This window comes from Solanum verrucosum, unplaced genomic scaffold, assembly GCF_900185275.1.
Source record: "Solanum verrucosum unplaced genomic scaffold, falcon-dt-bn FXZP01000239.1, whole genome shotgun sequence".
In the NCBI taxonomy this organism is placed as follows: domain Eukaryota; kingdom Viridiplantae; phylum Streptophyta; class Magnoliopsida; order Solanales; family Solanaceae; genus Solanum; species Solanum verrucosum.
The window spans coordinates 1,481,236-1,553,324 of record NW_026020009.1 but is presented as its reverse complement, the minus strand read 5'-3'; the positions used below and the strand labels follow the sequence as shown (position 1 = coordinate 1,553,324).

Genomic DNA, 72,089 nt, shown 5'->3' with positions numbered 1-72,089 from the left:
ATAATAATAATAATAATAATAATAATAATAATAATAATAATAATAATAATATAATAATAATAATAATAATAATAATAATAATAATAATAATAATAATAATAATAATAATAATAATAATAATAATAATAATAATAATAATAATAATAATATAATAATAATAATAATAATAATAATAATAATAATAATAATAATAATAATAATAATAATAATAATAATAATAATAATAATAATAAAATAATAATAATAATAATAATAATAATAATAATAATAATATAATAATAATAATAATAATAATAATAATAATAATAATAATATAATAATAATAATAATAATAATAATAATAATAATAATAATAAATAATAATAATAATAATAATAATAATAATAATAATAATAATAATAATAATAATAATAAATAATAATAATAATATAATAATAATAATAATAATAATAATAATAATAATAATAATAATAATAATAATAATAATAATAATAATAATAATAATAATAATAATAATAATAAAATAATAATAATAATAATAATAACAATAATAATAATAATAATAAAATAATAATAATAATAATAATAATAATAATAATAATAATAATAAGAATAATAATAATAATAACAACAATAATAATAAGAATAATAAGAATAATAATAACAATAATAATAATAATAAGAATAATAATAATAATAATAATAATAATAATAACAATAATAATAATAATAAGAATAATAATAATAATAACAATAATAATAATAATAATAATAATAAAAATAATAATAATAATAATAATATTAATTAGTTCTCCTACTACTATTAGTGATCTTAAAGAAGAGATTAATAATCTTAAAGAAGACATTATTCGTCTCAAAGAAAAGAATGTGGTTATAGAAGTTAGAATGGATGCTTTACAAACCCGTCTAGATTTAGAAAATGCTTCTGAATCATCTTCTTCTTTGGAAGGAGAAAATGATAATCTTGATTTTTTAAAGAACCTCTGATACCAAAAACGAAAACGGATCGCACAACAGTTAGACTATTAGGAACCTTTATAGCCATAGCTAGTCCTGGCAACAGTATATGAAAATCCCTACTATCCGGGTCCGCCTGGGTCCGCCCTTCCTCATGGGTAATCCAACGGGTAATCCAACGGATTCCTTCGGCTATTTTTCATATACTGGCCTGGATTACCTATGTCTGACCTTAATCTAACATGTTCAATCTGTCAACATAATAGACACAACGCCACCTTATAATCACTTAGTATGCTATAGCTCAACACAAACAGTTTAGCCCATCATTGGGCTTATGAACATAAAATCAATAAGTTAAGATGAGAAATAGTACCTTCGAACAAGATCTTCAAAATCAAATTGCAAACTTTTATTAAAATACTCTAAAATATTACAAAGAGAATTTAAAGAGAGAGAGAGAGAGGGGTTTCTAAAACCTGCCTCTTACTGAATACACACTTCCTCTTATATAGAGGTTACAAAGCAAAACGAATAAAAAGGAGTGGCCCACATCTTTTTACACTGGCCAATAACCACACGATAAGACCGACAAGCCCTTATGGCTTTCACATGGCCCTATTTTTATTTAAGATGGCCGACAATGCTTTCGGCTATTCTTTATAAAAGTAGCTTTAATTTTTTGGCCTCTTATGACATGTGACCAACTTTATATCTTGCCTTTTCCTTTATCGCCAGCTGTGCTTGCACTAGAAGATTCTTCTAGTTGTTGTTGATATTTCTTGAGAATAGTCTCAAGATCTATTTCTTCATCATCAATGTCTTGTCCTTCTCCAGCAATACATGTATCGTCTTCTTCATTAGTATGACTAGCTGAAGCCATAGAAATATCATCTTTTATCTCAATATCAAGATTTTTCATTAAATCTTTCTTTACTTCTTCCATATATATGGCAATAGCTTCCGACTTAGAAATAAGTCCTTTTTTCATTTGAAGTTTTCTTGTGATTTTCTTGAATGGACTTAAATCTTCTATGATAGACGATTCCATAGTAATGGTCTCATATTGACTAATTTTAACATTTATTAAATCAATAATCTCTTGGCCATGTAACTTGTCTTCAGGATTTTTCTGAAGTAATTTACTCCAGAACTTGGTATAAAAAGTCCTCTGCAAACAAGGAAATCCTTCTGAAGTATTATTAACTTCTATTGACCATTTCATGATCCAAGGAATTGAAAATTCAATGAAGAAATACATCAAGGATATTCCTTCGAAGAATACATTTTCTTCCTGCAACCTTATTAATTTTGGGGATATGTCCACCCATTCCAAATATAATTTCTTGTATGATTCTGGTAGGATTTTTACTGAAGGACCATATAAAGTCCACCATTTACAAAACCAATTAGGAATATGCCTGTCAAATACATTAGAACATATTTTAATAAACCATGAATGCTTTCTATTAGCATTTTCATATAACAAGACCTTATTAAACCCATCGATATAATCCCAATAATTGTATTTTACAGCAACCTTTTGCTCTGGGTGGATATAATCCAATTCCTTCAAAGTACTCATGCCCACTCTTCAGGTGCTATGATCTTTTTTATAATTAATTTTGAAAAGTTATAAACTTTCTTGGTATTAGCAGGGTAAAAATGCTGAAATTCGCACCCTGTAGATGAGAGTATTATCTCATAATGCATTCTGTATTTGTACACAGTAGTAGTATAAGATACTGTATCCAAATACCTAGCCATTATCTGCCACGGCTCATTTCTCCATTTGAGATCATTTTCTTCTAAAAGAAGTATAACTTCTTTCTTATCATTCATATCAAAAACCTCTATGTTCTCATCATCTATTAAGATTGAAGAGTATGACGGTGGATTATTATTATTATTCGATTCTTTCTTGGATTTCATAAAATCCATAAACTCCTTATACATCGGATGATTCATGTCAATCCCACTGGCTCCACTGGAACTAGATGCAATATTAGCGGTTACTAGCTGTTTGTTTCCATGCTGAATGAGGATATTACCTCTTCCTCCTCTGGACTGGTTACGTCCTCCTCCCTTTTGTGAAGGGGGCCAAAATGGTCTCATCCTACAAAAAGACATAAACATTAATTATGATAAATATTCTCTAGTAAGAAAGTCTGGAAGACTATTCTCTTCACCCTTTTTATATTGTATATCAAAATCAAAAGGTGCTAATAAAGCTTGCCATCTTGCAAACATCTGTTTAGACACATCATGTTTGCAATCTTTATTAAACATAAATTTAGCTGCTTGGCAATCAGTTTTTATAAGAAACTTTTGGTTATAAAGATCGCCTTGAAATTTAAGAACACATTTTACTATAGCTAAAATTTCTTTAGCTATAGTGGCATAATTTTTCTGGGCTGGGTTCCATTTGCCAGAATAATATTGAACAATATAATGTCTTTTATTTTCTGGACAATACTGAGTGAGAATACCCCCATATCCTATATCAGAAGCATCAGTTTCTACAGTCTTTGCCCAATTTGGATTGGCCAAGGTTAAGCAAGGAAGGTTTTTAACCTTTTCTTTAATCCTTTTAACTGCTTTAGTATGATCATCTGACCAAGCCTTAGGATTCTTTTTTAACCGTTCATATAAAATGGCTGTATCTTTTGCTAAATCCTTTATAAATGGAGCAATATAATTAAGACTTCCCAGAAACCTCTGCAATTGGGTCTTGTTAGTTATAATATCTGGAAATTTAGAAGCAAATTCAATACTTCTGTTGATAGGACTAATATTTCCTTTTTCTATATTATGACCAAGAAACCTTATATTTGTTTTAAACAAAGCCATCTTTGGTTGAGATAAAACTAACCCATTTTGAATAATAATTCTTTTAAACAATTCTAAGTGTTTAAAATGAGTTTCTATATTTTTGGAAAATACTAGAATATCATCTATATAAACTATTATAAAATTACTATAAGGGATAAAAATATCATTCATTATTTTTTGAAATTCTGATGGAGCATTCTTTAAGCCAAATGGCATAACATTCCATTCAAATTGCCCCATCGGCACATTAAAAGCAGTTTTGAACCTATCTGATTCAGCTATCTGAATCTGCCAATAACCTGATTTTAGATCAAATTTAGAGAAAATAATAGCATCATAAACTCTGTCTAATAAATCCTTTTTGTTAGGAATAGGATACCTTATCCATCTTAAAGCTTTATTAAGAGGTTTATAATTTATTACCAATCGAGGTGCTCCCCTTTCCTGTTCGGCGTGTTTATTAACATAGAATGCCGTACAAGACCATGGTGATTTGGATTGCCTTATAAGGCCTTTTTGTAATAAAGAGCTAATTTCTTTTTTGCATAACTCTAAATATTCAGAGTTCATCTGACAAGGTCTTGCTTTTGTAGGAATATTATCCTCATCAAAATCATCTTCATATGGAAGACTTACAACATGCTTTTTCCTATTCCAAAAAGCATTGGGGTGATCTCCACATATTTCAAGAGAAAATTGATTGGCCAAGATATTAATTTTATCTTGTAATTTAGGATTTTGTAAAATATTTTCAATTTCAATACTATTGATTTCTTGTTTTATAAAATTGACTTGATTATTTTTTGAAATCAATAGTTTGGCAGTTAAATCATTTATCATTCTAGTAAATGGTTTAGTGACAAATTCTAATATAAATGGTTTGTTATTCCAAGTCCCAATAATTTTATCATTATCCCAATGAGTGAGTGGGAAAATATCATTTATAAAAGGTACCCCCAAAATAATTTGATTAGTGATATTTTTTACTAGAACAAAACTTTGAGGGACACAACTTTTCCCTTTACATATAAAAGCTAATAATAATAATAATAATAATAATAATAATAATAATAACAACAATAACAACAACAACAACAACAACAACAACAACAACAACAACAACAACAACAACAATACTAATAGTAATAATAATAGTAATAGTAATAATAATAGTAATAATAATAATAGTAATAGTAATAATAGTAATAGTAATAATAGTAATAGTAATAATAATAATAGTAATAATAATAATAGTAGTAATAATAATATTTCATCGTAAACATGTGCACAATAGTTATTACTCATTGTTGAAATTTTCTTATTAGTTTTTTTTTTATATATTTATTTATTAAGAAAAAAGAACTAAGTTAGCACTCAAAAGATAAAAGCAACACCCATATTATTGCACAAAAATAACTTTTCACTTATTTGAACACAACTCAACAGATAATTCATCAAAATTAATGAGGCACAAGTACTAGAACAAATAATCACAAGTTATACAATTTTATTTCTAAATTTAATGATATAAAAGGTTCAAATATATGTCAATATTATAATGCTAAAATTAAACACACATAAATTTGAGCAACTTCATGATATTAGAATCACATCTTGTATAATAATGAAATCAAATTATATAATGAAGATTAAATGGTACCTCTTGCGAAAATTCGATTTACGAAAAGGAAACAATCCTAATAAGGAGCCACGAACTTGAAACCACGAAAGCAAACCTCGAACTCAACCTCTAAGTGTGTGGTTGAAAGGAATTAAAAAGCGTTTTGATGTTTTGATTTTCTTTTTCTATACGTACGAGTGTCTTTTGGTATGAATGTATAGTGCATTCTTTTTTCTTTTCTTTTTTTTTCCAGTGCGTTTGTCACTATGTGCGTTTGAAGAAAAATAATTTGGTATTTTGGTTATGTTTGCTGATTGTATGTTGCTTTTTTTTTTTTTTTTTTCCTTCGTTTTTCTGTCTCTGTACGTCTTTCTTTTCCTTTTTTTTTTATGTTCTCTATTTGGGTGTGGTAATATAGGTGTATATAGTGGAGTGTGGGTGTGTGTAGTGGGGTAGTGGAGGAGTATGTGGGGTGAGGGTAGGTGTAGTGGGGGTAGTGAGGTAGTGTGGGTAGTTTAGGTTATTATATTTATTAAATTAAATATATATATATATATATAAACCATAATAATAAAAATATTAATTAATTATTTTAAATTAATAAAATATGAGAAAAGTCAAATAGCTAGTCTAAAAATATAATTAAGAAATACTAGCTTATTTATTAAAATTTAAATTAAAAGAAAACACATATTTTTTGTAGTTTTTCAATCTTTTAAAATAAACTTACTAAAATACGATGAAAAATAAAATATTTAATTTATATATAAAAGCAATATTTATGTACTAAAAATGGTGTAATACCTTAATTTCGGTCAAAAATTACGTGTCTACAAGGGATACTTCCAATGTATGGGTTTTAGATGGGTATGATTCTAATTAGTTGGATAATACTTATATATGATTAATTTAGTGTTGATTCATGATATTATGAAGAATTTATGTGAATTCCATGATTAACCCTAGAAATCAAAGTATGTGTGTTTATGTCTTTTGATGAGAAATTGATGATTCTTGATCGATTCTCTAGAATTGTTATTATGTATAAAACTTATTCAAGATTATGAATATGAAATCATGAATTGAACTAGACTTATTCATGTATGATAGACCATGAATGGTAATGATAGAATTTTGGACTTTGTGATGAATTCTGTATAGAATTTTCCTATTATTAAGGCTTGTGACTAACATGTCTTGTGATCTAGTCTAGTATAATAATTGCGGAGTAAAGGTTGAATGTAGGGCTTGAAGTCATAATGTTGATCACTAGGGCTTATAGAGTAAGTCTAAAATGATGAGTAGCTTGCATATGAATGAAACACTAGAGGTTACAGTTGTTCTGGAAGGCTGTTACCCACATGGCCTATCTTGTACTAAAAGAATGGATGTATGTAGAATGTGAAGGGTCTTCTCCCATAGAATGATTTGTGAATGAAAGGTAAATCACCTAAAATGAATCAAAGAATGCTAGAATAAATTTTCTTGAAGTTGTGATGTATGATCCCTTCACGTATGGCTCAGTTATGTAGCATGAGGTAGAAGTTTTCATCGTAGCTTGGGATTGAGGAATCACACTCTCATAAGGTTAGCTTGAGTTAGCATTGCAAGGATGCTTCTCATGGTAGCTTGAATTAGCATACGTGGGATGCTATTCATGGTAGGTTGCACTAGAGTAGGCATGGTAGCCTAGGATTGAGGACTTACACTATCCTATGGGTAGCTTGAACTAGCATTGCAGGAATGCTTTCATGGTAGCTTGATTTGGTTAATACAAAACCATTTCATGGTAGCTTAGAATTGAGGATTTATACTCTCCTAAGGATAGCTTAGGGTTGATGATTCATACTCCCCTAAGGATAGCTTGCATCATATTGAATAGTTGCATGGTAGCTAGGATGGAATACTTGTTACCTTCCTTGGTTAGCTTAGATTGCATGTTAGTGTATTTTCCATGGTAGTTAGGTATAGCCTAGTAGTGTGCTACTCTTGATAGTCTAGAATGATAAATAGTAAACATTGGGTAAGCTAACCTAAAGAAGTACTTAGTGTGAGTGGTAGTATGGATGCCACTCATACATGGCACAAGTATGACTTGAAGCTACTTATGAAGTGTCCTCTTATGTGATGTATGCTTAGCTTGAATTGTTGCTATAGTTGCCTTCCATGATATGATTGACTTGAGATAGTAATTCATTGTCTTTATGAAGTAGGTCAAGAATGACATCTATGATTAGTAAGCATGAATAGCGTGACTTCGAGATATGCTTAGTGTGAGTGGTATTACGTGATGCCCCTCATGCATTGAACAAGTGTGCCTTGAGGTTAGTTAGGAGTATATGTGCTCTTATGACATGAAAACCTAGGTCTTGACTATGAAGGTTAACTATGCCCAAGAGTGACTAAAAAGAGGTACTTAGCTTGGATGGTAGTATGGGATGCTATCCATGCCTTGCACAAATATGCGTTGAGGTGGCTTGTGAAGTAGTTCTCTTGTAATATGAAGGGCAAAGGTTGAAGTATGTAAATATGAAAGTCTAAATAGAGTCTATGCTATGAACATGATGTATCTTCTCTGCTCATTTATTATGTCTTATGTTGACTTATGATTTTATGATGCTTAGGTTGGAGATTATGCTATGACTATGTTATTATCTCTTATGCTATGTCTCATGTTGAGTAACCATTTTAAGATGCTCTTATGAAGTTGCGCTAGCTTTCATACTTGGTACATTTTGTACTAATGCATATTGCCTACATTCTAATCAAATATAGGGTCTTGGAGATTGGGTTGCTTTGGAGGCTAGGTTTCTAAGGTGCAAGAAGAGTTGAAGAATTGGTGATTCCTCATAGCTTCGAGGACAAACTCCTTATGTTTCCTTTATGCCATTTCTTTATGTTTTAGACATTATACGGGTTGCTTCCCAAGTATTTTATTCAAGAGTTTTAAATAGATGGTTTGAGACAAAGTTGTAGTAAAGACTTCCGCTTGCTTATAAAAATGTTTTCGATTATATGGTTTTAAAGAAGTTTTAAATTTTCCCATACTTTCTATGATCTTATGTTTTGAATTTGATAAGGGCTTGTATGCGACCCCTTCGGGGTCAAGTACACCATGTTACATCTAGGGGATACACCTGGGTCGGGACAAATTGATCTAAGGTCTGGTTACCATCAATTAAAGATTAGGCCTGAGGATGTGCTCAAGGCGGCGTTAAGAACCTGCTATGGGCACTACGAGTTTCTAGTTATGTCGTTTGGGTAGACTAATGCGCCTTCAACTTTTATGAGTTTGATGAATGGTGTGTTCAAACCATTTCTTGATTCGTTTGTTATAGTCTTTATTGATGACATTTTGGCTATTCAGAAAGTGAGGAAGAGCATGCCGACCATTTTCGTATTGTTCGGGGTGTTCTTGGGAAACAAAAATTATATGCGAAATTTTCTAAGTGTGAATTTTGGTTGACTTTGGTTGCCTTTTTGGGGCATGTAGTTTCAAAAGAAGGGATATTGGTAGATCACCAAAACATTAAAGAGGTTAAGAATCAGGTTCGGCCTAGCTCTGTGATTGAAGTTAGGAGTTTTGTGTGGCTCGCTAGCTACTATCGTTGATTTGTGAAAAACTTCGCTTCTATTGCCACTCACTTGACTAATTTAGCAAAAAAGGAGATACCATTTGAATGGACTGAAAAATGTGAGAAGAGCTTTCAAAATCTCAAGACTCTTTTGACCACAACACCTATTCTAGCACTACCGGTGGAAGGTAAATTTTTTTATTGTTTATTGTGATACTTCACATTCGGGTATGGGCGTTGTGTTAATGCAGGATAAGAATGTTATAGCTTATGCATCGCGACAGTTGAAGGTGCATGAGAAGAATTATCCAACACACAATTTAGAGTTAGCAGCGGTGGTGGTTGCTCTTAAGATCTGGCGGCATTATCTTTATGGTGCTAAGTGCGAGGTGTTTACTAATCATCGCAGTCTACATCATGTATTCACTCAAAAGTATCTGAATTTGAGACAACAAAGGTGGATGGAGTTACTCAAGGATTATGATGTGGCCATCCAATATCATCTGGGTAAGGCTAATGTAGTAGCGGACACACTTAGTCAAAAAATGGTGAATATAGGTAGTTCAGCTTGCTTGACTGTAACTAAGCGACCTTTGGCTAAGGATATTCAAACCTTGGAGTCTAAGTTCATGCAGTTGGGCATCTCAGAGAAAGGTGGGGTGTTAGCTAGCATTGAAGTTAGGGCCACATTTATTGAGGAGATCAAGGCCAAAAGATTCAGAATAAGCTTCATGTGTGGAAAGGAAAGGTGTTATCATTTGGGGGGAAATCAATGTTGATTAATCATGTGTTACAAAGTTTGCCTATCTATATGTTATCTGCTATTGTCCCTCCTAAGTGTGTATTATATGATATTCATAGGATTTTTGCTAAATTCCTATGGAATTTTAAAGAAGAAAGGAGGGCAAAATACTGGATAGCATGGCCTGATATATGTTTACCAAAAGAAGAAGGAGGGTTGGGTTTTAGGTCTTTGTTTGATGTGTCGAGAGTACTTTTTGCAAAATTATGGTGGAATTTCAGAACCACAAATTCTTTGTGGTCCAATTTCATGTGGAATAAATATTGTAAAAGGCATAGACCACAAGTGGTGGAATGGAGAGGTGGTTCGCAGGTGTGGAAGTACATGCTACAAGCAAGGGATGATATGGATCAGGAAATCTGGTGGGAAGTTAGAAATGGTCATTCTAGCATATGGTATGACAATTGGACACAATTAGGTTCTCTGAACTACTGGTTACCTATATCTCATAGCATCGATGAGAACTTTGAAGAGGTTAAATAGTTTAAAGAGGATGATGGTTGGAACTATACTTTGACAAAGCATATGTGCACTGAACAAGTTAGACAGCAAGTTCATAATGTTCTTAAAAAAGTTCAGTGGTCAGAAGAAAGGGACAAACCTTGGTGGATGCCTAATCAGAATGGTAAATTTTCTGTTAAGAGTGCATGGGAGATCTTCAGACAAAGAAAAGAGAAGAAAGAGAATATTATGCGCATTTGGGAAAAAGGAATTCCTTTTAGGATATCTTTTTTACTGTGGAGAATTTGGTTTCAAAGGATACCAATTGGAGAGGTGCTGGTAAAGATAAAAGTCACTGACTCTTTCATTTGTTGTAATTGTAATGATAATTGTCAGGAAACTTTTCAACATTTGTTTATGCAATGTCCTATTTCTAAGGATCTGTGGAATTTATTTGCTGGAGCTGCTGGCGTACAAGGTCCATTTGTTCAAATCAAACAAACATTGGATAAATGGTGGAAAAGTGATTGTGTTGCTAAGCTTAAACCTTTGTTTAGAGCTGTCCCAATCTTTATTATTTGGCAAATATGGAAAAGAAGAAATATCATTGATCATGGAGGAAAGATGTCCAAGAATGCTATGATAATGGAGATTAACAGAAATCTATATTTATTGGCTTCTTACAGATATCCTTGGTTTCAACAGCTGCCAGGTAATTGGCCAATGTTGGTAAAGGTTTTGGAGGACTATAAACCTCTAATTTCCAGTAAGGTAGTTACATGGGAGTGTCCTAGTAAAGGAAAGTTTAAATGTAACTCAGATGGGACATTCAAACATATGTTAGGTGTTAGCTCTATTGCTTTCTGTATCCGGAATCACTATGGGGACTTCATATTTGCAGAGACAAGGAAGGTACAGTTAAGGTCGGCACTAGAGGCAGAAGTGAGAGCCTTGGGAGTAGGTTTGATTTATTGCATCAATCACAATATTTTTCCGTTGATTTTGGAAACTGATTCCCTTGTCACTAAGAAAGTGTTAGATGGAGTGCGGGAAGTTCCTTGGTCGATTTCAGTAGAAGTCAGGGGTATTAAGAGCATGTTAGAGACTTACAATGTGGAGATTAAACACATATTCAGGGAAGGGAACACACTTGCGGATTTTTTAGCTAACAATGTTGTTAATTTTGCAGGTACAAATAAAATTTTTAATAGTTTGCAAGAATTACCACAACATGCAATGGCTATTATTCAGCTAGAGAAGAGCAAAGTTCCTAATCTCAGAATACAAAAATATCAAAATCACAGAGTTCACAACATGAATAGAGGCTAGCTATGAGGCATAAGTCAATATACAATTAACGGTGAAATATCAAATTCATCGAAGCTTGAAATATCAGATTCTAAATTCATGGAAGCTTGAAATATCAGATTCTAAATTCATCGAAGCTTGAAATATCAGATTCTAAATTCATGCTTAGATTCTTTAGCTTCGAATTCATATAGTTGATTAAGAGGGTCCTTAAAGGTCAAAGAGAATCATACCTGCTAGATCTTAGTGTTCATGTAGTGGTATTAGCTCTTAGGAGCTCAATTTGCAGAAGACGAAGTGACAGTTGGTTAATTCTCTAGCCTTTAGTTCTTTCCTATGCTTAGTATTAATCTGAGGCCTTACCTTGATGACAAAACCGAAGACGCGAGTTCTGAGCTGAAGAAGTCTTCAAAGAGATTGAATTCATGGCGTTTGTGAGACTTGTAAACACCTTTTGTGGATGTCACTCAAGCTCAGGAGCTCTGCTGTTGAAAAATTATTGTTATAGGGAGGCCACCGGAGTTTGAGGTTGCCGACGCTAATGGTGTTCCGACCATCGGTTCCTCTGTTACTGTCTATTTAGTGTTGATTTAGTTTTGTTTCTTATATAGTGTGTAGAATTGGATGTGGGTTTCTTTTGGGCCCATGTATTTTGCTTTTTGTCCAATTTTATATTCTTAATAAAAGGGCAATGCCCGATTTAACTTAAAAATAAAATAAAATAAAATTTATGGATGAAAATTTGAATGAGATTAAGAAGAAGACTGTGATTGGTAAGACACAAGAGACCACTTTTGATACCGAAGGTGTGCTCAGTTTTAAAGGAAGGATTTGTGTTCCTCGAGTTGATGACTTGATTCAGAAATTGTTGACAAAATCCCATGGTTCGTTATATTCTATTCATCAAGGTGTGAGCAAGATGTACCGAGATTTGAAGCAAATTTATTGGAGCCCGGACATGAAGAAAAATATAGCAGAGTTTGTGGCCAAGTGTCAAAATTGTCAACAAGTAAAGTTTGAGCACCAAAGGCCTACAGGTTTGCTCCACAGAATTCCAATTCCGGAATGAAAGTGGGAAAGGATAGCCATGTATTTTGTGGTTGGTCTTCCCAAAACTTTGGGGAAGTTTGATTCTATTTGGGTAGTTGTTGACAAATTGACTAAGTCAGCCCATTTTATCCTGGTAAGATAGATTATAATGTGGAACAATTGGCTAAGGTGTATGTGAAAGAGATAGTGAGGTTGTATGGGGTGCCCCTTTCTATCATCTCAGACCGTGGTACGCAGTTTACCTCTAAGTTTTGGAGGAAATTACATGATGAATTGGGCACACAACTCAATTTTAGTACCACTTTCCATCCACAGACAGACGGGCAGTCAGAGAGGACTATTCAAGTGTTAGAAGACATGTTGAGGGCATGTGTGATTGATTTTGGAGGGCATTGGGATAAGTTTCTACCATTGTGTGAGTTCTCTTATAATAATAGTCATCACTCCAACATAAATATGGCACCGTTCGAAGCACTATATGGGAGGGGATGCAGATCACCAATATGATGGTTCGAGGCTGGAGATGTGAAACCTTTGGGGCATGATTTAGTGAAGGATGCTCAAGATAATGTGATGAGTATTCAAGCTACGCTTCTAGTAGACGAGAGTAGACAGAAGAAGTATGTGGATCATAAGGTAAGAGACATGACATTTTATACTGGTGAGAATGTTCTTCTTAAGGTATCATCCATGAAAGGGGTGATGAGATTTGGCAAGAAGGGTAAACTAAGTCCGTTATACATTAGTCCATTTGAGGTTCTCGAATGTGTAGGGTCAGTGGCGTATAGATTGGCCTTACTACTAACCTATCGAGAGTTCATCCAATATTTCATGTGTCCATGTTGAAGAGATATCATAGTGACGATGATGACATCATAAAATGAGACTCAGTTGTGTTAGACAAGGACCTTCAGTATGAGGAGGAACCGATTGCAATTCTTGATCGTGATGTCCGGAAGCTGAGGACCAAAGATTTTAAGTTCGTCAAAGTTCAATGGAAGCATCATCCAGTTGAGGAAGGTACTTTCGAACCCGAGAAGGACATGCGAGACAAGTATCCCTAGTTGTTCATCGATTCAGGTACTACTCCATTCTTTCTTTAGCCTATTTTTCCTAAGTTTATCACTCGGGGACGAGTGATGGGTAAATTGGTATCTATTGTAACGACTGGTTCCCGTCATATTTGAAAAGCCAAGGGAAAATTTTTTGGGCCGAAAAACTTTTTTGTAGTAACCTGGAATTTCCCAACCTAGTCCAGATTTGGACAAAATCGGTTTCAGTATGGTCTAGGGAAATATGGTAACAATTGGGTGATATAATTATGAATTTGATCACATGAGTACATAGCTAAGACGTTAAGGAACCCGTGTGACTTTATGAAATTGAATTCGGGCGAGTAGAACACCAAAAATTGATCTTAGCGTGAACGGATAGTTTCTAGGTGTCATTGGCTGAAGGTGTGTTGTCAAATGGGGGGTTTTGGAATTTTTAAATTTGCTCTCTTTTTCTATGCAAGCCGCCAATGCGAGATTCTTCCTGCTAGGGCGGGGCCGTTGTGCTGGGATGGGTGCCGCCATAGCAGGACAGTCACGACTTAAGTTGGAAATAAACCCCAAAAATATTTTATTCTGCACTTTTCGAATTTGAGAGATAGGAGACAACCCCAGGTGCTTTCTTGATGATTTTCTACCATTCCTAAGGTTAAAGGTAAGGTTTTAAGTCCCCAAATTTATTTTTGATCCGTAGAACGTAATCTAGCGGGTAATTATCGACGGGGGAGTGTTTTGATCTGGAAATTATGGTGGGAAAAGCCCTAATTTGGTTATTGGGATCATGGGTTTGATCTAGGTTGATAGAATTGTTGGTAATTCGGGTAATTAATTCTTGTTTATTGATTCTTGTGCTATATTAATTGTTTGTAGACCAAGAACAACCGAAACGAATCTGGTAAGGAAAGAATCAAGTTTCTTAGGGGATTCAGGCTTGTTTCGAGGTAGGTGATGGTTGTTATTTCATGTTGTGTGATGTATGTTTGTTCTTACTTCATTATAATATGTGTATGTATGCGAATGTTGCATTATTGATCACACTAGTTGTAAATGAGGATAGATGAATTAAGAAAGCCATGAATCATGACTTGATTATATAATTATGAGAATATGCTTGTGATTGTGGTTGTGGCTTGTTAAATGGATCAGGTGTTGCCTTCCAACACACTAACTTGGATCGGTTGCCACGTTTCGACATAAATATTGGATCGGTTGCCACGTTCCAGCATAAACATTGGATCGGGTACTACGTACCGGTACGCTAACAGTTTGAGTTTGGGTTCCATGAGGGGACCATTGACTTGACATAACTGTATGTCTTGAAATTGTGAAATGCTCGTGTTGTTCATGAATAATGTTGATATTGTATATGTTCGGTGTATGAATGTTATTATTATGTGGTAATGTCTTATGTAAGTTGAACTTAGTGGGATAACCGTTTGGTCCTACCAGTACATTGTAGTTGTGTACTGATACTGCACTTGCTCTTTCTTTATTGAGTACAGGGCATCTTCAGGCGGCTATTGACAGACCTCGCTTAAAAGATCAGTGATCGTTCGAATTCAAGGGTGAGCCAATTCTTCTGGGCTGCCATGAGTTCTCTTTTTGTTTATGTCCCCATTTCAGACTTAGACTAGTACACTAGGATTTTCTTATGTTTAATTGGGTTGTACCAATTTTCTTAGACTTGTTGAACTTTAGATTTTTGGTACATTGACTTTCAGGTTCTAGGTATTATTCCAAATTTGTTTGATTAGATTTTTGGAGTTTAAGGGAACTCTATTTTTCCTTTAGCATTTAAATCTGCTTCTGTAACTTTAAATGCCTTAGTTTTAATTAAGTTGTCTAGTTCTTTGGTTAGCTAATTAGTATTAATGGTTCTCCTATCTGAGGGTTAGTGTGGGTTTCAATCACGATGGTCTGGGTCGTGAAAGTATCTTACAAAGTTATTGTTCATGGATTATCTTTTTTATATATATTTATTATTATTTGACCTTTCAAGTTTCTATGTGACTTTTCGTATAATGCAACTTTTGTTCTATAAATTTAACTCTTCCAGAAAAAGTTTCTTATGTGCTACTCCTACAATCCTTATGTGTAGGAGCTCTAAATTGGTGAAATAATATCATAGTTTGTGGGGAAGTTGTGAGATCTCCCTTATGCAGTCATGAGATAGATAAGAATTTAATTACTGAAACAAGGTCTTTATCTCTATTTATATAGTTAAATTGTTGCTTTGTTTATAACTTGCTTTCAATTTAGGATTTTTTGTGTGTTCAAAAACATATTGGTTGTTAAATTAGACTTTGTTATAATTTTCATTATCAAGACAAGATAGATAAAGAATAATTAATTGTCTTGCTTATGTGTTTCTTTTTTGTTCTTTGTATTTGTATATCACCTTTAAGAATGAATTTAATAGAATGGTTACTCTTTCTTCCTATTATTTAAAGTTAGAATTAGATTAATGGTAGGTACGATTAACATATCATCTTTGGGTTTCACTAAGGTGGTTGTATCCTGGTACGGTCTTGAGCTTGTCCAGAAGTTATCAATGCCATCATTTCTCCTCCATTTCAATTTTTCCACTAATGATGATGGAAAATAACTAATTGAAAAATCTGTTGAGGGCTGTTATTCCGTCATCTTTTTAAGAATATCTTGATCCTCATCCTGTAAGTTAAAATTTGCTAACTACTAACCAAAGTTTAAAATTAATAAAGATTTACATACAAATTATGAACCCACTATGTCATAATTCCTCCTTACTACTTAAGAATCCCACCTTTGAAGCCCACTCGCAAATTAACTGTGTGGTATGTGTTTGAAGTCTATATTATACTAAATCATATATATTATATCATCAGCATTATAGTTAATTTTAATTAATATTATTAAGAGTGGAAAGATTTTAGGTTCAAAGTTAGATTACAAAAATGCCCTTCAGTATTTTTTTAAATTAAAAATATTTTTACTATTTTTGAAAATTTGTCACGCCCTGAGCCAACATCCTGGGCGGGATTGGCACTCGAGAACCATTTCTGGCCCCAAGCAAACCCTTTCTTGGCTTAACTTATAGCGGAATACTTAAAGCATTAATACAAGGATTAAATGCATCTCTACTCAACTGTTTAATAAAATAACTTAGAACGTTTAAAGGTCAAACACTCAACTTGGCCAAAGTGGCAACTCAAGTCTTAACATAAGAATTAACAATGTAAAGACAATTGAACTACTAACTGTCTATGAATCCTCTAAAACAAGGAGGGATGTCGGGACAAGAACCCCGATCATCCTAACAACTAAAGTAATAAAACAAATGATAAAAAGAGGTCCTCCGGATAGCAAAGAGGCTCGCCAACTGACACTGAGTGCTCAACTAGATCAACGAGGCTCTAGATGCTGATCTTGGTTACATGTGTCTACATTATAAAATAATGAAGACCAAATGGTATCAGTACATTGATTATACGAGTAAGCGAGGGGAATACTAAACAAGACATAAGCTTGAAAGGAATCGGAAAAGAACACTTACCTTGGCTTTACTCAACTCATGAATAACTTAACTCAAATGGAAAGTAAAAACAACAATAATGGTGCAGTTCATACCAAACATTTAAAACAAAAGGTGATAACTCAATTTATTAAAGAGATACAATAACAACTCAATTTACTCATATAATAAAGTAATATAATATTGTGAGAGTTTTTCTAATCGACAACCACCACTATAAGCCTAAGTGATGATACATCATCTCGTCTACACTGCCAGAACTGTCCTATACTTTACCGTCATATAAAACGCCTCAACTAAGTGGATCAACTAGTCTATGCTAAAAAGCACTAAGGAATCATCTAAAAAGTATGATCCTTTCTACCTATGATGGCTACATGGTTTATGGAAACTTGAGTTATTATGAACTCGTGTCCCCATATCGGTGCTCAATACTACTTGATTTTTGCGTAATAAATACATAACTTCCAATGCAAGTGTCTACGATTGTACAATAGTTTAGTAACCCAACCAAGGGTTGGGGTCGAGTCTCAAGGGAGTGGGCGTGAGAATTAGTGGTTAGGGTAGAAAGTGCTACAACTAATCGTAGCTAAAGACTTTGGTGAATGAAAACATAACAAATTAAAAAGGGTGATGCAAACGTCAAGAATCAAATGGGGGTTTGTAAGCAAGAAATAACTAAAGCAACAAAAATAAGGAAAAATACAAGTATGGAAACGGGATTCTTGGGATGTGATAGGAATACGGGATAGACTAAATCATTGGGTACAAGCTTTTGATAGTAAATTCAGTGAGTATTTGTGACTAGGCTAGACTTTAAGGGGGATAAGCTCTCTCTCGAGCAACTTACCCCGTTTCAAATGTGTTCCTCTCGGACACCAACTTGTTGCATGAAGAACAACCTCCACCTTAACCCACTCACTCTCTCGAGCTAAGTGTGTGGACATAGGACTAATTTTCACTCTCTCGAGCTAAACTTCATGTGGACCCACTCACATTGGCCATCGATTTAGTGGTCTTAGTTTTACGACCTCTCTCTCAAGCAAGCCGAAAACACATATATGAGATTATATTTGCAACTACAACCTCATTAAGTTCATCCACAACCACTAAACGAAATCACATTTAAACTATGAATAGACTATCAGCAAGCAAGACCCAATAACTAATCTAACCCATATTCACAAAATCACACCTCAAGAATTGGCGTTTTAGCTACACATGTAAAAGAGATAAAAAAGTATACCAATATCAGTTTCCATCAATGGGTGTGCAAGATTAAGTCTTAAAACAACCCGAAGGTGAAGAATTCAAGAGACTCAAGTCCAATTCCTTGAATTTGAAACCCTTTGAAAACTCCAAGTTCTTCAAAACCCTCTCTAAAACTTAGAGAGAATATTTCCAAAACACTATCTTAAACTTAATAATCTAAAAACTAGATAAAATAAGGTAAAATTTTCTCCTAAGAATAAAAACTGAACTGGTATTTATAGTTTTCAGAAAATGTGCTCCGAAGGATCTTTCGGTGACGTTAGTGGGAATCGCCGATACATTCGGCGATCCGCCCTTTGATCTACTTTGTTGCCTTTCATCAGTTGCCTTCAGCATCTTTGTGTCCTGGGTAATTGGGCGATGTAGCACTGCTTAGCGGAGTCGCTCAGCGAACGCCGAATGCTCCTTTTCACCGTCGATTTGCTCCTTTCCTTCGGGGCTCAGCACACTGGAACAAAAGGCGAATATGTGATCTATTGGCGATTTACTGAATGGGTTCGACTATTCATAGATCTTCATTTCTTTGTTCTTTTAGCTTCTTTTGCTCCTTTTTGCTCGATAGTGTCCATCCTTTCCCTCAAATTTCAGATACCTGAAACTTAAAAAGTTTTCATCAGATATCGAGATAAAACATGCATTTGAGGACACTAATTTCATCAAAATTTAGCCCTAAATGAGTCCAAATCGTGGACTCATCAACACCCCCAACTTAAACTTTTACTTGTCCTCAAGCAAACTCAAGTTCAGTCGTTCAAAAAGGGTGTCTTGAACAGTACTACACAAGACTCGATCATGCATGCACACAACAAGACTCAATTTACCTATTCAAAAATCAATTGTGTATTCAAAGACTCAAGTAGTGACTCACCAATATCAACGAATCTCATGCTCACAATACTTTCCTCAAATGCAAGTTCAGGCTCAACTAGAGTGTTCCAATGCCCTCAGAGAAAAAATGATTCCATATTCGCACATAATGATTTAATCATTTAAAGTTCAGAAATCTCATGCAACGCTCACACTCGCAAAGATGAAAACGATGCATGCTTTCACCCATAAGCTTGCCCCTATTTTGCAATCGACATTTGTTTCAGCTCACTCAAGCTCAAAAAGGTCTTTTAAAGGCTTGTAATGGGGCTGAGTGCAAATGTATGGTCATTTAGGCTTAGTGACTTTTATCCTCATGAGATGTGGTATTTACAACATTTCCTTTCCTTTTCCTTAATCATTTTTGCTAGTGCTCATGAGTCATCCCATTATTCACTTCCCATGGATTGTCTGGAAACCCCATTTCTTAGGTACATTATTCCACAACTTTCTTTTTCATTCTTTTTCTCTTTCTCTTTTCTTCTTCCTCTTTTTTTTTTATATGGAGGGGTTCCATTTTTCTCAACACCATAGGTTAGCGGAGACTTTCCCTTTTCTTTTCATCACACCCCCAACTTAGGCTTTTGGCCTAAGTTGGCTATTCAACTAACCATGACTTCATGAGGACTATGGGTGATGGATAAAGAAAGGTCATTGCTTTCATCAAGTTTCTTTCAAAGAAAGGTAAGGCTCAAGGGATGTTCAACAGAGGTTCACACATGCTCACAAGGTAGGCCACAAAAGAGGTATATGTAAAATTGGCTCACTCTGTAAAGCTGCCTAAGATCATATCAAGAGATAGCCTTACTTAGTCTATTGGACCAACAGGGAAAATTCTAGGATCTATTATGCATGTTTCAAAGTAAGCTCAACACACTAGGCATCGACACTAAATTCAAACAAGACTCCACATTTTCGCTAGTGTGCAACGGTCATTACAAGAGAATCGATTTGATATTAGGCTAGTCAAAATGAGATGCAAAGAGCTCACATATTGTCTACGCAAGTTCATTTGGCTTCATCGTAGCCGCCCATTCATGTTCATTAGATTGAGAGTACTATTCAAGTCATCGGTATTGATCGAAACCGAGACTCAAATTTTGCACAAGAACAGTCACATTCACATACAAGAGGTGGCAAAATTTTTTGGATAGATTAAAATCGTTTTGCAATAACATAAATAAAAGGAGCCATAAGCTCAATCATCCACAGAAACAGATAAAGCACAATTTTAAAATAGCACAACCCAAATATATACACAAAACACAACTATCAACACAAAAGGTGTGGGCTTTGTGGCCTCGCCCAACAACAATTAAAAAGTATTTTTCCTCAAATGCAACTAAAAGTACCTAAAAGTAAAAATAAAATAAGACAGAGAGAGAGAGGCAAAGAAAGGTCATGTCTATGCAGTCTCTCTCTTTGTCGGGGTCTCGGTGGCTGGTGTAGCAGTATGTATATAGGCATCAGTGCTCGGAGTAGCCTCAGACAGAATAGCAATGCCAGATCCACTAGGAGTTGTTGTGGACGTCTCAGTATGCAACGTCTGGATCACCGGCTGCATCTCTATAAGATCTGGCAAGTCTCTGAACATGCCCTCATCTCTACTCTCGTCAGCATGTACTGATATCAAATCCTCGTCGGTCTCACTAAAAGAAAAAGCCCTATTTATGACCAACGTTTAGGGACAAGCTAATAATCTCGTCTCTAAAGGTATATGTACTAGGACGAGATAATATTCCGATCCTTATTAATATATTTTATTGCGAAGGTACAAAATTCGGTCCATAAAGATCTTAATACCTAGTCCCAAATTGCAACGGAAGGTGCTAGGCGGGAAAAACTTCCACCAAAGTTATACTAAACTATTAAAAAATTTAAAACTTTGATTTCACAAAAACATAAGTGCCAAAATGCATTATACTAAACTATTAAAAAAAATCAAAACTTTCTTTTCATAAAAACCTAGGCGCTAAAATATAATACATAAGCAAAAAGCTAAGGAAAAAACGCTCTGCTATCCCAAAACTTAAAGGAAAAACCTCATTGTTCCTTCGCAACTTTGCCCTAGTTTCTCTTCATCAAATCGATCATTCTTTTCCACCACAACTCTGCCCAAATATCAAAGTCAGTGGATTTCCGTCGCAGATCTGCCCTAAGCTCGGAGTAGGTTGCTTCTTCCTTGTGTAGTTTTTGCTCAATTGCTCGAAAGAAATTCCACGGTACCGAACTGGTAGTTGAGGAATTCATGGAAGTGGTAGTGTGGTAGGTGGTAGTGTGGCAGGTGAGTAATTCATTTTAATTGTTTTATTATAATATTATTTTGGTAAATGTCTTAATCTTGATATTTCATTTTTATTATTTTTTGTATTTGCGAAATTCATGGTAAAATGTAATAATATTTATTGTAATATTTTTTCGATAGTTGTTTTAATCTGAGTATTTTATTAATATTATTTATGATATATTCTAAATTAACATATCTTGGGTTCTTTGGTACATATATAAATTTTCTTCCATTAATTGTTCTAATAGTTTTATATCTTCCATAGATTCTGTCCAATATTATAAATATTCGTAGTTCATTTTAGTCTTAATTTATTTCTAAATCGTACCATTCTATTCTTTCGTAGTCTAAATCATGTAAGTTTATTTCATACCATTGTTGGTTCAATATATCTTCTGATTCGTTATCATTAAATATTTTTCCCATATGATTCTTCTTAATTCAATTATTTTTATATCTTTAAGTATATATAAGATTAAAGTTTCGTAGTTTTTTATCATTTCATCATGAACGTATGTAGTCATGTTCTTTATCATGCAGGTTTTTTATTTCAAATTATTCCTTCCTATCATATTCATAATTGATTAAATTCATATTAGATTATTATGAACTAGATTATCTTTATCATGTTCTCCTGTCACTACTAGCATCGTACTTTAGCGGATACTTCCTTCTTATCAGCGCCTCAACTTTGTTTACTCCCCTAAACGGCTTTCCTTGCCTACCGGTTTCAACATTAGGATGGCATAGTATAGAAGTTTTCTCCCTGTTTCCAGTGTGCTAATAAACAAGAAATCATGATACAAATAATTCTAAGACATAATAACTAACATAAATTTATTCAATCATATATATGATATTCAGGAATATATGAAATTAGTTCCGCATATTTTTTGAACAATATACCTTTGCCTCTTGCTTATCCATGCTATCTGAAATATCTGATTGGATTTCAGATTTATCCATTAACTTTTAAGTAGTTAGTATCTTGAAAGAGTTTTTGAAAGAAGAGGATTTTTATTTAGGCGTTGACTGCCTTTCATATTACATATGCGTCCCCTTATATAGAAATGAGGCGACTACTACTTTACAATTCCTATCTTATCTCTACAGTAGTGCACAATAATGTGCACGTACTATACTACTTTGTGACTAATATATATCTACTACTTTATGACTAATATCTATCTACCTTATGACACATTATGACATGCCATACTTATTTTATGACTTTTACTACTTACTTTAATGTCCACCTACTATTAGTACTATTTCTACTTTACACCTTGCAAAATTACATTACATCTATCTATCTATTCACATTTCTTTTGTCTGCCATCTTGTATCTTATCTTCTTTTTATCTTGTCCATATCTTATTTTGTCTGTCTACTTCTTATCTTCATCGTCTTCTTTTACTCTAAATCGATATCTGGAATTATGTTATCTTCTCCGTTGCATTTTGAACATATGTGGTCAGGATATTTATGTCCAATTAATTTGCAATATCTGGTTAGTAACTCTGTCGAAATAAATCCTGCCTTTACTGCTCTCGTCGTAGGTCGTTCTTCTGGCTTAAGTAATGACAAAATCCATCTCTGGACTTCATCCATATCTGATTTCCTTAGCTCCTTTGAATTGGAATAAATCATTAGATGATCTCTTGCATAGTAGCTCCATATAGCGTTTCCATTTAAATAATTATTTGCTAGCTCCTGTATGATAGTTGATATACCAATTATTCTTTTGTTGGCATAAAAACTTGGTATCTCTATTTTGCATATCTTTTCTTGTTGTCCGATGTCCTCGGGTATAATCATATATTTAGTCAGTCCTATCTTGATAACCTGTATTGGAGGTTTTATTTCCTAGTATAATATCTCCGCTTGTGCTGTATAGAATTTTATATAAAATAAATTTCCTTTTGTAACTCTTTTGTATGTGACGAATGCTTTGTGTAGCTCCAGTATTCCACTAACTTCTTCTCCGTCGTATGTGTATACGGTATTTAACAATCCGTAGTTATAACATGTTCTTACTAAATTAGCATTAGTTTTTGGCTGTGCAATAAACTTGTTATATCCTTGTAACTTTTGTGTCAAATAATCTTGGTTTGGTTCTTTTGTAGTTGATATGGGGTTGCGGTTTAAATAAGTTTGGATTTTGTGTACGTTTTAGATATAGGTTCCTGTGATATCGCTATAAGTTTGGACTTGTTCTATCCTTGTAACTTTTATGTTGTTTATCGCTAACTTGTTTGCTTGTACCTGCAGCGAAGGCTTGTATCCATACCATGCTTCAAAAGGAGTTTGATCTTTCATAGATTTGGAGGGAAGTCAATTTTGTAGGAACACAACTGTATTTGCTGCCTTTGCCCAGAACATCTTTGGCAAATTCTCTTCGTGCAACATACATCTTGCTATCTCCATGATAAATTTGTTTCTTCTCTCACTAACTCCATTTTGTTCTGGAGTATAAGGAGTAGTAAGTTGACGTTCAATCCCTGCTTCTTCACAAAATAGACCAAACTAATGAGAAGTGTACTCCTTGCCATTGTCAGATCGTAAAATCTGAATTTTGCATCAACTTACATTTTCCAACTTCGCTTTCAATTTCCAAAAAATGCTCTTGACCTCCGATTTATACTTGAAAAATAAATCCAGCACCTTCAGGTCAGATCATCAATAAAAATAACATAATAAAGACTACCTTTAAGTGAAGGAGTACTTTGGGGTCCTCCAAGATCGGTGTGAACCAGCTGCAACTTTCTTGTTGCTCTCCAAGGTTCCTTTGGGAATGGAAGTCTACTTTGTTTTCCAAATTGACAAGCCCAACAATTTTTAGAACTCTCTCCCATTCTAGAAATGTTCTCGACTATCACCAATTCTTGCATTTTGAGAAGCCCTTGATAATGATAGTGTCCGAGTCTGTTATGCCATAACTCGAAAGCATTTTCTCTTGCCGAATACACCACTTGTTCTTCCTCCAATGGATTTAATGAGAAACTTCTGCCTCTCATTATGACTTTAAACAAGTGATGTCCTGAGGCTTCCTTGATCAAGCAATGTTTATCTTTGAAATACAATTTGAAACCTTTTTCTAACAATTGACCAACACTTAACAAGTTCTGATCTAAATCTGGTACACAAAGAACATAAAAAATTGCTTTAGTACCTGATTGTGTTTCAATTGTAATAATTCCCACTACTTTTGTCGGAATATAACTGCCATGACCTATTCTGACTTTTGTAACTCCAGTAGACTTCAAGTCTTTAAAGAGATCTTTGTCATGAGTCATATGGTTTGTGCATTCGTTATCAATCAGCCAAGCCTCAGTTGAAACATTACTTGGAAAACATGATGCCACAAAGAGTTGATCCTCTTCCTGTTCATTAACAACTTGTGCGTCTGCATCCTGCTGCTGCAATTTATTCTTGCAGATAATTGCTTCATGCCCGAGTTGGTTGCACTTACTACATTTAGCATCCGGCCTTTTCCAACACTTATACGGTGTGTGCCCATTCTTTCCACAATGCTTACAAGGAGGATAGTTTCCTTTGAAGCTACCTGCTTTTCTTTTGTTGATGTAGCGAGCGGCTTCTTGTCCATTGGTTGGCTGGTTCTTCTTATTGTTTTCCTTTTTGTATTCTCCACTCTCTTCAATAATTCTGCCAAAGTGATTTTTGACAGATCCTTGGTGTTCTCCAACGTGGTAATGGTCGCTTCAAATCTTTCAGGTACATTAACCAGAATCTTTTCAACAATACGCGAGTCTTTATACTCAGAACCAAGTAATCTTACTTTGATTGCTATGCTCATAAGCCTGTTAGAGTATTCTTTGATGGTTTTCGATTCTCTCATCTTCTGTAACTTAAAGTCTCTAATGAGATTCAGTACTTGCATACCTTTGATACGATCATCTCCTTCATATTCTGCCTTGAGATAATCCTAGATGGCTTTTGTTGATTTTAGAGACATGATACGAGTGAAAATTGTTGAAGAGACTGCTGAAAAAAGACATGCCTTTGCCTTAGATTTTCTAGTTTTCTTGTCCATGTTATTTTTGAGTTGAGACTTTTTTGGGTTTTCGGGTAGCGGAAGAACTTCATAGTATTCCTCGATTGCCTTCCAGAGATCTAAAGCTTCAAGATAAACTTCTATCCTCACTGCCCACATCTGAAAATTTTCACCATTGAAGACATGAGATGCCATTGCCGAGAAACTTGAGCTTTCTTCCATGTTTAATCTTTTGTTCTTTCTGGTTGTGGTGCTTGAGTCACTTGAAACAATCACTCAGAGAAATACCCACAGATCCCGCAATATAAAAAAGCTATAGATACCAATTGTTGGTAAGTTTCAGAAGTATGAGTTATTAGAAAGAAGAGAAGTCAAGAAGAATATCGGTAGAAGAACATTTTTATTGATGTCTTCAGATTACATTTATAAGACTAGAATAAAAAATAGAAAGAAGAAAGCAGTAAACCCACGACTAGTAGATTCTTAACTCACTAACTTACCCCTAAATAATAGGAATATATGGCTAACAACTAATTGACTAAGTCTTATCTAATATAAAGCAGTAAAAGTAAAATTAACTGCAGTTGAAAAAGCATATTCTAACAGGGTTCTTAAAAGGCTGAAATAAATTTGAATGACCATCCCTTTTCTCATCTTTGTACCCTATCTCTAGAGAGAAACAAAACACAATCTAAAAGGCATAAGATTCACATTTGCATAGTTGAGAACAAAAAATTGAATAATCTTTTTGAAAAATACAAAAGTAAATAAGAGGCAAAATTTCCATAACCTTCCGATACATACTCTCATAGCAGACCACAAAAGGTAAGATGATATACTAATGAAAGTGAAACCAAACTTACATTATCTCCAGATAATGCTAAAGGTTAGAAGTCTTGATTCTGAATAAGAAATACTAGAAGTTACGAGAGGTGCAACTTCTTTCATCTTTCCATACATGTTCTAATTCCAGAGTCATGCTAGACTTGATATCTTTGTCTCTTCCGAGCAATGGAATATTGGGGGGAATGCCAATTATTGTAGGGTCAATATGCTTCTTCCTACTTGGTATATTTTTTAAGAATTTTTAATATCATTATGTTACTTTAGGTTTTCTAACTAATGAATGTTTTTCCTATACCATTTCACGGCCCTAACAAATAGGTCAGGGTATGTACAACAAGATATTCAGAGCACGTGATTTAGAAAGTTGAAGGAAAGTTTCCCTTAAGAAGTTGCCATTTGATAACTTCGAGCCAAAAAGTGTTAGATATATGGCACGAGAAATTATGATCATCTGCAAGCTTGATCACCCCAATAACATCAAATTAGACTAACTACCTCCAGATTGTCTGTTTGCATGTATCTTGTGTTTGAAGATATGGAACATGATAGTTTAGGAATCATGTCTTGTTCAGAAGTTGTGTTCAGCGAATCATGGGTTTGCTAACTTTTCGTAACATTAGTTTACCAATTGTCCGCGAGTGAAACTTGCGAAAAAGCTATTAAGAATGATACGTAGATGGTTATGGTTCAGGTAGGAAAAGAAAAGGAGAACAACTACTTGTTCACGTGTGAAACTCGTGAAAAAGTGTTAGTTATAAACAAAAAGCTAACAGGAAGTATCCCTGCAATCATAGGAGAGTGTTCTTACTTGACAACTTTAAACCTTAGGAACAACGATCTGTCTGGCTCAGTCATTGCACTTAAATGAAGATGAACTCTCTGGATGGGTGTCCTTTTTCTTTGAGGAAGGAAGCCACTTTAAATGAAAAGGAGAATGCTACCAAATCGAGAATAATGAAGGGAAGTTCCATTAATATCATTAGTTAAGTAGGCTATTCTATGTTTTTTGATGAATTCGATTGGAAGAACATACAAGGTATAGTGAAGAACCTTGACAATCAGGTTACAACCCAAAACCAAATGAACAAGACAAAATTGAAACAAATAACACAACAATTAAACAAAAGCTTCACTAACAAACATCCTAAAACAAAAACATAAACTTTAATAATATAGGAGACTTAACTATCCTAGTTGGAAAGTAATCAGTTGCGTCTCTGTTTGGTCTCTTGTTGGTCTTATCTTCTACTTCCAATGAATACTCTTATAGGTTTCACCGACAGGTATTTCCAATCAGCTAATTATAGTAAAATCAACCCATGACTAAATCAGCTAAAAAACTCTAACATGTACTTTGAAAATCAAGCGGATGACTTCTCAAAAGTCTATGCAAAGCTGTTTCGTCAAACTTTGTTAAATGTAGTGTGTCCTAAGTAAAACAAAATATCGACATAGTTAATCCAAGCATGACTAATATTCTTAAAAAATGCAGTAAATCCTAGGGATCTTCAATTTATCAAAATATAAATAATTATGTACTTTATTATATTTACGCTATGATGGGTTGTTCTTCTAACTATTTCTCTGTTTGTATAAAACTAAGATTTTCTAGAATAGAAGAAGTGGAAGGCAGTGGATCTATGTTTTTGGAATAGAAAATGGAAGGTAATGGACCTTCGAAACACGCATCAAGCACAAACACTAAAAAATCAACCAAATAAAAATTAACTTTAAGTAGAAGGTGATAATTTATAGCAAAGAGAACATTGAAAAACATATAAATCCAACAAACCCAGCAAAAAATACACCTCCGGTAAGGAAGATTTGCAAATCTTAAATGCAATAGTTCAGAATGAAAGGAAAACCCACAATATTCTTGAAACAAAATGGGGTGTACCTTTTCCTTGTTCTTGGAAAGATCAGACCCCTCTTGAACATAAGAGTATGATTTTTGGAATGGAAGATGTGGAAGGTGGTGGATCTACATTTTTTGAATAGAAGATGTGAAAGGCGGTGGACCTTCGAAATACGGGGCAAGCACAAACACTAACAAATCAACTAAATAAAAATTAAACTTTAAGTATAGGAAGGTAATTTATAGCAAAGAGAACATTAAAAAAACATATTAATCCAACAAATCCAGCAAAAAATGCACCTCCGGTAAGTAAGGTTTGCAAATATAAATAGCAACACTTCAAATTGAAAGGAAAACCAACAATATTCATTAAACAAAAAGGGGGAAAGAGGTGTACCTTTTCCTTGTTGTTGAAAGGAGTAGACCTCTCTAGAACATAAAACAATGATTTTTGGAATGGAGATGTGGAAGGTGGTGGATCTAAACTTTTGGAATGGAAGATACGAAAGGCGGTGGACCTTCCAAAAACGCGGAAAGCACAAACACTAACAAATTAACTAAATAAAAATTAACTTTAAGTATAAGGTTGTAATTTACAGAAAAGAGAACATTGAAAAACATATAAATCCAACCAAAAAATGCACCTCCGGTAAGGAAGATTTGCGAATCTAAATAGCAACACTTTAGATTGATGGTTAAACACACAATATTCATGAAACAAAACGGGGGAAAGAGGTGTACCTTTTCCATGTTGTTGGAAAAAGTAGATCTCTCTAAAACATAAAACTAAGATTTTTGGAATGGAATAGGTGGAAGGCGGAGTATCTACATTTTTGGAATAGAAGATGCGGAAGGTGGTGAAACTTTGATACACGTGGCAATCAGAAACTCTAAGAAATCAACTAAATAAAAATTAACTTTAACTATTGTTGTAGGAAAACTTAATGAGAAATAGGTGATCATCCCAAATACCCTTGAAATCAATCACACAATCTACCTTGATACCTCAAAACACCATCTCCCCCTTGTTCAAAAGCCACCACTTTTTGCTATGAACACTTGCCTTTAATTCAAGCAATATAGGATGTTGGTCTTGCTTTTTTTTCACTTCTAACACTAATGATGATTTAGCCCCATTCATCACCACTATTCCTCTTTTTGTGGAATCCATTAGTCGAACTCCTAGTCATGCAAGTCTATGCATCTCTTTTGCTAACTCTTTCTTATCTTCCTCAAAATGGGAGGTACTACCCATAGATAATCCATATCAAGGCATCATCAACAGTATTAGTCTTACCTGGGTGATAAAGAATACTCATGTCATAATCCTTGAGTAACTCTAACCACCTTCGCTATCTCAGATTAAGTTGTTTCTGACTAAACACATACTAAAGACTTTTGTGATCAGTGAATGCATCAACATGAACACCATACAAATAATGAAGCCATATCTTCAAAGCAAATACTACGACAGTGAACTCTAAGTAATGGGTTGGGTATTCTTCTCATGAACTTTCAACTATTTGGAAGCATAAGCTATAACATTGCCATTCTACATTAATACGCAACCCAAACCAACTGTAGATGCATCACAATACACCACAAAATTTTGAGTACCTTCTGGTAAGGTCAAAACTGGGGCAGTAGTCAACTTTTTTTTCAATTCTTGAAAGCTTTTCTCAAAAGCTTTAGACCATTGAAACTTCACTATCTTCTGAGTTAACTTGGTCAAGGGGATGAAATAGATGAGGACCCGTCTACGAACCAACTATAATAGTCAGCCAAACCCAAGAAACTCCTAATATCAGTTGGAGAAGTGGGTCTAGGCCAATTCTGCACTGCCTCAATTTTTTGAGTATCAACATTAATTCCCTCTCCAAACATAATGTGGCCTGAGAATGCCATAGATTCAAGCCAAAACTACCACTTAGAGAACTTGGCATACAACTCTCTATCCTTCAGAGTTTGGAGAACTATTATGAGATGACTAGCATGATTTGTTTCATTCCTTGAATAGATTAGTATGTCATCAATGAAGAAGATAACAAATATATCAAAATAAGGTTTGAATACTTTATTCATAAGGTCCATGAATGTCGCAGGTGCATTGGTCAAACCAAAGGACATGACCAAAAAATCATAATGACCATAACGGGTTCTGAAAGCTGTCTTTGGAATATCACATTCTGTTACTCTCAACTGATATAGCCTGATCTGAGGTCTATCTTAGAGAAACAAGTAGCACCCTGAAGCTGATTGAAAAGATCGTCAATTCTCGGAAGAGGATACTTATTCTTGATGGTAACCCTGTTCAACTGACGGTAATCTATACATATCCTAAGGGAACCATCTTTCTTTTTCACAAATAAGACCGGAGAGCCCCAAGGTGAGACACTTGGTCGAATAAAGCCCTTATCTGGGAGATCATTTTACTATTCTTTAAGCTCTTTCATCTATGCTGGTGCCATTCTATATGGCGTAATAGATAGACGACGAGTATCTGGAAGAACATCTCTATCGAAATCTATCTCTCTCTTAGGAGGGACTCCAAATAGATTATCTGGAAAGACTTCTGGAAACTGTCTTACTACTAAAACTGAATGAATATGAGGCATCTCAACACTAGAGTCATTAACTGGGAATAAGTGATAGACACACCCCTTGGAAACTAAATTTCTTGCCTTAAGGTATAAAATGAAACGACCCTTAGGCACTACTAAACTACTTTTCCACTCTAAGACTAGCTCATTAGGAGTTTGGAACTTAACAACTGGAGTTCTACAATCAGTGGAGGCATAACATGCATGAAGCCAGCCCATACCTAGAATGACGTTGAAATCTACCATGTCTAACTCAATTAAATCAGGCATGGTGTCTTTGTGATTGATGAAAATGACACAATCACGATTAACTCTTTTAGCTAGAATAGACTCCCCAACAAGTGTAGAAACACAAAAGGGTTCACAGAGTTTCTCAAGAAGAACATCAAAACTATTTTCAACATAAGGATTTATAAAATATAAACTTGCTCCTGGGTCTAGCAAAGCATAAACATCAAGATTAAAAACTTTAATCATACCAGTGACAACATCTGGAGAGTTCTCTTGCTCTTGGCAACTAGTGATCGCATAAATATGGTTTGTTCCTCCGCCAGTACCGGAAGTAGCTCATCAAGGTGCAGCCTTGTCTGGTGGAGCAACTGATGAAGATTGGGCTCTATTGCCCTGATTTCCATTGCCTTGTCAGTTCTTGGGACACTCTTTCATGAAATGACCCTGTTGTCCACACTTGAAGCAACCTGACTGGACATCATGACACTTACCTGGCTGAATTCTAGCACACTTAGCACATGCAGGAGCCTAATTACCTCCTTGTGCCACACTACCCTTAGATTAGGTAGGTCTACCCCTAAAATGCTGGGAATTCTGACTGCTATACTCACCTTTGTTTCAGGGTGCAGGTGCACTAGCAAATGATGGAGAAGGTCCCTTTTACTTTTGTTGAAAGGACGAACAGTTCACATTACTTTTCTACTGCCCCGACTCATTTCCTGTCTTAACTTTCTTATTTCTGAATTCCTCTCTATCCCTCAGCTTCTCTTACTCGACCTGCTGCACATATACCATTAACCTTGAAATATCCATATCCCCAATTAGCATCACTGCCCTGCCCTTTTTGCTTGATAAACGGGACAACCTAGAAACAAACAAACTCATTCTACTCCTTATATCCGCAACCATCTCCAGAGAATAACGAGATAGTTGGGTAAACTTCAACCTATATTCATGAACACTTAGTGACTCTTGCTTAAGGGTAAGAAATTCCCGTACCTTAGCCTCTTTTAGTTCTCGGGGAAAGAAACGCCCCAAGAAGGCCTCCTCAAATTAAGCCCAACTCGCAGGTGGTGCATCCTCAGCTCTACTCTCCTTCCACTGGTCAAACCACGTCCTAGCAATATTCTTAAGTTGATATGAAGCTAGTTCAACTCGCTCAGTACCGCCAATGCGCATAACATCAAATACCTTTTTCAGTTCCCCAATAAACTTTTCTGGATCCTCAGTAGTGCTTGAACCCATGAAACTTGGAGGATTCATACCCAAGAACTCTCAGATCCTCGATGTATCAGTCACATCCTGTCTAGCTCCTCTTTGTTGCCCAACCTGGTTAGTCACAGCTTGATTTAGCATCCTTATTGCTTCTCTGAACTCAGAGTTAGTGAGTTCCCCTTGAGGTTGCACTTCAGGTGCATTTGGTATCTCTTGCTCCTCAACTTTATGCCTAGCAGGAAGACCTCTGACAGCTCTTCGTGAAGGCATGATTATCTGAAAACACGCGCAAGCACGAATTAGAAGAAACTTTTTAGAGATCAAAATCTAACGCACGAAATGAGTGTGAAGGAAGTGACAAATTTTCTTAAGTATTGCGGCCTCCTAATTATAGATGTGGTGCACTTCGCACCGATAACTAGGACTCTACAGACACGACTTCATAGACTCCCTAAGACTCATGAACTCTGTGCCTTGATACCAAGTTTGTCACACCCCGAGCCTACACCCCGGACGTGGCAGGCACTCGAGAACCATTGATTTCCCCAAGCGAACCCTTTGCCTGGCTTACTTACTCAGTGGAAGACTTTAAGCATTAAGAAATGAACTCAAATGCAAGATAACTCAAATGTCTCACACTAAACTCATAATGTATTAGAAAAAAACATTTAATTTAGCCAAAGTGGCAACTCAAATCTGAACATAAGCCAATAACAAGATAATGACAAAAGAACTAACTGATTGTCTATCTATGAAACCTCTAAACAACTGAGATGGATGTCGGGCCAAGAACCACGATATCCTAATGAACTAAAATACTGAAAGCAATAAAAGGGATCCTCCGGAAAGCAATGAGGCTCACCACAGGCTCTGAGTGGTCAACTGGATCAACGATGCGCTGGATGCTGATTCTGGTTACTTGCGTCTGCATCATAAAATGATGCAGGCCAACTGGCATCAGTACATTGAATGTACGAGTATGCGAGTTGGACTGCAAAACAAGACATAAAATTTAAAGGATTGGAAGAACTTACCTGGCTTAACTCAACTCAACTTAATTGAACTCATTTCAATATAAAGCAGTATAAAGAAACACTTTAAAACATGGTTTTCAACTCTGTGTATTTAGATATACAATAACAACTCTGTATGTATGCAAATATATAATATGAACTATGTTTGTATATGAAAATAAAAATATATCTGATGTATATAAAACTAGAAATACCATTGTGGGAGTTTCTCTAACCGACAACCACCACTTTGAGCGTAAGTTATGATACAACGTCTTGCCCACACTGCCAGAACTGTCATATACATTGTCGTCATATAGGACGCCTTAACTAAGTGGATCCACTAGTCTATGCTAAAAAACAACTTAAGGAGTCACCTAAAAAGTATGATCCACCCATGATGGCTACATGGTTTGTGGAGACTTGAGTTAATATGAACTCGCATCCCCATATCGGTGCTCAATACTACTCCCAAAATATACTTAGCTCATATGTTTTTAAAACAAACTTCTTTCTTTGGTTTGAGATAATTACTCAAAACTTATCTTAAAAGCTCTCTTGGAATCTGTGTTCCCTTTCTTGCTCAAATGTGAAAATATTTTAAACTCTTGGGAATACTTAGTTCCCTTATAGTTTTTTGAGAAATGAACTCAACTCTTTGCTCTTTGCTTAACTCCAAACTTAAGTCTTCAAACAAAGTTAAAACGTTTGTAAAAGACTTTTGAAAACTTTATAAACTTCTCTTAACATGACTCTTAACTTCACTTGACTTGACTCTTAACTTTCCTTGAATTGACTTATGGATTCAACGATTGTGATTTGTGATAGGAACGATCTCATGATGTTTAGGATTGTTTTTAGATAGCTAAACATGCAAAAAGATCAAGAAATCATTGTCCGGAATTAAGTCCACGACACGGAGTTGCATTTAAATATTTGATCGTGAAATTTTAGTTTGAAACAGAGGAGTCTGCGTCCTAACCACGATGCGGAGCTGATGTTTTTTCACTGGGGAAGCAAGTCCATGACGCGGACTTGCGTACCAAAACCTGCTTGACTTTTTCCTTCTTCATTTTCCATCCCCAATTCGCCGAAACTCGACTATTCTTCTCAAATTCTTTTTAGATTCAGATACCCAGCATATGTACTAAAGAACCTAACTCAAAACAACTCTAAAACTCAATGTAAACATCTCATAAACTTCTCAATTAAGTCCAATTCAAGATATACATATCAAGAACATCAAACTTTCAACCTTTTCAGAACGAATTTCGCTGAACTAAACATGTTTGCCGCGTGGGTGAATGAACCCAACATTATGAAAACTCACATACCTTGTAGGATCGAATCCTTGGCGAATTCCACAACCAAAATCGCAAGAACTTGACGAATCTTGAGTTTCTCTTCTCCTTTCTCCTCTTTTTTCTTCTCTCAAAGCCCTAGCTTATTTCATCATTGCGTAAACTTAACTGAATCAGTTTAGACCCCAAATAATTTACTAAAAATGGATTTAATTAATTGGACAGGGAAAAGACTAACCTACCCTTCAAAAATCCGGATTAGGCTTTCCTTATTCGAACAACCCAACTTCAAATGGGCATATCTCACTCATACGAACTTGGAATTGCGCAAACTCCGCGGCGTTGGAAAAATTATTCCAAGATATTTCCTACGATATCTGGAAACACACCTAAAACATCCTGAACTAGGAGTTATGCATTTTTGAAGTTGACCAAAAACTCAACTAAACATACTCAACAAATTTCCAAATTTTTTTATTCTTTCAAAAAATGACTATTTCCAATTTTTAACTTCTTTCTAGTTGTTTCAATTAGCGTGGTGTTACAAAACAAGTCGGGAAAATCTAGGACCAGGCCCGCGTCGCGAACCTGTTCCTCATTGGAAAAATCTTCCTCGCGGAGCGGAGCGGTCATGGACCGTTCTGCCTCAAAAGTTATTTCGCGACCAAATAATTAAATGCATCTCCGTGTCGCAGACTTGCTTCCAGACAGTGATTTCTTGATCTTTTATCATGTTTCACTATCGAAAAACACTCCTAAACATCATCAGATCTTATCTATCACAAATCACAGTCCTTGAATCTATAATTTAATTCAAGGAAAGTTAAGAGTCAAGTCAAGAGAAGTTAAGAGTCAAGTCAAGAGAAGTTTATAGAGCTTTTCAAAAGTCTTTTACAAACATTTTAACTTTGTTTTAAGACTTGAGTTAAAGTTGAGTAAGGAGTAAAGAGTAAAGATTGAGGTTAATTTCTTCAAAAGTATATGTGGACTATGTATTCCCAAAGGGTTTAAAATGTTTTCACATTTAAACATGAAAAGGAAACCTTTATTTCCAAAGAGACTTTGAGTTAGTTTTAAGTAAAGAGTAAATGTTTTAACATTTAAATAAGAAAGAAAACTGAGGTTTCCAAAGAGCCTTTGAGCTAGTTTTCAGTTAAAGAGTAAGGACTTTCATGAATAAGCAAAAGGGAAAACTTTGATTTCAAAGATAGCCTTTAAGCTATGTTTTGAGAAATTATCTCAAATCACAAAAAGAAGTATATTTTTAAAACATAAGAGCTAGTATCATATTTTGGTAGTAGTATTGAGCACTGCTATGGGAGAGAGTTCAGACAACTCACATCCCCATAAACCATGTTGCCACCATGGGTAGAAAAGGGTCGTACTTTTTAGATGATTCCTTAGAGCTTTTTAGCATAGACTAGTGGATCCACTTAGTAGTTCAGGTTCTATACTCATGGCAAGGTATAGGAAGGCCCTGGCACTGTGAGTCAAAGCGTTGTATCATCACGATAACTCTTATGTGATGGTTGTCGGTTAGAGAAACACCCACATCAGTATTTTGTATTTTTATATACATCAGAAATATTTGTATTTTCATATACAAACATAGTTCATATTGTATCTTTGCATACATACAAAGTTATTAATGTATTTCCAAATACATAGAGTTGAAAACCATGTTTTAAAGTTTTTCTTTATACTACATTTATTTATACTGCTTTATATTGAAATCAGTTCAGTATAGTCCAGTTGAGTTGAGAACATGTTTGTTTCTTCAGTTTCTTTCAAGCTTATGTCTTATTTTAGAATTTTCCTCGCATACTCGTACATTCAATGTACTGATGCCATTTGGCCTGCATCTTCTTATGATGCAGACACAAGTAACTAGGATCAGCATCCAGCGCATAGTCGATTCTAGTTGATCTCCAGAGTTGTTAGTGAGCCTCCTTGCTTGTGGAGGATCCCCCTTTTTATTACTTTATCATTTTAGTTCATTAGGATGTCGTGGGTCTTTTCCTGACATCCATCTTAGTTGTTTAGAGGCTTCGTAGATAAATAGTCAGTTAGTTCATTTGTCATTATCTTGTTATTGGCTTATGTTCACATTTGAGTTGCCACTTTGGCTAAGTTAAATGTTTATTTTTAAGACATTATGAGTTCAGTTTGAGACAGTTGAGTTATTTGTCATTTTAATTCATTTCTTATTTCTTTAAGGCTTCCGCTGAGTAAGTAAGCTAGACCAAGGGTTCCCTGAGGGCCAGCAAGGGTTCTCGAGTGTCGGTCCCATCCAGGGTGTAGGCTCGGTGTGTGACACTTGACAATCTTCAAATTCTGTAAGGGAACTTTGAATACGTTTAGTTCATACGAGAGGTAAAAAAAGCATGGTACTACAAATACAGAACAAGGACAAATCGGGTTAGGTTGTAAGCTTAACAACTATAGTAATGAAATTGATTTACAAGGCTTACAAATTAAACCAATAGTGATTTCCTATTCTTGTAACACCTTATAGCTTAGACCAATAAAAGGAACTAATATTTAACCTCACGTACTAAATTAAAACTATATGAGTTAATTAAAAGGAAGTGAATCAATAGATAATTAATCAAGTTAATTGAAAAAATCATGACCCCCATCGCACAATCAAGTTCATAGGTATAAAAAATGAGCTCAATTGACAATCAGCACAAAAGGACTAGAGACATTTGGGACTGATAACTGACCTTGGTAAACTTGGATGACATAATTACCTCATTAGCCCAACAAACACTTGCCAAAAGATCTTTTTCTATGTGTTCATTCATTTCATCTAATTCATCACAGTAGAGATCAAAATATGTGTGGTTCAAAGATGACAAGCCCCTGAGATTAATTTTCATATGATTAAAACCCCAGAAATCGTTAAATGTTGAACATATGGAGCGACAATTTCAAAGCAACATGTATCACCTTCGAGTGTATACCGATCCATGCCAGGATGATCGCGATGGATTAATTGCAGTCATTATTAATCTTGATAGTGCACAAATTCATTTCCTTATCAGATAATGTACTGTCTCTCCTTAGCTGCTCTACCATTAAAATGTTTAGTCTAAACTTTATGTTCAGATGTGATGACGGTTTTTTCTTATTTTCCTATAATTGACAAGTGGATTGAATTTGTTGTGAATATGAAAGTGGAGGATTTACGCCTGAATATATGTTATAGAACTGCTTATTCGACTAGGCATCATGACCAACCCTATAGGTTGCCAGAAGTTATCTATAGTAGTTCATCGATTATGAAACTCAAGTGCAATAATTGCAGAACATTAGAAGAATGCGTAATAAATTGGACATCTCTGAAGAGTTTAACGCTAGAAAGTTTGTTAATCTGGGATGAACGCATTAAACAAATAATGTCAAATTGTCCTTAATTGGAATCTTTGAATCTATATAGATTTTGTGGTTTTAATCTATGGATTTTGTGCCAATGATTAAAACCACAAAATCCATATAAATTTAATGATTCCTATTGAGGATAATTTGACATTATTTGTTTAATGTGTTCATCCCGGATAAACAAACTTTTCAGTATTAAACTCTTCAGAGATGTTTAATTTAGTACACAATCTTCTCATATTCTGCAATTATTACACTTAAGTTTTATAATCAATGAATTACTACGAAAAAACTTTTGGCAAGCTATAGGGTTGGTCATGCTCAGTCGGATAAACAATTCGATAACGTTTATTCAGGCGTAAATCCTCTACTTTCTTATTCATAGAAAATTCAAGCCACTTGTCAATCACGGGACAATATGATAGACCATCATCATATTTGAACACAAATTTTAGATTGAACATTTTAATGGCAAAGGAGAGATAGTACATTATCCGTGAAGGAAATGAATTTGTGCACTGCTGAGCTATCTAAACGACCATACTCCTCAGTGTCATAAACAACGTTGTTGAGAGAGGTCCAGAAGTAGTTCCAATCTTTAGAGAGAGTAGATGTTCTGAACGTGTCTGTTATGGACAATAAAGGAAGAATGTGGACAATAAGAGCTTAAGATAGCTTACTAATCCTATCAATTTCTTCACATTTTTTTTCTCAATTTTTGGTTATTTTTAGGTAAGTTTTCAATAAGAAGACTTTCTGAGGTGCAAGAGAATTTTTCCTTGTTGCTCATATTGTTCAAATTGTATTACTATTGCTACCTGAAATCACAACTTCAGAAATTATGTTGTTAAAAAATAAGAACAAACACATATATTTATAAACAACAAACAATAGCGTAAACATGTGCTTATTGTGCTTTATTGGAAAAATCACAACCCCTCGAAAAAGCCACAATCCTTCATAATAATCACAACCTTTCCGAAAAGTCACAAAAGTCACCATCTTTTAGAAAGGTCACAACTCTTCATTTTCCTTTCAGACCTTTTATAACCCTAAAAGTCATGCTACTTTTCTTTTGTTGAGAAACAACACAGGGCTAAGAATGGGTGGAAATTATCATACATCAATACCGAGAATAAGTTTACTTGTAACTATAATTGTTGTAGACAATTTATGTTTCTTTTTTTTTGTTTATTCTTTCTTTAATGCCCAATTATCAAAGTTATATCACATGATACTCATTTTTAATGTGATAATATATGATATCATTAATATATTATTGTTTTAAAAATTAGGGGTCGGGAAAGGGAAAAATTAAGGAGGAGATTACAATTAAGGTAAGGAATTGAATGATCTCACCAAAAAAAGTGAAAATTTAGCAGTCAATGTTACTAAGATTATCCCATGTAATTCTATATAATTACAATTTGCAGTGATTTTAAAACATAAAAAAGAACAATAAGACATTTAAACTTAAAGTTTACAGGTCCTGTATTTAGTAAACAAGTTTATTCATCAAAATTCAAACACAAAACTGAAGAAATGAAATTAGGATAAAGGATACATACACAATGTAGACTTTTGTTGCCTTTTCAAAATTTTGATTTTTTTTTTTGATGTTTTTGAATGTATGTATATTTTCTTGAAAGGGCTAATGTCACACTACTTATATAGTGGCCATGCAGTTGACCATTTAATTTATTTCTATTTTTTGTCAGATATATATTAATTAATTAATTAATGAGATCTAGACATTGAAGATAATTATTTCATTAATGGTTCTTAGTTGATTATTTATCCTAAATAGGTTTCTGATGTCATGCTAATATCATCATTGACGTAATAATTTACTTCTTACATATTTGAAAAAGATATAGTCCCTTGTTTCAAATTTTCACACCAATTTTCCCTTTTAATCAGTTCAAAAATTAGTATTTTCCTTTTTTAATTTTTAATTATATTTGAATACATAAAAGATAAGGAGAGACATAACAAACTCACATGCATCATCATGACGACAACTTTATGTTAAATGAGATGTTATTCACGTCTCCACATTGCATTTTTATTTTATAAGAGTAACCATTAATAAGACTTGATTTTCATTAAGCAAATAATTTCTATTGATTCACCTTAATGACTATATAATTAATATTTTACAGCATTGCATTAAAAAAGAACCATGGTAAAGATATCGAGTTCTCTAACTAATCTTTATATATGTTGATAGAGACTCGAGAAATTGGGTCCTCAGAGGAGAAATAAATTAATGATGACATGACAGCATTTTGAGTAAAGTTTTGACAATGACAAAGTGAACCAGGTTCACAAGCTTGTACCGGAACTAAGATAAAAGAGCGGGAAAGAAGAAATAACGCCTCGAAGAGAAATACTCCTAATTAAGGAAAAATAATGAAGAAGACTCCTTGTACGGATAGGAAAAAAAATTAGGAAACGAATTACTTTCGTTGTAGAATTCCATTAGGGTTTCATCCTCCCTTATAAAAGGATCTTTAACAAAGAGAAAAACAGCTTTTGAAATTTATAAACAGTTAATTTTTTAACAGTTAGAGTGATCTATTTAGGTGTTTTACTATAGTTAGTCTTTTTGATTATTGAGTTGTAATCTAAAGTTGTTCTCTGAAGTTAGGGAAGTTTGGTTTAAAATGCTACGACGGTAGATCATTGTTTTTTTCCGGTCGAGTAAGGAGATTTTCCATTATAAAATCTCTATTTTATTGTATTGCATGTTTGTCTCTCAAAATTCAACAAGAACCCAGTTCTTGTTATGGTTGTCAAAGTTTCTTTAATTTGTCAAACAACCCCCCGGATTTGAAAATTCTAACCATTCTGACTATGTGTACAAACAAGATACGCCTTGTGTGGATTAAAACAATCCCCAAGAGCATGGTGTGATCACTTTTCACGCTTCTTGCTTGCATACGTGTATTCAAGATACAAGATTGACAATACAATGTTCTTTGAAATCAGGGCTCCAATATGCTAATAGTTCAGGTGTATCTTGATAACATTATCTTTGGAGGAAAATATGCAAAACATGGGGTTGACTTTGCACAACTAATGATCAACAAATTTTAAATGAGCATGATGGGAGAGCTTAACTTTTTCTTGGGGCTTCAAATCAAACATTCCTCATCTCGCAGTTCAACTCATTAGTAGAAGTACATAAAGGCGCTACTAAAGAAGTTCAACATGGATGAAGCAAAGACAAATAACACTCCAATTGCAACAACAACAAAGCTTGATAAAGATGAAACTGGTCTTGGTACATGACACAAAGTATATAGGAATGATCAGATCTCAATTGTACGTAATGGCTAACAGACCTAACATTGTATTTACTGTTGGACTCTGTGCATGCTTCCAATCAAGTCCAAAGAAATCCCATCTGAAGGCTATCAAAAGGATTTTGTGATATCTCAAATGAACGTTGAGCCTGGTTTTCTCGTATCCTACAAATGATTCATTTGATCTGGTCGGATTTGCATTTGCAGACTACGTAGTCTACTCGGTAGGTAGGAAAAGCACATCTAAAATGGCTCACTTCTTAGGGCCATGCTTAGTATTATGAGGAACTAGAAAACATAACTCAACCACCTTGTTTATGGCTGAAGCAAAATACGTTGTTGTTGCCTTATATTATGCCCAACATCTCTTAATCAAGCAACAAATTCAAATTTTGGCATCATTGTAGTACTTTTTTCATTACCGCCTTGGGACTCATGACTAAGCTACTCAATAATGTGGCTGTGATCAACAATAGCAGGAAATAAATGACCTATAGAAACTATAGACTAAGTTTCAATCCGTTGAAGCCATAACCCATAGACAAAGCATTAAACTCTTTTCTTGTTAGTAGGTAGAATCATAGTAGTATGGCCGAACATCTTGTGGAACCTCGGCTCATACGCTGACACACTCATGGGAGCATTTCTCTAACCTGTAGAACTAATCTTGAGGCGATCATTGGAGTTGCAAGGGATGTGCCAAGCTAAAAAAAACCACATAAAACTTGGTACAAGTGAAAAGAGGAGACCTAATTTAACTTGTCAAAATGAAGGTACGCCACGACTTACTAGATCACCCATCTAACAGATACACCGTGAATTCGGCTCCTCTCTACTCCACTAGACCTAGAATAGGATGTCGCTAATGACAACTTGTAAGAAACATGTAGGTATCCCCACCCACACCCCTGAAAAACCTTAGAGGTTAGAGTATGAGAAACACTGCAAGCATCGTCTTCTTTAAAGGGATGGCTTCGGCCACATTCACGGGTAGGCACCTCTAGGTAGTACCTGGACCTGAGTTGCCTCTGTTGTAGGATGATCATGTGGTTCTAGTGCAACTGCAACTCTAGCCCATTGCATGCCGCAAGCACAATTTGAAAGTGTATAATGGTTGCCTGAAGGTACGGAGACTTAGAAGGTCCAGGTGACGGCTGAGATGGCCCCGACCCCAGTGATTTAACAGGAACTTACGCTACTAGAGGGTCAACTAATGGCTCCAGACCACTCTATCTTTTCAAGGCTAGTGTTGCACTCCTGGCCGGCAGTACAGGTCAATCCTTTCCTCGAGCTGTCCTATGGCGTGTATGAGCCATCTTCTTAAAAGAATGAAACAAGTAAGATTTCAAGAAACCAACTACACACACGCTGCATGAAAGCGATAAAAAAGAGGATAAATTCTAAAAGACACCCTATAGCCTTCTAAAGATAGTATACATATGTCTCCACAGTGATCCAGAAGTCTCTTATCTGTATTAGCTTTGTACAAGTGAGACAGGAAAATCTGGAGCTCTGATACCAACTTTTCATGACCCGATTCTTCGATTCATGAGGGCATATAGTATAACCCTCAAATGGGAAACTAATGTGTAACCTAGAATAGCAAGCAATAAGTATAAGGGTACACATAAATAGAAATCAAATTAAACCACCAAACAAGACAAAAGCAGTGACAAACAAAAAACTATATACAAAAGGTCCATCCCATAACCTAGAAATCAGAAGTATAGAGTTGTCTAAAACTAAGTGTAAAAATCGCAAAGGTGGTAAAAAACAAGCTTGTTCAAAAAGGAAAAAGACTAGCTAAATAAGTACAAAATGTGATAAGCTGATGCAAGACTCCAAGTGCTCACACTCATCTCCAAATCTTTAATTCTTCTTATTGCACAAACAATCACTACAATTACATGATGAAATATATTAAGATTGTAGTATGAGTATAAAAGCTGGGTACTCTGTTGACATCACATGTTGACTGAGCAAGAAAGGTAAAAACAATATGAAATGATAGAATCTAGAAATAGATAGAGGTCAAAACTGATATGAAAAAAAGCATACGAGCCCACCAAAAGTAAATCTAAGTACACCTAAGCTAAACCTAACTGACCCCTATAAGACTTGAACATACACTAATGCACATGCTTAAATGAAAATCAAATAGACCCTATAAGCTTGACAAGCATAAAGAGTAATTAAGTAGACAAGAGAGAAAGGCACCACAAATCCAAACCAAAAAAAAATAATTCAGGCTCCCAACCCAAGTAACCACAATATCTAGTAATCCAGTAAACTTCCAGCCCATCTAGCAAGAGTTATAATCAGTCTAGGTATCCCAGGCATCTAGTACACTCCCAACCGAACTAGCAAAATTGACATGGTGGCGTGTCGACTCCAAAAAGGGTCTCAAAATATCAAAGACGCCCATTTTGACAGACCACTACAAAGCCATCCAACAAGAAAGAGTGTCTCGAGTGGTATTAACTGCCAAAAAGATGTCGATTAAGAGATCAATCAATACTAAGCCACCGTGGATCAACGTCCCCTTACATGGAATCACAAAAAGTATCCAGCCTGAATAACCCTAATCTCGAGTCACCCGAGAAAGAACAAAACCTATGGTTACACATCGAATGTCAAAACAGATATGAAAGAAAACATACGAGCATATTGAAAGTAAATCTAAGTACATCTAGGCTAAACCTAACTGACCCCTATATGCCTAGAATGTAAACTCATGCACATGTTAAAATGAAACTCAAATTGACCCCCATAAGATCGACATGTATAAAGAATAACTAAGTCTACAAGACAGAAAGGCACCACAAATCCAAACCCAAGAAACAAAAGTCAGGCTCCCAACCCAAGTAACTACAATATCTAGTAATCTAGTCAACTTCCAACCCAGCTTGCAAGAGTGATAATGAATCTAGGTTGGCCAACCAACTAGTCCAGTCCCAAGAAGGTTGATTCCATCCTTGTAAAGTGAGATGCAAATTAGCTTTCCTTTTTACGAGCAAAAACCATAGGTTAAGGGGCGATCAACTCTTTTTTGTTCTAATTACTGGCTGGCACATAATTTAATTTTCATAACAAGTTATAGTCATTAAAAGAAACAAAATGTCAACAAAAATAAGAGTAACAAACTAGGAATATAATACATTATGAGTAACTGGTCCGAAGGAAATGATTGCACTTGTTGGAAAACCTAACAAATGCTTCATTAGATTTGAGGTATTGGTAGAATAACTGTTGCAGTCCTTATGCTCTGGTACTATAACAAGTTTCTCGGGATTTATTGCATTTTCAAGTAAGAATTTCAATAATTTATGGAGCTTTATTGGGTCAAAAATATGCATACGACTAAAAAATGGCATAACCTTGACATTTTTTAAATTTTATAAGGAAACTTTGAATATGTTTTGTTCAAACGAGAGGTACTTGTCTTCCAGCAAATCAATCTCTTTGCCCTAAAAAAAGCTGGTACTACTAATAAATAAAAAGGACAAATCGGGTTAGGTGTAAGCTTAACAACTATAGTAATGTAATTAAAGTCATTGAGGCAATAAGGGATAAATATACATTTTACATAAAAATATTGTGAATTGAAAACATACAGGCATATCAGGAAATATCATTAGGTTTTCCAAATTACGAGTCGACCTTAAGAGGTTGTCTAGGGGAAGGAAAGTTTTGAAACACAAGAACTTCTTGTCAACCATCTACATTCCAGCGACAATAAGGAGATGTCTTCCTCTTCCAACATCAAACTAGAAATCACCTAAATAGAAGAATGAGGTAGAATAAAGGTAAGTACATTGATTTATAGGGCTTACAAATTAAACCAATAGTGATTTCCCATTCATGTAACACCTTTAGCTTAGACCAATAAAAGCACCTAATATTTGACCTCACGTACTAAATTAAAACTATATGAGTTAATTAAAAGGAAGTGAATCAATAGATAATTAATCAGGTTAACTGAAAAAATCATGACCCCCATCGTACAATCAAGTTGATAGGTAGAAAACAAGAGCTCAATTCACAATCAACATAAAAAGACTGGAGACATTTGGGACTTATAACTAACCTTCGTAAACCAGGATGACAATATTAGTTCATTAGCACAACAAATGCTTGCCAAAGATGTTTTCAATCATTTCATCTAATTCATTATAGTAGAGATCAAGATTTACGTGGTTCAAAGATGATAATTCCCTGAGCTTAATTTTCGTATGATTAAAACACCAGAAATAGTTAAATGTTCAACATATGGAGCAACAATTTCAAAGCAACATGTACCACCTTCAAGTGAATGTCGATCCCCGTCAGGATGACTGTGCTCGATCAATTACAGTCATTATTAATCTTAACAGTGCACAAATTTATTTCCTTAATGGATAAGTAGTGCCTCTCCTTAGCTACTCTACCGTTTAAAATTTTAGTCTAAACTTTATGTTTAGATGTGATGATGGTGTTTCTTATTCTCTCGTAATTGACAAGTGGAATGAATTTGTTGTGAATAAGAAAGTGGAGTTTTTACACTTGAATATATGTTATAGAATTGCTTATCTGACTGGGCATCATGACCAACCCTATAGCTTGCCAGAAGTTCTCTGTAGTATTTCATCGATTATTAAAGTCAACTGCAATAATTGCATAACATTAGAAGAATGCGTACTAAATAGGACATCTTTGAAGAGTTTAACACTGGAACGTTTGTTAATCCGGGATGAACACATTAAAGAAATAATGTCAAATTGTCCTTAATTGGGATCTTTGAATCTATATGGAATTTGTGGTTTTAATCTATGGATTTTGTGAAAACGATTAAAACCACAAAATACATATAGATTCAATGATTCCAATTGAGGACAATTTGACATTATTTGTTTAATATTTCATCCTAGATAAACAAACTTTTCAGCGTTAAAATCTTCAAAGAAGTTTAATTTAGCATGCAATCATCTCATATTTTGCAATTATTGCACTTAAGTTTTATAATTGATGAACTACTACAGAGAACTTTTGGCTAGCTACAGGGTTGATCATGCTCAGTCGGATAAACAATTTTATAACGTATATTCAGGCGTAAATCCTCCACTTTCTTATTCATAGAAAATTCAAGCCACTTCTCAATCACGGGTCAATGTAACAGACCATCATCATATCTGAACACAAATTTTAGACTGAACATTTTAATGGCTAAGGAGATATAGTACATTATCCGTGAAGGAAATGAATTTATGTACTACCGAGCTATCTAAACGGCCATACTCCTCAGTGTCATAAATAACGTTGTTGATAGAAGTCAAGAAGTATTGCCAATCTTTAGAGAGAGTAGATGTTATGAACGTGTCTGTTATGGACAATAAAGAAAGAATTTGGGCAATAAGAGCTTAAGGTAGCTTAATAATCCTATCAACTTTTTCACATTATTTTCTCAATTTTTGGTTTTTTTCTGATGTAAGTTTTCAATAAGAAGACTTTCAGAGGTGCTAAAGAATTTGTCCTTGTTGCTCATATTGTTCAAATTGTATTACTATTGCTACCTGAAATCACAACTTCAGCTAACCACTCAGCGGCAAAAAAGTACACTAGAATTTGTTTGTGAAGAATAAGAAGAATTTCAGAAATTCTATTTTTTATAAATAAGAACAAACCCATATATTTACAAACAACAAACAATAGTGTAAACATGTGCTAATTGTGCTTTATTGGAAAAGTCACAACCCCTTGGAAAAGCCACAATCCTTCATAATCACAACCTTCCCCAAAAGTCACAAAGGTCACCATCTTTCAGAAAAGTCACAACTTTTCATTTTCTTTTAATATCTTTTAAATCACTAAAAGTCATGCTACTTCTCTTTTGTTGAGAAACAACATAGGTCTAAGAAGGGGTGGAAATTATCATACATCAATACCAAGAATAAGTTTAATTGTAACTATAATTGTTATAGACAATTTATGTTCCTTTTTTTTTTATTATACTTTCTTTAATGCCCAACTAACAAAGTTATATCACATGACACTCTTTTTTAATGTGATAATATGTGATATTCATTAATATTTTATTGTTTTAAAAATTAGGGGTCAGGAAAGGGAAAAATTAAGGAGGAGATTACAATTAAGGTGAGGAATTGATTGATCTCACCAAAAAAGTGAAAATTTAGCAGTCAATGTTACTAAGATTATCCCATGTAATACTATATAATTACAATATGCAGTGATTTTTAACCATAAAAAAGAACAATAAGATATTTAAACTTAAAGTTTACAAGTCCTCTATATAGTAAACAAATTTATTCATCAAAATTCAAACACAAAACTTAAGAAATGAAATTCAGATAAAGGATACATACACAATAGAGACTTTTGTTGCCGTTTCAAAATCTTTATTTATTTTTTATGTTGTTGAATGTATGTATATTTTCATGAAAGGGCTAATCTCACACTAATTATACAGTGGCCATGCCGTTGACCATTTAATTTTTTTCTATTTTTGGTCAAATCATAGAAAGAATATATATAAATTAATTAATTAATGAGATCTAGACATTGAAGATAAATATGTCTTTAATGGTTCTTAGTTGATTATTTATCCTAAATAGGTTTCTGATGTCATGCTAAAATCATCATTGACGTAATAATTTACTTCTTACACATTTGAAAAAGATATAGTTCCTTGTTTCAATTTTTCACATCTATTTTCCCTTTTAATCCGTTTAAAATTATTATTCACCTTTTTATAATTTTGAAGTATATTTGAATGCATAAAAGATAAGGAGAGACTTGACAAACTCACATCCATCATCATGACGACAACTTTATGTTAAATGAGATGTTATTCACGTCTCCACATTGCATTTTTATTTTATAAGAGTAACCATTAATAAGACTTGATTTTCATTAAGCAAATAATTTCTATTGATTTACCTTAATGACTATATAATTAATATTTTACAGCATTGCATTAAAAAAGAACCATGGTAAAGATATCGAGTTCTCTAACTAATCTTAATATATGTTGAAAGAGACTCGAGAAATTGGGTCCTCAGAGGAGAAATAAATTAATGATGACATGACAACATTTTTGAGTAAAGTTTTGACAATGCCAAAGTGAACCAGGTTCACAAGCTTGTACCAGAACTAAGATAAAAGAGCGGGAAAGAAGAAATAACGCGTCGAAGATAAATACTCCTAACTAAGGAAAAATCGTGAAAATGACTCCTTATACGGAAAGGAAAAAAAATTAGGAAATGAATTGCTTTCATTATAGGATTCCATTAGGATTTAATCCTCCCTTATAAAAGGATCTTTGACAAAGAGAAAAACAACTTTTGAAATTTATAAACAGTTAATTGTTGAACAGTTAGAGTGAGCTAGTTAGGTGATTTACTAGAGTTAGTCTTTTTGATTATAGAGTTGTAATCTAAAGTTGCTCTTTGAATATAGGGAAGTTTGGTTTAAAATGCTACGAGGGTAGATCGTTGTTTTTTTACCTTCAGTAAGGAGGTTTTCCACTATAAAATCTCTATTTCATTGTATTGCATTTTTGTCTCTGAAAATTCAACAAGAACCCAGTTTTTGTTATGGTGGTCAAAGTTTCTTTAATTTGTCAGACAACCCCCTGGATTTGAAAGTTCTGACCATTCTGACTACGTGTACAAATAGGAAAAGCCTTGTATGGATTAAAACAATCCCAAAGAGCATGGTGCGATCACCTATCACGCTTCTTACTTGCACACGTGTATTCAAGATGCAAGATTGAAAATACAGTGTTCTTCGAAAGCAGGGCTCGAATATGCTAATAGTTCATGTGTATCTAGATGACATTATATTAGGAGGAAACTATGTAAAACATGGGGCTGACTTTGCACAACTGATGAGCAACGAATTTTAAATGAGCATGATGGGAGAGCTCAACTTCTTCTTGGGGTTTCAAATCAAACGGTCGACATCTGGCAGTTCAACTCATCAGTAGAAATAGTTAAAGGCGCTACTAAAGAAGCTCAACATGAATGAAGCAAAGATGAATAACACTCAATTTGCAATAACACCGAAGCTTGATAAAGATGCACCTGGTCCTGGTACATGACACAAAGTATATAAGAATGATCAGATCTTTATTGTACGTAATGGCTAACATACCTAACATTCTATTTAATGTTGGACTCTGTGCATGCTTCCAATAATGTCCAAAAAATCCCATTTGAAGGCTATCAAAAGGATTTCGTGATATATCAAACAAAGGCTGAGCCTAGTTTTCTGGTATCCTAAAAAATGATTCATTTGATCTGGTCCAATTTGCATTTGCAGACTACGTAGTCTACTTGGTAGGTAGAAAACACACATCTAAAATGGCTCACTTCTTAGGGGCATGCTTAGTATTATGAGAAACTAGGAAACATAACTCAGTCACCTTGTCTATGGCTGAAGCAGAATATGTTGTTAATGCCTCGTGTTATGCCCAACTTCTCTGAGTCAAGCAACAACTTCAAGATTTTAGCATCATTGCTGACCTTTTTCAATTACAACCTTGGGATTCATGACTAAACTACTCAATATTGTGGCTGTGATCAACAACATCGGGAAATAAATGACCCATAGAAACTATAGAAAACTTGGTCCAAGTGAAAAGAGCAAACCTAATTGAATTTGTCGAAATGAAGGTACACCACGATTTACTTGCTCACCCATCTAACAGATACGCATGAATTGGGATCATCTCGACTCCACTAGACCTATAATAGGATGTCGCTAATGAAAATTTGTAAGAAAGTTGTAGGTATCCCCACCCACACCCCCAAAATACCTTAGAGGTTAGATTATGAGAAACACTCCAACCATCTTCATCTTTAAAGGTATGGCTTCGGCCATATTCACGGGTTAGGCACGTCAAGGTGGTACCTGGACCCGAGGTGCCTCTGTTGTAGGCTGATAATGTGGTGCTAGTGCGGCTGCAGCTCTAGCATACAACATGCCCTAAGCACAATTAGAAAGTGTACAATGGTTGCCTGAGGTACAGAGCTTTAAAAGGTCTAGGTGACGGTTGAGATGGCCTCGACCCAATGATAGAACTTGAACATAAGCTACTAGAGGGTCAACTAATGGCTCCAGATCTCTCTCTCTCTTCGGGGCTAGTGTTCCACTCTTGGCCGGCAGTAAAGGTCGACCCTTTCCTCGAGTTGTCGTATGGCGTGTATGAGCCATGCTCTGAAAAAAATGAAACAAGTGAGATTTCAAGAACCCAACTACAAACACGCTGCATGAAAGCAATACAAAAGAGGATAAATTCCAAAAGACACCCTATAGCCTCCTAAAGATAAGATACAGATGTCTCCATAACGATCCAAAATTCACTTATATGTATTCGCTCTGAACAAGTTAGACAGGAAAATCTAGAGCTTTGATACCAACTTTTCATGACCCGATTCCTCGAGTCATGAGGGCATATAGTATAACCCTCAAAAGGGAAACTAATGTGTGACCTAGAATAGCAAGCAATAAGTATAAGGGTACAAGTAAATAGAAATCAAACTAAACCACCAAATAAAACAAAAGTAGAAGCAAACAAAACACTGTATACAAAAGGTCCCTCTCATAACCTAGAAATTAGAAGTACGGAGTTGTCTAAAACTAAGTGTTAAACCCGCAAAAGTAGACAAGCACAAACCTTGTTAAAAATGGAAAAAGACTAGATAAATAAGTATAGGATGAGATAAGCTGATGCAAGACCCCAAGTGCTCACACTCTTCTCCAAATCTTTAATTCTTCAAATTGCAAAAACAATCACCGCACCTACATGATGAAACATATTAAGATTGTAGAATGAGTATAAAAACTGGGTAATTTGTTGACATCACATGTTTATTGAGCAAGAAAGTTAAAAACAATATGAAATGATAGAATTTAGAAACAGATAGAGGTCAAAACAGATATGAAAGAAAGGATACGAGCATACCGAAAGTAAATCTAAGCACACCTAAGCTAAACCTAACTGACCCCTATAAGGCTAGAACTTACACTCATGCACATGTTTAAATGAAAATCAAATAGACCATGTAAGCCCGACAGTTATAAAGAGTAACTGAGTCGACAAGAGAGAAAGGCACCACAAATCAAAAACCAAAAAATAAAATCCATGCTCCCAACCCAAGTAACCACAATATCTAGTAAGCTAGTCAACTTCTAGCCCATGTAGAAAGAGTGATAATTAATCTAGGTCTCCCAACCATCTAGTCCACTCCCTACCCAACTAGCAAGACTACCACGGTGGTGTGTCGACTCCAGAAAGGGTTTCAAAATATCAAAGTCGCCCATCTAGACAGACCACTACAAAGCCATCAAACTAGAAAGAATGTCCTGAATGGTGTTGACACCCAAAAGGATGTCGATTAAAGGATCAATCAATTCTAAGCCACCGTGGATCAACAACCCCTTACAAGAAATCACAAGAAGTATCCAGCCTGAATAACCCTAATCCCAAGCCGCCTGAGAAATAGCAAAACCTATGGTTAGACATCAAATGTCAAAACGGATATGAAAGAAACCATACGAGCATATTGAAAGTAAATCTAAGTACATCTAGGCTAAACCTAACTGAACCCTATAAGCCTAGAATTTAAACTCATGCACATGTTGAAACTAAACTCAAACAAACCTCGTAAGACCGACAGGTATAAAAAATAACTGAGTCTATAAGAGAAAAAGGCACCACAAATCCAAACCCCAGAAACAAAAGTCAGGCTCCCAACCCAAGTAACTACAATATCTAGTAATTTAGTCGATTTCCAGCCCGGTTAGCAAGAGTGATAATTAATCTAGGCCACCCAGCCAGCTAGTCCACTCCCAAGAAGGTTGATTCCATCCTTGTAGAGGGAGATGCAAACTAGCTTTCCTTTTTTCGAGCACAAACCATAGGTAAGGGACGATGAACTCTTTTTTGTTCTAATTACTGGTTGGCACATAATTTAATTTTCATAACAAGTTATACTCATTAAAAGAAAAAAATGTCAACAAAAATAAGAGCAACAAACTAGGAATAGAAAACATTATGACTAATTGGTCTGAAAGAAATCATTGCACTTGTTTGAAAAGCTAACAAATATTTCATTAGATTTGAGGTATTAGTAGAACAACTATTGCAGTCCTTATACTCTGGTACAATAATAAGTTTCTCGGGATTTATTGCAATCTCATGTAAGAATTTCAAGAATTGATGGAGCTTTATTGTGTCAAAACTACGCATACGACTACAAAATGGAATAACCTTGACATTCTTAAAATTTTGTAAGGATAGTTTGAATATGTTTTGTTCAAAGGAGAGGTACTTGTATTCGAACAAATCAATCTCTTCGCCCTAAAAAAAGCATGGTATTACAAATACAAAACAAGGACAAATCGGGTTAGGTGGTAAGCATAACAACTATAGTAATGAAATTGAAGTCGTTGAGGCAATAAGGGATCAATATGCATTTTACATAAAGATATTGTGAATTGAAAACATACTGGCATATCATGAAATATCATTAGGTTTTCCAAATTACGAGTCGACCTTAAGAGGTTGCCTAGGGGAAGGAAAGTTTTTAAGTACAAAAACTTCTTGTCAACCATCTACATTCCAGCAACAATAAGGAGATGTCTTCCTCTTCCAACATCAAAGTAGAAATCACCTGAATAGAAGAATGAGGCAGAATAAAGGTAAGTACATTGGTTTACAGTGCTTACAAACTAAACCCATAGTGATTTCCTATTCTTGTAACACCTTTAGCTTAGACCAATAAAAGGAACTAATGTTTGACCACACGTACTAAATTAAAACTATAAGAGTTTATTAAAATGAAATGTATCAATAGATAATTAATTAGGTTAATTGAAAAAATCATAACCCCCATCGTACAATCTAATTGATAGGTAGAAAACAAGAGATCAATTCACAATCAATACTACGGACCGTAGATCGACCCACGGACCGTAGACGGGGCCTCGTGGTTCCAAAACCCCAAATTTGTCTGACCCGACCCGGACCCCCCTATTTGAAACTCCCCTAATTTCAAATCATTTCCAGTTCGCTCCATTCACTCTCCAACCGTTTCAAACTCCCTTTACTCCCATAAATCACACCATAACTCCCACATAAAATCATCCCTTCCATTCCCCCATCATTCCCACAATTCCTTTCCATTGTGAATACAACTCATTCCATATTCCACAAAAATGGTCCGGTGTTGGGTTAGTAATGAAGAGGTGATTCATTGGTATTGCAAAACTTAGTGTCGTCAAGAAATCACCCCACTCCACGTTGCTTGTAAAGTAATAAACTTTCCCCTCACTTTGAATTTTGATTCATAGATAGAATATAGAAAGTCGGGAGTAGGGTCTTGACCTTGGGTAATTGTTAGATGAAATTAGATGATAAAATTGGAAGTTACAATACCCTTGGAACGATAGATAGTGATTGTGTTGCCTTGTTGTATGTGATTATAAGTCTACATGTAAGTTTCCACTTAGGGTTCCAAAGTGTATCTTAAATAAATGTTAAAATGATTAATCGGAATCCTGAGAATGACAAACTAGAATGATTCAATGTTGAAATGCATGGTTAGAATAGGATATTGTTGAAAATGGTCTAGGATGTGGACTTGATAATTGAAAATGGCTAAAACCTGGCTCAGATCCCATCCACGATACCCCGTGTACGGATCATAGATTGGGTTCGTGGGTGGATACTCTTGAAAATTTCACCAAGTGTGAAACCACGGATGTGGACTATGGTCCGTGGATAAATCTACGGACCGTTCTGTACATCCGCGGTTTTCATCTAGGATCAAGATTGTTGGTCCTCTGATCCACGAAAGGGTTCCACGGACCGTAGATCAGTCTACGGACCGTAGGTCTCCTCCGTGGATGACCACTGTAGCCTCTGTCTGAAATTTTCATGGGACTTTGTTATTGTTCGTTTATAGTTCTAAATGTTTTTTTTGGTTTGTTTATGGTTAGTTTTGGCACTAATATCGCTTCCACAGGTACGAAAGCACCCAAGAAACTAGTCACCTACTCAAAACACGGCAAGTAAAAATTTGTTGCTCCTAGCTTCAACTTAATCGATGAGGACACAGACACAGAAAGAGATGCAGCATATGTTCCTCCCAACACAAGGACTTCTCCCACTGCACCCCTAGCCACCAGAGGCACCCCCCGGAAGGTGATTCCCGACGTAGTGACTATCTCCCAGTCTGATGAGGAGCACACACTGATCGGGTCACCAACTGGGGTTGCTGCCAGTTCCGCTACTGGGTTTGCGTCTGGCTCCAAGTCTACCCATTCTTCAAGCTCTGAGTCCAACAATGCTTTAGGGTCCGAGTTTGCCCATGCTTCGGGGTCCAACGCCAAGTCAGCCACAGGGACCAGACAGAACGAACTAGCAGCCTCATCATATGGTCCGGGGATGTTCGGTCCACATATGACATGCCACCATCAACCGCTTTCTCTATGGGCTTACCATAGGTCACTCATGGTCACTAAACACATCGATGTTTGATTACCGATGGGACATCATGCGGAGCGGTTCTTTCCAGAGGAATGCTGAGAAGTGAGAGGCTGTTATACTATGGTTGGCTAGGTACATTTCTGCGGATGGCGAGTGTGCGGAGTGGGTCGCCAAACCAGGGTTGGGTATCCGAAATGCCACATTAAATTTTGCGGCCAAATTCTTCTAGTTATTGGTGCGTAACAGGGTGTCTCCTACAAAAGCTGACAACCAACTCACTTCGGATAGAGCGGTGCAACATTAGTAGCAGTACTTGAGATTGACTTTGCCTGCATGCTGCTGGCAGAAATTCATGAGAAGGCATTCAAGACCTCCACTACTTACCCCTTTCCATGTCTGATTTTCCAATTGTGCAGGGACTCTGGAGTGCTGATCTGGCATTGTGATAGGTTGATCCACCCTACCGGGTTTTGTATATAGGCCTCATCCGAGATGAGGCAAATGTGGTGGCACCTCGCAGAAAGCCCCAGGTTGAGGTACCTCCCTTGGGCGCCGATCTTGGAGATACGGTGGGGCAGGCGCAGGGCAGTGACCCCATTATACCAGATCACTCTGATACTGTCCTGGCCTTCTCTTCCCAGGCGCTAGTATGGCTCCTAGTTCATCCCGGTCTACACCACAGTTAGGAGCTACTGTTGTCCCGTTGGCCAGAGTACAAAAATTAGAGACTCAAATGGCCACATTGCTGCATCACATCCAGCCTTGGATGTAAAAGTCTATAGCCGAGTCCGAGGCCAGAATGGAGCGAAGGATGGAGGGCAAGATTGACCAGAAGGTCTAGGCCGTTAATAAGCGTCTTGATGCTTTTGAATTCTGAGTCCTCGAGCGACCAGCCTCGACCATAGATCTATCCTCTTTTCAGGCTAAGTTAGCTAGTCTTCGGGCCGACGTTGATGCCATTCTTGCCATGTCACTCCCCGTGCTACCCCCGAGACGTGGACACGAGTCCTAGGACCACAAGTGATCCCGAGCTAACCCTGCTGGCATGATCATGACCATACTAAAGATAATAAACTGATGCGGAATCTAAATCATAAATAAATCTGAAAAGATGGGGAATACCCGTATACTATAACTGAATATATCAAATCTGAGAGCTTAATACAAAAGAAATATCAAACTCAAAATAGTAAGCTGAATCTAACTATGTCTGTAATAAGCCTTTAAACTTACTAGAAATGTTGGGACATACCCCAACTAGATCTAGCAAAACTGAAACTAAAGACTAAAAGCAGTAAGGATAAGCATGTCACTAGTCCTCGAAGAATGAGGTCTCACCACTGATGTTGCTGAACTGAAGATCGGGAATCGATCTAAGCGTGATCTGGATGCTGAGAACCTGAACCTACATCACGAGAAGATGTAGCGTACTGCATCAGTACTTGAATGGTACTGAGCATGCATGATAGAGTAAAGCTGAAATAACATATAACTGAACAAAGCAATAAAGCAATGAAATAATCTGAACATGATATAGATACTGAAAATACTGAATACTGAGCTAACTGATGCAATGACCAAATATATAAACATGCTGAGACTGAATACTGACTGTACTGAAATATGGTTAATGCAATAGAGTCTGACTGAACTGTGGGAGCTACTAATAATCGACATAAAACCACATGAGCTAAATGTGGAGTCCGATGTATACGCCCCATCGAGAGGACCCACTATACCCGGCCAAAGGTATAGAGGCATAACTGGCGTGATCACTAAACTGATGTTGCCCACAAAGGGGACTTACAACTACGTGGCTCGTAGTTCTGGGACTATATGGGTACGCTAAAACCCTAGTCAAACTCGGTATTATGCTACTATCAATAGATTAAGTGGTTAACACATTATGATTGAGTTTCTGTAAATACTGGATAGCTCGAAACTGAACATGCAAACTGAGAATGCAACAATTAATCTGATAATGATGCATTCATAAACTGAGGCATGTATAACTGAATATATTATGACTAAAATACTGAATAACTCAAAATACTGACATGTAGATACTCATACTTGAAAACCCCATTTTTTGAAAACAATTCAACATCATATTATACTATGATCATTGATGACTTGGGAAGTCATACTGCATAAACATTGATGGTATATCTAGATACCATACTATTCATACATTGATGACCTACTCAATTGTCATACTAATAATGTTTTAGAAGCTCTTTCTCAAAACTCATCTTAACTTTCTCAAAAACTCAGTTTAAAACTCAAGTGTTGTCTTAAAGAAAAGCTTCTCATGATTTATAACTCAAAATAGGGTTTATGCTGAAATATACTGATAATGTGGCATAAAACTGGAGCATGTATATCTGAATAACTGAAATATCTGACCTAACATGTGTAATTCAAGAACTAATAAAATACATAGCTAGGGTTCTGAAATTTATGTAAAAAACTGAGCAATAACATGATAATCTGATTTGGAACATTTAAATAACTAATTCATGATGATATGTTGAAATTATAGAAACCCTATTCATAATCATGGAATCAAGAATCTGACTGAATTCTAGGGACCTAATGGGCGAAAGGAACCCACTAGTGAAATCCCATATACCTGGTGACGAATTCCATGGAGAAATCCTTTGATTTCGGGGCTGGAACTGATGGAACCTTGCTGCATTCTTGAACTAGGGTTCTTGACCTTTTTCTCCTCTCTTGATTCTAATTTTCTAAGATTTTGATTAATGAATTGACTTGGATAAGTTCTAGTTATGTTTCTAGGCTTAAACTAATTAAAACCTCATGATTTAGGGTTTAAATGACGTATCTAAGAGGTTAAACGAAATAGGAAAAGACCAAAAGACCCCTAAATTAACTGCTGTCGGAGTCACTGAAGGAATGGACCTATGGTCCGTCAATCAATCGACGGTCCGTCGATTGGGTCCGTAGGTCGAGTCTGCCCGACAGGACTTCACTAAAACGGGCATAATGTTTTACTCAGAGCTCGCAATTTAGCAAACTCGGTGGCGTTGGAAAGATAATTCAATTATCTATCTAACCATAGGTCATGGGACACATAATTCATTTTTTACTAAGAGTTATGACCATTTGAAGTTTACCCATCAATATTTTTCAGCTAACTGGCTGCTGACCCTCATCTACGGTCAGACCTACGGACCGTGGATCGAATGACGGTCCGTGCTGGTCAATCGTAGTTTGTGTCAGAGGCTGGTTATACTATGGTTGGCTAGGTACATTATTGCGGATGGCGAGTGTGTGGAGTGGGTCGCCACACCACGGTTGGGTATCCAAAAGGCCATATTAAATTTTGCGGCCAAATTCTTCTAGTTATTGGTGCATAACAGGGTGTCACCTACTAAAGCTGACAACCAACTCACTTCGGACAGAGCGGTGCAGCATTAGTAGCAGGACTGGAGATTGACTTTGCTTGCATGCTGCTGGCAGAGATTCACGAGAGGGCATTCAAGACCTCCACTACTTACCCCTTTCCATACTTGATTTTCCAATTGTGCAGGGACTCTGGAGTGCCGATCTGGCGTTGTGATAAGTTGATCCACCCTACCGGGGCTTTGGATATAGGCCTCATCCGAGATGAGGCAAATATGGTGGCACCTCACAGAAAGCCCCATGTTGAGGTACCTCCCTTGGGCGCTGATCTTGGAGACATGGTGGGGCAGGCGCAGGGCGGTGACCCCATTATACCAGATCACTCTGATGCTGTCTCGGCCTCCTCTTCCCAAGCCGCTAGTATGGCTCCTAGTTCATCCCAGTCCACACAACAATTAGGAGCTACTGTTGTCCCGTTTGACATCTCAGATGGCCACATTGCTGCATCACATCCAACCTTGGATGTAAAAGTCTATAGCCGAGTCCGAGGCCAGAATGGAGCGAAGGATGGAGGGCATGATGGACCGGAAGGTCTAGGCCGTTAATAAGCGTCTTGAAGCTTTTCAATTCTGATTCCTCGAGCGACCAGCCCCAGCCATAGATCTATCCTCTTTTCAGGCTGAGTTAGCCAGTCTTCGGGACGATGTTGATGCTATTCTTGCCACCCTTGCAGTTGAGCCTCAGGCTGCACCTACTGCGCTGGCTGATGATACGGTGCTGGTTGTTTTATTCAGTGGGACCGCCGAGGAGGACTCTGCGCTTACACATACCAAAGGTAAGAGGAATCGTTCTAGTTGCACTGAGGAGGAAAAGGCTCAAAAGAGACAGCGTAGGCAGGAGAAGGAGGCTATGAAGGCTTCGATTTTAGATGAAGAGTTACGCCAGCGGAGAGTGCGTGAGAGTATTGCAGGGGCATCGAGTTCTGCCCTAGTTGTAGAGGTCCTGCCTGTTGTGAGGGATGTTGTAGGCACCACTGATGGTGCTATGATGGATGATGTTTGACACTACTGAGGGTGACCCAACTATTGTTCCAGCGGGCTCCGGGAAACCGGACACACCCGCTCTTCACGATTCTTCGGCGCTATGCGCCACAGGTTTGCTTCACCCAATCCATTATCTTTTACTATTTTTGTATGCATTGGGGACAATCGCATCTATTTTTGTTAGGGGTAGGGTAAATGGATTGTGAGTGATAGGGTAAAGTCTGATTAACCCAACTCATAAATCCTCTCTTGGGGTTTTCTTGCCTATGTTCTTTTTCCCCAAAAGGTTGTTTAATTTCTGTTTAACCGACATGTGTTAGGATTGTATGTATAGAAGCATGAAAAAGAATAAAGCATGATGGCTTATAAAAAATATACCCGTCCAAATTTTGTGATGTGTGCTAGAATCGGTAGGCTAAGACTAGTTGAGTGTGTTGGCTCTGAGTATGGCATAATAATGAATCAACTTGATGGCGTGACTTGAGCTGAAACTTGAACTGGGTAATCTGGTAATCTGATAATGAAACGATGCGCCAAGACTGTGAGAATAGTTGATTGTTCAAACAGTTTTTGTGCAAAACTAGAACTTGCCCGGTTAGTCCTGCTAAGACAATTCAATCCAGAGGTTAGGAAGTGATCATAGGCCCTTGTTCTGATAAGTCCACAAATTGCCTAAAAGAAGGATCCAACCAAATGAAATAAATGCTCCCTTTGATCCAAATGCTTTGAGCCTAAAATTAAACCATTTCTTTCTAAACCCGAACTCACCCTTCCCATAATCGCCTATGTTGACCCCAGTTCCTCCTTGGACATGCGCACCTTGACTTAGGTTAAAAGCCTAAGTTGAGGGTGGCTAATATAAAAAAAGTCACTTCAATCTTGGCCCTTACCCGATATCGGGTATTATGCACCTCAACCAATGGAAAATCCATAAAGTTGAGGGTGGCTATGAAAGAGGAAACCGAAAGAAAAATGGGTATGAAAAGAGTTTGATGTTGAAAAACCGAAGATAGGATGTGACTTGTTGAAAGCTAAAAAAAAAAAAAGAAGAAAAAGGAGCTACAAAGTCTAAAGTCACATCCATGGTTGAAGAAAAAATCAAGGGAAAGAAGGTACAACACTAGGATGGCAATAATAGGGCAAAAAGAGGTTGACAACCTAATGTAATGTCAAGGAGGGCAAAAATTCACTAAGAAGTACCCAAATGTACCACACCTGACCCTGAGCCTACGTTACAAGCCAAGAAAGTCCTATAGTGATCGAAGAGTCTAGTTTGGAAAGTCTAAGCAGCGAAAATAAGGGCAAGCCTATGGTACTGAGCACTAACCGTACTTGAAGTTATTTCTAAGTGTGATTGTTGAATGAATCCTTGTACTCAAATTCATAAGTCATTGTGTGAAAGAAAAGGGATTTCGTTTAAAGTAAGGGCACTAGTTACGTTGTCGGAAAGCTGGTACCTTGGTGATAGTGAAACAGTGTATGTTGTGTGTTGGTTGGTTGATCGTTGCCATGGTTTGATCTGTATGAATTAGCTTGTCGAGTCTAAGAGAACAAATTTTGTACCCAAAAAGAGAGTGGGGTAGAGAGCCATGTGATTGCTTGTGCTTGAAATGCTTGCTTCTATACAAGTGTTGTTTAGAGTCTTAGTGAGTCGCTTGAGGACAAACAACGAATTTAAGTTGAGAGTGTTGATATACCGTGAGTTTATGGTATTTCTCTTACATTTCACTTACAAGTTGTGTGTGTCTAGGGCCTTTTTGGATTGGTTTTTATGTGTTTTTATCATAGTTTGCAGGAAAGATGTTTAGGTGCGGAAGTAAAGGGACAGCTGAAAGAACTGCAGAAAGGGCATCTACGGAAGTGATCTACGGACCGTATGTACAGTGACGCTCCGTAGGTGATGGCGGTAGATCAGCAGGCATGGCATGGAAGGCCAATCAGGGAAATCTGACAGAGTGTGGAACCACGGTGGCCATACGGACCGTACTGTTGATCCGTAGATTGATACTGCGAGGGTTCCAGTACCTTATTTTTGAAGATTCCAAGTGTGGAGCTATGGAAGGGGATTGATGGATTGTAGATCGATCTACGGTCCGTACTGCAAGTCCGTTGTTTGCTTCAGAGAAGCTGATTTTTGGAGGCTGAAATATTTTCTAAGTCCTGGCTGACGGAAGGGACTCACAGACCGTAGATCCATTGACAGTCCGTGAGTCATTCTCGTGTAATGAAGATGCGTGCCTGAACACACTTTCCTTAATTTGTTTCCCTTTTAATTTAGGACTTGTTTTATATAGATAGGACATGTAAACCTCGTTTTTAGGGGTTAGATATTATTACTTTTGTTTTACTTTGTGACTAGGGAATTAATTTTTGCTACCTAAGTAATTCTTTATTTCTAAAGGTTAGTTTTGTAGATTTGGTTTGAAATTTGAGTTGAAATTCTGGGGTTATTTTTCTCAAATACGTAAGGTCATAATTCTTTCATCTAAAACAATGAATTGTGTTCATATGAGTATGGGTAACTAAACTCCACAACTAGGGTTGTGGGATCCGTGAGCGATTAACCAAGTATGAATAGTAAATAAGCAATTCTTGGATACTGTTTTGCATGCGTTGATAATTCTTTCGTTCAAGTCTTTTTAATGAGTGCACGCATTAGAACTCACCTTGTTGCTACTTGCCGGACCAAGGCGGTAATCAACAAGAAAAAAATTATCCACATAGATTTAGTGTGATACTATCTAATAGGCTAGTGTCGATTGGTGCGAAGTAATAACTAAGCCAAACATCGATTATGATATCTCATATGAGGTAAAGGTAAGGGTTAGTAATTTATACACACGTAGCTGGACTAAGGTGCGGGGTGAAATTCTCTAGATGCCGGACCAAGGATTTAGAGATACCTAACTTATCACTTTGCATGTAATACACTAGGAAAGGATTGCTATTACTAGGATTACTGAGTTATGAGCTTGTGGTGAACACGTATACCCTAGTTAATTTTCTCATCTTGATAACAACAAAAAATGACTTTTGTTTAATGATTACTTACTGAATTCTTACAATTTGTTTCACAAATCCCCCTTTTTATTACTTGTTTCTGGAAATACTTTGACTAAACGAATATAAGTGTAAGTTAAAGTTAAGTCTAAACTAGTTTCCTTGTGGGATCGACCCCAACCTACAAGTTGGGTTCTTTACTTGATAACGATCGCGTATGCTTCTTTAGGGAGGTGTAATTTGAGTGTATCACCAATCTTTAGAGAGAGTAGATGTTATGAATGTGTCTATTATGGACAATAAAGAAAGAATTTGAACAATAAGAGCATAAGGTAGCTAACTATTCCTATCAATTTCTTCACATTCTGTCTCAATTTTTCAGTTTTTTTATGAGGTAAGTTTTAAATAAGCAGACTTTTAGAGGTGCCACAGAATTGGCAAAAAAGAAAAATTTCAAAAATTCTGTTGTTAAAAAATAATAGCCAACACATATATTTATAAACAACAAACAATAACGTAAACATGTGGTTATTGTGCTTTATTGGAAAAGTCACAACCCCTTGGAAAAGCCATAATCCTTTAGAATAAGCACAACCTTTCCCAAAAGTCACAGAAGTCACCATCTTTCGAAAAAGTCACAACTCATTATTTTCCTTTCAAACCTTTTAAAACCCAAAATGTCATGCTAGTTCACTCTTGTTGAGAAACAACACAGGCTTAAGAAGGGGTGGAAATTATCGTACATCAATACTGAGAATAAGTTTACTTGTAACTATAATTGTTATAGACAATTTCTATTTCTTTTTTTGTTTATTCTTTCTTTAATGTCAAACTAAAAAAAGTTATATCACATGACACTCTTTTTTAATGTGATAATATATGATATTCATTAATATTTTGTTGTTTTAAAAATTAGTGGTCGGGAAAGGGAAAAATTAAGTAGGAGATTACAATTAAGCTGAGGAATTGAATGATCTCACCAAAAAAAAGTGAAAATTTAGTAGTCAATGCTACTAAGATTATCCCATGTAATACTATATAATTATAATTTGCAGCGATTTTAAACCATAAAAAAGAGCAATAAGACATATACACTTAAAGCGAACAAGTCCTGTATTTTAGTACAAAAAATTATTTATCAAAATTCAAACAAAAAACTTATGTAATGAAATTAGGATAAAGGATACATACACAATGTAGACATTTGTGGCCCTTTCTAAATCTTGATTTTTTTTTTATGTTGTTGAATGTATGTGTATTTTCATGGAAGGGATAAGCCATACTACTTATATAGTGGCCATGGAGTTGACCATTTTTTTTGCTATTTTTGGTCAGATTTTATAAATAAATAAATTAATTAATGAGATCTAGACATTCAAGATAATTATGTCATTAATGGTTCTTAGTTGATTATTTATCCTAAATAAGTTTGTGATGTCATGCTAAAATCATTATTGATGTAATAATTTACTTCTTACACATTTGAAAAAGATTGTCCCTTATTTCAATTTTTCACACCTATTTTCCCTTTTAATATGTTTAAAATTATTCTTTTCCTTTATATAATTTTTAATTATATCTGTATACATAAAAGATAAGGAGAGACGTGACAAACTCACATGCATCAATGTGATGGAAAATTTATGTTAAATGAGATGTTATTCACGTCTCCACATTGCATTTTTATTTTATAGGAGTAGCAATCAAAAGGACTTGATTTACATTATGCAAACAATTTCTATTGATTTAGCTTAATGACTATATAATTAATATTTTACAACATTTCATTACAAAAGAACCATGGTCAAGATGTCGAGTTCTCTACCTAATATCTATATCTGTTGATAGATACTCGAGAAGTTGAGTCCTCAAAGGAGAAATAAATTAATGATGACATGACTATATTCTTTGTAAAGTTTTGACAATGACAAAGTGAACCAGGTTTACAAGATTGTACCACAAACTAAGATAAAAGATCGGGAAAGAAGAAATAACGCATCGAAGACAAACACTCCTAATTAAGGCAAAATAGTGAACAAGACTCCCTATCTGGAAAGGAAAAAAAATTATGAAAAGAATTACTTTCCTTGTAGGATTCAATTAGGGTTGAACCGCCGTTATAAAAAGATCTTTTGCAAAGAGAGAAAAAAGCTTTAGAAATTCATAAATTGAGAGAATTTAGTGGCGAGAGTAGTGCAACGCTAAAGAGTATAAGACATAACAAAGAAGAACTACAACTAGGTTTTTCTTTCGATAGTCTTAGTTTGGATTGGTTCATCTTAGAATTATTGTTTAGAGATAATTGTACTAAGAGTGAAAGAGAATTTGTGAGGTTTTGTAACAAAAAGTGAGTTTGGCTTTTTGGAGAGTAAAGTATACAATTATAGTTAATTGTTGAACAGTTAGAGTGACCTATTTAGGTGATTTACTATAGTTAATTTTTTTTATTACAAAGTTGTAATCTAAAGTGGCTCTTTGATGTTAGGGATATTTGGTTTAAAATGCTACGAGGGTAGATCGTTGTTTCTTTTCTCTTGATTAAGGAGGGTTTCCACGATAAAATCTCTATTTTATTTTATTACTTTTTTGCCTCTGAAAATTCAACAAGAACCCAGTTCTTGTTTAGGTGGTCAAAGTTTCTTTAATTTTCAATCAACCCCCCGGATTTAAAAATTATGACCATCCTGACTACGTGTACAAACAGGACAAACCTTGAATGGATTAAAACAATCCCCAAGAGCATGGTGTGATCACCTATCAAGCTTCTTGCTTACACACATGTATTCAAGAGGCTAGATTGATAATACATTGTTCTTCGAAATCAGGGCTCCAATACGCTCATAGTTCAGATGTATCTAGGTGACATTATCTTTGGACGAAAATATGCAAAACATGGGGTTGACTTTGCACAACTGATGAGCAACAAATTTTGAATGAGCATGATGGGAGAGCTCAACTTCTTTTTGGGTCTTCAAATTAAAGAGTCCTCATCTAGCAGTTCAACTCATCAGTAGAAGTACATAAAGGTGCTACTAATGAAGTTTATCATCAATGAAGCAAACAAGAATAAAACTTCAATTTCAACAACAACGAAGCTTGATAAAGATGAACTTGGTCCTGGTACATGACACAAAGTATATAGGAATAATCAGATCTCTATTGTACGTAATGGCTATTAGACCTAACATAGTATTTTGTGTTGGACTATGTGCATGCTTCCAATCATGTCCAAAGAAATCCCATCTGAAGTCCATCAGAAGATGGCTTCAGACCTCTCTCTCTTCAGGGCTAGTGATGCGCTCCTGGTCGGTAGTAGAGGTCAACCCTTTCATCGAGCTGTCATATGGCATGTATGAGACATCCTCTAAAAAGAATGAAACAAGTGAGATTTCAAGAAACCAACTACACACACTGCATGAAATCGATACAAAAGAGGATAAACTCCTAAAGACACCCTATAACCTCCTAAAGATAGGATACAAATGTCTCCACACCGATCTAGAAATCTTTAATCTGTATTAGCTCTGTACAAGTGAGACAGGCAAATTCAGGGCTTTGATACCAACTTTTCATGACTCGATTCCTCGATTCATGAGGGCATATACTATAACTCTCAAGTCAGGAAACTAATGTGTAACCTAGAATAACAAGCAATAAGTATAAAGGTACAACTAAATAGAAATCAAACTAAACCACCAAACAAAACAAAAGCAGGAGTAAACAATAAATAATATACAAAAGGTCCCTCCCATTACCTAGAAATCAGAAGAACAAAGTTGTCTAAAAATAAGAGTAAAAATCCCAAAAGTGGAAAAAAACCAAAGCTTGTTCAAAAAGGAAAAATACTAGCTAAATAAGTACATAATGAGATAAGCTGATGTAAAATTCCAAGTGCTCACACTCTTCTCCAAATCCCTAATCCTTCTAATTGCACAAACAGTCACCACACCTGCATGACGAAATAGATTAGGATTGTAGCATGAGTATAAAAACTAAGTAATTTGCAGACATCACGTGTCGACTGAGCAAGAAAGGTAAAAACAATATGAAAAGATGTAATCTAGAAACAGACAGAGGTCAAAACAGATATGAAAGAAATCATACGAGCATACCGAAAGTAAATCTAAGTACACCTAAGCTAAACCTAACTGACCCCTATAAGCATTGAACATACACTCATGCACATGTTTAAATGAAAATCAAATAGACCTTGTATGCCCGACAGGTATAAAGAGTAACTAAGTCTACAAGAGAGGAAGGCACCACAAATCCAAACCCAAGAAACAAAATTCAGGCTACCAACCCAAATATCCATAATATCTAGTAATTCAGTCAACTTCTAGCCCATCTAGCAAGAGTGAAAATCAATCTAGGTCGCCCTGCCAGCTAGTCAACTCTCATCCCAACTAGTAAGACTGACATGGGGGCGCATCGACTTCAAAAAAGATTTCAAAATATCAAAGCCTCCCATCTAGACAGACTACTTCAAAACCATCCAAATAGAAAGAGTATCCCGAGAGGTGTTGACTCCCAAAAGGATGTCGAATATGAGATCAATCAATACTAAGCCACCATGAATCAACGTCCCCTCACAAGGAATCACAAGAAGTATCCATCCTGAATAACCCTAATCCCAAGTCACCTGGGAAAGAACAAAAGCTATGGTAACACATCAGAGGTAAAAACGGATATGAAAGAAAGCATACGAGCATATTGAAAGGTAATCTAAGTACATCTAGGCTTAACCTAACTAGACCCCTATAAGCCTAAAATGTACACTCATGCACATGTGAAAATGAAACTCAAACAGACCCCCGTAAGCCCGACAAGTATAGATAATAACTAAGTCTACAAGAGAGAAAGGAATCACAAATTCAAACCCAAGAAACAAAAGTCAGGTTCCCAAACCAAATAACCACAATATCAATTAAACTATCCAACTTCCAGGCCAACTAGAAAGAGTGATAATCAATCTAGGCCACCCAACCAACTAGTCCACTCCCAATAAGGTTGATTCCATCCTTATAGAGGGAGATGTAAACTAACTCTCCTTTTTACGAGCACAAACCATATGTTAAGGGAGGATCAACTTTTTTTTATTCTCATTGATGGCTGGCACAAAATTTAATTTTCTTAACAAGTTATCCTCATTAAAACAAAAAATAATGTCAACAAAAATAAGAGAAACAAACTAGGAATAGAAGACGTTATGACTAATTGGTCTGAAGGAAATAATTGCACTTGTTGGAAAAGCTAACAAATGTTTCATTAGATTTGAGGTATTAGTAGAACAATGGTTGCAGTCCTTATGCTCTGGTACTATAACAAGTTTATCAGGATTTATTGCATGCTCAAGTAAGAACTTCAAGAATTGATGGAGCTTTATTGCGTCAAAAGTACGCGTACGACTACAACATGGCATAACCTTGACATTCTCCAAATTCTGTAAAGAACTTTGAATATGTTTAGTTCAAACGAGAGGTACTTGCCTTCCAGCAAATCAATATCTTCGCCCTAAAAAAAGCATGGTACTACAAATACAAAACAGGAATAAATCGAATAAGGTGGTAATCTTAACAACTATAGTAATGAAATTGATGTTGTTGAGGCTGTAAGAGATTAATATACATTTGACATAAAGATATTGCGAATTGAAAACATACTAGCATATCAGGAAATATCATTAGGTTTTCCAAATTACGAGTCGACCTTAAGAGGTTGTGTAAGGGAAGGAAAGTTTTGAAATACCAGAACTTATTGTTAGCCATCTACATTTCAGTAACAATAAGGAGATGTCTTCCTCTTCCAACATCAAACTGTAAATCACCTGAACAAAAGAATGAGGCAGAATAATGGTAAGTACATTGATTTACATGGCTTACAAACTAAACTAATAGTGATTTCCCATTCTTGTAACACCTTATAGCTTAGACCAATAAAAGGAACTAATATTTAACCTCACGTAGTAAATTAAAACTATATGAGTTAATTAAAAGGAAGTGAATCAATAGATAATTAATCAAGTTAATTGAAAAAATCATCACCCTATTCGTACAATCAAGTTGATAGGTAGAAAAGAGGAGCTCAATTCACAATCAACATAAAAATACTGGAGACATTTGGGACTAATAACTGAATGTGGTAAAACAAGATTACAATATTAGCTCATTAGCACAACGAACGATTGCTAAAAGATCTTTCTCTAAGTGTGCATTCATTTAATCTAATTCATCATAGTAGAGATCAAAATTTGCGTGGTTCAAAAATGACAAGTCCCTGAGCTTAATTTTCATATGATTAAAACCCCAGAAATCAATAAATGTTCAACATATGGAGCAACAATTTCAAAGCAACATGTATCACCTTTGAGTGAATACCGATCCCCGTCAGGATGATCATGATGGATCAATTACAGTCATTATTAATCTTGACAGTGCACAAATTCATTTCCTTAACTGATAATGTACTATCTCTCCTTAGATGCTCTACCATTAAAAAGGTTAGTCAAAAATTTATGTTCAGATGTGATGATGGTGTTTCTTATTTTCACATAACTGACAAGTGGATTGAATTTGTTGTGAATAAGAAAGTGGAGTATTTACACCTGAATATATGTTATTGAATTGCTTATCTGGCTAGGCATCATGACCAACCCTAGAGTTTGCCAGAAATTCTGTGTAGTAGTTCATCGATTATAAAACTCAACTACATTAATTGTAGAACATTAGAAGAATGCGTACTAAATAGGACATCTCTGAAGAGTTTAACGCTGGAATGTTTGTTAATCCGAGATGAACACATTAAACAAATAATGTCAAATTGTCCTTAACTGGAATCTTTGAATCTATGTGGATTTGGTGCAAACAATTAAAACCAAAAATTCCATATGGATTCAATGATTCTAATTGAGGACTATTTGACATTATTTGTTTAATGTGTTTATCCCGGATAAACAAACTTTTCAGCGTTAAACTCTTCTGAGTTGTTTAATTTAGTACGTATTCTTCTCATATTCTGCAATTATTGCACTTAAGTTTAATAATTGATGAACTACTACAGAGAACTTCTAACAAGCTATAGGGTTGATCATGCCCAGTCGGATAAACAATTCTATAGCGTATATGCATGCGTAAATCCTCCACTTTCTTATTGACAGATAATTCAAGCCACTTGTCAAATACGGGAAAATATGACAGACCATCATCATATATGAACACAAAGTTTAGACTGAACATTTTAATGGCTAAGGAGAGGTAGCACATTATCCGTGAAGGAAATATATTTTTGCACTGCTGAGCTATCTAAACGACCATACTCCTCGGTGTCATAAACAATGTTATTGATAGAAGTCTAGAAGTATTTCCAATCTTTAGAGAGATTAGATGTTCTGAACGTGTCTGTAATGGGCAATAAAGAAAGAATTTGGACAATAAGAGCATAAGGTAGCTTACTAATCCTATCAATTTCTTCACATTGTGTCACATTTTTCGGGTTTTTTCTAAGGTAAGTTTTGAATAAGCAGACTTTCTGATGTGCCAGAGAATTGGACTTGGTTGCTCATGTTGTTCAAATTGTATTACTATTGCTACCTGAAATCTCAAAGTCAGCTAACCACTCAACGGCAAAAAAGTACAGTAGAATTTGTTTTGTGAAGATTAAAAAGAATTTCAGAAATTATGTAGTTAAAAAAAGAAGAGAAAACTCATATAGTTATAAAGAACAAACAATAGAGTGATCATGTGCTTATTGTGCTTTATTAGAAAAGTCACAACCTCTTGGAAAAGCCAAAATCCTTCAGAATAATCACAACCTTTCCCAATTGTCACAATTGTCACCATCTTTCGGAAAAGTTAAAACTCTTCATTTTCATTTCAGACCTTTCAAAACCCAAAAATTCATGGTACTTCTCTTTTGTTGAGAAACAACACAGGGCTAAAAAGAGGTAAAAATTATCATGCATCAATACCGATTGTAAGTTTACTTGTAACTATAATTGCTATAGACATTTTATGTTTTTTATTTTATTTTATTCTTTCTTTAATGTCCAACTAACAAAATTATATCACATGACACTCTTTTTTAATGTGATAAAATATGATATTCATTAATATATTATTGTTTTAAAAATTAGGGGTCGGGAAAGGGAAAAATTAAGGAGGAGATTACAATTAAGGTGAGGAATTGAATGATCTTACCAAAAAATGTGAAAATTTAGTATGCAATGATACTAAGATTATCCCATGTAATACTATATAATTACAATTTGCAGTGATTTTAAACCATAAAAAAGAGCAATTAGACATTTAAACTTAAATTTGCAAGTCCTGTATTTTAGTAAACAAAATTATTCATAAAAATTCAAACACAAAACTTAAGAAATAAAATTAGGATAAAGGATATATACACAATGTAGACTTTTATTGCCCTTTCAAAATCTTGATTTTTTTTGTTTTGATGTTGTTGAACATACGTATATTTTCGTGAAAGGGCAGATGTCACACTACGTATATAGTGGCCATGGAGTTGACCATTTTTTTTTTCTATTTTTGGTCAGGTCATAGAAAGAATGTATATAACTTAATTAATTAATGAGATATAGACATTCAAGATAATTATGTCATTAATGGTTCTTAGTTGATTATTTATCCTAAATAGGTTTCTGATTTCATGCTAAAATCATCATTGACGTAATAATTTACTTCTGACACATTTGAAAAAGATATAGTCCCTTGTTTCAATTTTCCACACCTATTTTCTCTTTTTATCCGTTTAGAATTATTATTTTAATTTTTATCATTTTAAATTATATTTGAATCCATAATAGATAAAGAGAGACGTGACAAACTAACATACATCATCATGACGACAACTTTATGTTAAATGAAATGTTATTCACGTCCCCACATTCCATTTTTATTTTACAGGAGTTGCAATTAATAGGACTTGATTTTCATATGCAAATAATTTCTTTTGATTTAGCCTAATAACTATATAATTGATATTTTCCAATACTACATTAAAAAAGAAACATGGTCAAAATATTGAGTTCTCTAACTAATCTCTATATATGTTGATAGATACTCAAGAAATTGAGTCCTCAGAGGAGAAATAAATTAATGATGACATGACAATATTTTGAGTAAAGTTTTCACAATGACAAAGTCAACCCGGTTTACAAGCTTGTACCAGAACTAAGATAAAAGAGCGGGAAAGAAGAAATAACGCGTTGAAGACAAACAGTCCTAATTAAGGTAAATTAGTGAAGAAGACTCCTTATATGGAAAGGAAAAAAATTTAGGAAACGAATTACTTTTCTTGTAGGATTCAATTAGGGTTTAATCCGCCCTTATAAAAGGATCTTTGACAAAAAGAAAAACAACTTTTGAAATTCATAAATTGAGATAATTTAGTGGTGTGAGCAGTGCAACACTAAAGAGTATACGACAGAAAAAGGAAGAACTACAGTTAGGTTTTTCTTTTTATAGGATTAGTTTGGATTTGTTCATCTTAGAATTTTTGTTTAGAGATAATTATATTGAGAGTGAAAGAGAATTTGTGAGGTTTTGTAACAGAAAGTGAGTTTGGCTTCTTGAAGAGTATAGTATACGATTATAGTTAATTGTTGAACAGTTAGAGTGAGATATTTAGGTGATTTACTAGAGTTAGTATTTTTTATTATAGAGTTGTAATCTAAAGTTTCTCTTTTAAGTTAGGGAAGTTTGGTTTAAAATGCTACGAGGGTAGATCGTTATTTTTTCCCTTGAATAAGGAGGTTTTCCACGATAAAATCTCTATTTTATTGTATTGCATTTTTTTCTCTGAAAATT

At 35.2% G+C, this 72,089-nt stretch overlaps 3 pseudogenes; all 3 read right to left on the bottom strand.

Moving 5' to 3' along the window:
- Positions 1-52,214: 52,214 nt before the first annotated feature.
- Positions 52,215-52,275, bottom strand: LOC125819855 (U6atac minor spliceosomal RNA; annotated as a pseudogene).
- Positions 52,276-52,399: 124 nt separating this feature from the next.
- On the bottom strand, positions 52,400-69,823 carry LOC125819828 (putative F-box/FBD/LRR-repeat protein At1g78760; annotated as a pseudogene).
- On the bottom strand, positions 67,217-67,326 carry LOC125819857 (U6atac minor spliceosomal RNA; annotated as a pseudogene).
- Positions 69,824-72,089: the final 2,266 nt, after the last annotated feature.